This window comes from Nicotiana tabacum, chromosome 1, assembly GCF_000715075.1.
Source record: "Nicotiana tabacum cultivar K326 chromosome 1, ASM71507v2, whole genome shotgun sequence".
NCBI classification, from domain to species: domain Eukaryota; kingdom Viridiplantae; phylum Streptophyta; class Magnoliopsida; order Solanales; family Solanaceae; genus Nicotiana; species Nicotiana tabacum.
The window spans coordinates 53675125-53747213 of NC_134080.1; the positions used below are offsets into that span (position 1 = coordinate 53675125).

Below are 72089 nucleotides of genomic sequence, written 5' to 3' on the forward strand. Positions count from 1 at the left end.
TATTACAATCACAAAGAAGATTTTCTAATTATTTATCAAATTAGGCAATAAGACAACGATGTCCCTCTCATGCAGCCTCTGATAGTAATACTTAAAAAATAAGTAAAGCTAGAGAAACGGCGATTAAAAGTAATATCTATGTTCTGTCTGTCTATCTATCTGTTTGTCTGTCTGTCTGTCTGTCTATCTATCTATCTATTAGGATGTACATAGGTCGGGTTAGTTCGGATTTTACAATTATTAAATCAAATCAATTGTATCGGGTTATTAAATTTAAAGATCAAACCAAACCAATAAAACTCAAATTTTTCACTCTCGGGTTTTCTCGAGTTTTCGGGTTATTCGAATTTTTTTCCGGTAAAATCTTCGTAGAATAAAACATATAAATTATGCTCAAAATATTTCTTTAATCCTAGTAAAATACAACTATATAAAGTATTTTCCAAGAAAACAATACAAAATATGAGATGTGTCATGACATTATCCTAAAATATTCAACAATAAAGACAATAAAATTATGTAATATAAATATTGCTAATTAAAAAGCCATAATAAAAATAAACATAATTTGAAAGTACTAAGGCATGCTAAAATAAATAGACTAATTAGGGAGTATTAATTACATGACTAAACACTAAAGAAAAAATAAAAATAGGTTATGCATTTTAGTTATCTAAATTATTGCAAAATAAAAAAATAGATATTCAATACATTCCCGTTCGTAGTATTGAATTGAATGTCTTTTGTTAGCATTAGTATTAATTTAATTTTGGTTTGAGCTTTTGTTAGCATTTTTAATTTACTAATATTAATGGCTATAAAACTTATTGGAACATTCAAATGTTCTAAGTTCAACCTTGAAATAATACCTTAAAAGATAAAATTATGAAAATTTTAAAGAACTATTTATAAATTACATTACAATAAGTATATTTATATATTAAATATATATAAAATTTCTATATGTGTAATGTCGGGTTGGTTTGGTTTCAGTTTGACTTTCTTTAGTTAAAACCAAAACAAACCAATTATGATCTAGTTTTTTTTTTCCAACACCAAACCATAGTCAGATTTTTTTTCTCGGTTTGACTCAGATTATCGGGTTGGTGCGGTTTGTCTGTTTTCTTTGTACACCCCTCCTACTATCTATCTATCTATACTATATTAAAAGCACGAAGCCCCTATCGAAATATTGTTCGTCTTTTTTACCCTTCACAAGTGTATTTTACACCGGGTATAATTGTAATTATAATCATTAATATTTTTTTATGCCAAAAACAAAAATTGTCGTTTATTTCCATTTTTATCGGCTACACAATTTCTTTTGTTTAGATTTAAGCTTTTTTAGGCTTTTCTTTGTTTAGGATTATGTTTCTTCATTGCCGTTGGCTTTCATTTAGGTTTAAGTTTCTTTAGGTTTTTCTTTATTTATTTATTACTGACGTGAGACTTTTCTTGTATTTATGATTCTTTTATTGCCAATGTTAATTACTGCCGCAAGTTGAATTGCTTTTGAAGGTATAAAATTCTTTTATGTTATGTCTTTTCTTTGTTTATGTTTAGGATTCACTTTAAGACCAAAATATTTTGCGTACTCTATATTCTTTAACGGAAACTCTTGATAGTATCAACAACTTGCTTGTAATTTGAGGTAAACTTTCTAATCTATAGTCTGTTCTTAAAGTTATGCAATTACTACAGGGGCAGATGCACGCTTACCAAAGCGGTGTCACGCGACACCGCTTCGTTGGAAATTTTTACTAAATATATGTATTAATACTGCACGAAAACAGATAAGTACGAAAAAATGACACCACTTGACATAAATTGTGTCTTGCTATGTTGGATATGTGCTTAATTTTGCTCTAAGAGGTCAAAGGTTCAAACCTCGACTAACACATTTATCTTTTGCAAATATTTGAGAGGCCCTTTGTCCCTTTGTGGTTAAAAGTTGTGATGAAGTAGAATTGAATCTATTTGATAACAACGCTTATGCATTCTTGAAAGATTGTCAATTGTGATTTTTGTTACAATATTTTATGTACGGTCATCAGTTTAAAATTGACTTATTTACAAATTTTGCATAGTGCTAGAATTCTAGGACCAAAACAATTTTCTTACTTTATACGCTTTATCAAACACTATTGATATTATCGACAATTTGCTTGTAATTTGAGGTAAACTTTCTAATTAATAGTTTTGTTCTTGAAGTTATATAATAATAAACGTTTGTGTATTCTTGAACATAATTACAAATTGAAAGGTTGTCAATTGTGATTTTTGTTAACAATATCTTATTTACAATCATCACTTTAAAACTGACTTCTTTACTAATTTTGCAAAAGTTGTTTGGGTTATTGCATTTGTAACTTAAAATGTCCAACATTATCTTTTTAGTTTTTACTTCTCTTTCCTTGAGAACAAAGAATTTATATTAGTAATAGTTTTACCCTTATTTTCTATAATTCACGTATGCAAGTATCAAAAGTATCGCCAAGGACTCAACAGGGGGTTTCCATGTCTTTGTTTTATTCCTATCGGCACTGTCTATCATAGACATTTTAATGATAAATACTTTAATAAAAATAAGTAGGCATTTCTAATGAACTTAAGAGGTATTTACATGAGAAATTAATTTTGCGTTGCATCTTTTGAATATCCAATTTTATGAATTCAAATGGTTAGTGGTATTATAAAATAATTTGGGTATGAGAAGTGTTAAAATCATATAGTCATCGATCGTGTCAAACCACATACAGAAATAGTAACTTTCCGAGGGAAATTGGTAGAAGTTAAACTTCATATTATTTAGTTATTTTTATACTATTGTGTTCTGATGACATCTTAAGTAAAGTTAGATTAACAATAGGTATCATGTTTTGCATAAAAAAGAATATCGAAGAATGCTCTTAGTTAAGATATGTAATAAATGGGATTCGTCATTTAGTTATTTCTATATATGCAGGACTTGTTGCACTTGGTATTTATATACTTGACAGTCCTTACATGTATGACTGTGTGCATGGATAGAGAAAGAAAGCTCTTCAAGAGAAAAATAAAAGTAGAAATAATTCATATAATATTAATTATTGACTGGAGAAATAGAACGAGATGACATTTTGCTCGTGGGAAAAAATTAAGTTTAAGTTGAACATATTGAAAGATGATTGAGGACTTTTATGTTACAAAGTTTCTTCTTTTATTGAGTTAGCCATGTAGAATCAACATTAATAAATATTATAAGCTTAAAATTTTATTCTACACCTTAAACACAAACACATTTTTAATATATATAATATCATCTGATTTCGTTTTATAAAAGAATTATTCATCGAGATGGGTACACGCGCAACGCGCGTAAACTAAGACTAGTACTATATTAAAAGCACAAAGAACCTTAGTGAAATGTCGTTCGTCTTTTTTACCCTTTAAAAATAAAATTCACATTAGACAAAACTGTAATTTGATAATTTTTTCCTAAAATTTAGGAGTTCAAAATCAACTAAAATACTAATTATTATATCTTTTTTTATTTGAATTATGTAGAAAGCCCTAAAATAGAAATTAGAATCGGTTAAGATTTCAACTTAGTCTTTTCCTTAATGGACATCCATGTTAATTTGTTAACATTTTAATAATGGAGTCGTCAAATTGGCCAAGCAATGTTGTCTTCAACATATCACATAACGTTTGGTTTTTTAATTATTAAATCCTTCTTTATTTAAATTATGTGGAAAGTCTTAAAATTTAGGACTTTAAAATTAGAATCTGTTAAGATTTTGTCACGACCCGAATTTTTCACCTTCGGAAGTCGTGATGACACCTACTAATGTGAGTCAGGTAAGCCAATTCTTAACTGTTACTTCATTAACAAATTACTTCTTTTAGCAATTATCAGTGATAGCATGAAAACAACGGAATTAAATAAATAAGCGGAAGACCTAAGTTAAATAAGCTGAACAATAATGCAAAAGTCAACATATGCCTCTACCCAAGAACTGGTGTCACATCACTCACGAATTACTAAGAGTACTAAATACAACCCTTTGAAAGAAATATAACACTGTTTGTCTCGTATTTGAGATAATAGAATGAAATATAAGATAGAGGTGATGACAGGCCTGCGGATGCCTGCAAGGCTACCTCGGTGTCTCGGTGGACTGAAGGCTGGCTCACGCGCTACTGCTGCTGTCTAATACCTGGACCTGTGCAAAAGAGCACAGAGTGTAGTATCAGCACAACCGACCCCATGTGCTGGTAAGTGTCCAGCCTAACCTCGACGAAGTAGTGACGGGGCTAGCAACAGACTCCAAATAAACCTGTGCAGTTCATATATATATATACAACGGAAAAGAGCTACAGGAATAACCAGTCAATGCGGGAAGAGAAAACATGATGTGGGGGTGAATATAGTTTCGAATAGAAAGACATCAAGTAAGGAAGGAAACAACATAACTAGAATATCAACAAGGAAGCAGAAATCAACAATTTGCATGGCATCACCCTTCGTGCTTTTACTCTCATTCTCACCAAAATAATACACGGCATCACCCTTCGTACTTTACGCTCTTCCTCACCCAAACAACAATCACAAGGCAAATAGGGTAAGGAAATCTAATACCTCGAAGTAAATCAAATAACAACAAGTAATGAAAGAAACAACATAACTCGGATATCAACAAAGAAATCAGAAATCAACAAATGCACGACATCACCCTTCGTACTTTTACTCTCGTCCTCACCAAATCAATCGTATCTTAATAATGTGCACGACATCACCCTTCGTTCTTTTACTCTCTTTCCTTACAATATAGTCAATGAATATCGGTACGGAATGGTACATCGTACGGCACATCATCACCCTTCGTGCTTTACACTCTTTCCTCACAATAGCAAACAATGCACGGCATCACCCTTCGTGCTTTATCGCTCTTCCTCACCCAAACAACAATCACAAACAAGGGGCAAGGGATTAAACAAATAATAACAATAAAAATCCCGGCAAGGGAATACAATAAAACAACTAAGTCCTGGCAAGGGAACAATATCAATAAATCTCAATATCCCTGCAAGGGAGATAATCAACAAAGCAACAAGCATCCCGGCAAGGGAACAATTCAATAACTCTTTCTCTTTCTTTCACTTCTTACTTTATAACTCGCTTTACCACTTGAGCCAATGCTCCAAAGGGTTCAATTATCTCATATACTTTCACAATTCGTATTACCACTCGAGCCAATGCTCCTCGAAGTTCAAAGATCACAATTTCTTTCACATGCTCTTTACAACATATAGAAATCATCATTTAGGCATGAAAGATACAACAAAATCAGAATATTGGCAATATAAAAACTCACGGTCATGCTAGACACCAATGTATAGATACTCGTCACCATGCCTACATGTCGTACTCGACAATTAGCAAGTAGCAAATAAGACTCAACTCCTAATCCCTCAAGCTAAGGTTAGACCAAACACTTACCTCGAAGCTTTGAACACCACTCAAGCCTCAATTATAGCTTTACCTCGAAGCTAAGGTTGTTTGAAAAATCGCCTCTTATATTTTTGGGGTTTTGAAAAGTGAAAAATAACAGAAAATCCCGTCTGTTTATACCCCTCTCAGACCCTCACCGCGGACCATATAAAAAGGACCGCGGCCGCAGAGCTCCACCGTGGACCGCATTAAATAGACTGTGGCCGCACATGCCTCCCTGAAGACCTGCAGTTCAGCACCCTGTGCGAACCGCACAAAGGCGACTGCGGTCGCACAGCCTCCACCGCGCCCCGCACAAAGGCGACCGGGGCCGCGCTGGCCCCTCCGCGGTCGCACGCGATTTCTCGCGGACCACACTAAAGAGTTCAGAGGCCTGCAACTTCCTGAACCTACAACATCTAACTTTCTAAGGCTAAGGCATCCCGGAACCTACTCGAAATCACTCGAGCCCTCGAAACTCCAACCCAAGTATACACACAACCTCAAAAACATCCTACGGACATATTCATGTAATCAAATTACCAAAATAACATCACGAGCATCGAATTAAACCTCGAGATCAATGAAATTTCTCAAAACTCTTTTAAACATCACATTTCTCAATTAAGGTCCGGATCGCATTAAACGACATCCGTCTTTAACCAAATTTCACAGGAATGACTCAAGTCATATATAAGACCTGTACCGGGCGCCAGAACCAAAATACGGGCCCGATACCAACTCGTTCTAATCAAATCTCATTTCAATTTCCTTAGACATTTTCAGAAAAACAATTTCCTTAAAAAAGTTCACTTCTCGGGCTAGGGACCTCGGATTCCGATTCTGGGCATATGCCCGAGTCCCATATTTTCCTACGGATCCTCCGGGACCGTCAAATCACAGGTCCGGGTCCGTTTACCCAAAATGTTGACCGAAACTTAAAACTTAGCATTTTTCACAAAATTTCACATTTAAGCTTTCCGGCTACGTGCCCGGACTGCACACGCAAATCGAGGCGACTCTAAATGAGGTTTTCAAGGCCTCGAAAGCACAGAATGGATAAGGAAATAGGTGATGACCCTTTGGGTCGTCACATTCTCCACCTCTAAAACAACCGTTCATCCTCGAACGGACAGAAAAAGGAAGTACCTGAGTCGGGAAATAGGTAAGGATAGCGGTTCCACATGTCGGACTCGGATTCCCAGGTCGATACCTCAGGAGGCTGACCTCTCCACTGAACACAAATAGAAGGGAAACTCTTGGATCTCAATTGACAAACCTGCCGGTCTAGAATAACTACCGGCTCTTCCTCATAGGACAAGTCCTTGTCCAACTGGATAGTGCTGAAATCTAACACGTGGGATGGATCGCCGTTATACCTCCAAAGCATGGACACATGGAACACTGGATGCACGGCTGATAAGCTCGGCGACAATGCACGTCTATAAGCCACCTCTTCCACTCGATCAAGAATCTCAAACGGACCAATGACCATAGGGATAAGCTTGCCTTTCTTCCCAAATCTTGTCACGCCCTTCATAGGCGACACTCGGAGCAATACCCGCTCACCAACCATAAAAGTCACATCTCGAACCTTACGATCTGCATAGCTCTTTTGCCTGGACTGAGCTGTACGAAGCCTATCCTGAATTGTCCTGCCCTTGTCCAAGGCCTCTTGAACCAGATCCGTACCCAACAATCCGAGCCTCTCCCAGCTTGAACCATCCAACCGGAGATCGATACCGCCCACCATATAAAGCCTCATAAGGAGCCATCTGGATACTCGACTGGTAGTTGTTGTTGTAGGCAAACTCTGCTAAAGGCAAAAACTGATCCCATGAACCTCCAAAGTCAATAACACAAGCTCGGAGCATATCCTACAGAATCTGAATAGTCCGCTCGGACTGCCCGTCTATTTGAGGATGAAATGTTGTACTCAACTCAACCTGGGTGCCTAACTCTCGCTGAACTGCCCTTAAAAAATGCAAGGTAAACTGCGTACCTCGGTCCGAATTGATAGATACCGGCACACCATGAAGGCGAACAATCTCCCGGATATAGATCGCAGCTAACCTCTCGGATGAATAGGAGACTGCCACAGGAATGAAATGCGCTGACTTGGTCAGCCTATCAACAATGACCCAAACTGCGTCGAACTTCTTCCGAGTCAGCGGAAGTCCAGTAACGAAGTCCATAGTGATCCGCTCCCACTTCCACTCGGGAAGCTCAATCCTCTGAAACAATCTACCAGGCCTCTGATGCTCGTACTTAACCTGCTGACAATTCAAACACTGTACCACATATGCCACAATATCCTTCTTCATTCTATGCCACCAATAATGCTGCCGCAAATCCTGATACATCTTCGCGGCGCCCGAATGAATAGAGTACCGGAAACTATGGGCCTCCTCTAAAATCAACTCTCGAAGCCCATCCACATTAGGCACACAAACTCGACCTTGCAATCTCAAAACTCCATCAGCATCTAAGGTAACCTGCTTGGCACCTCCACGCTGCACCGTGTCTCTAAGGACACATAAATAGGGATCATCAAACTGCCGATCACGGATACACTCTAATAACGAAGAACGAGCGACCGTGCAAGCTAATACCCGACTAGGCTCAGAAATATCCAACCTCACAAATCGATTGGCTAAGGCCTGAACATCCAAAGCAAGCGGCCTCTCACTGACTGTGATATAAGCAAGACTGCCCATACTGGCTGACTTTCTACTCAAAGCATCGGCCACCACATTGGCCTTTCCCGGGTGATATAAGATAGTGATGTCATAATCCTTCAACAACTCCAACCACCTCATTTGTCTTAAATTCAACTCCTTTTGCTTGAACAAATACTGAAAACTCTTGTGATCAGTGAACACCTCACATGCCATGCCATACAGATAATGCCTTCAGATCTTCAATGCGTGAACAATGGCTGCCAACTCCAAATCATGAACCGGATAGTTCTTCTCATTAATCTTCAACTGCCTCGAAGCATAGGCAATGACCTTGCCATCTTGCATCAACACTGCACCAAGCCCAATACGGGAAACATCACAATATACTGTGTAAGGCCCTAAACCTGTGGGCAATACTAACACCGGTGCCGTAGTCAGAGCTGTCTTGAGCCTCTAAAATCTCACCTCACACTCGTCCGACTATCTGAACTAGGCACCCTTCTGAGTCAGCCTGGTCATCCGGGCTGCGATTGATGAGAACCCCTCCACGAACCGACGATAGTAGCCTGCCAATCCCAAGAAACTCCGGATCTCTGTAGTTGATGCTAGTCTAGGCTAGTTCTTGACTGCCTCAATCTTCTTCGGGTCAACCTAAATACCCTCTGCTGATACGACATGACCCAGGAATGCAACCGAACTCAACCAGAACTCACACTTCGAGAATTTAGCATATAACGACTATCCCTCAAGGTCTGAAGAACCACTCTAAGATGTTGCTCGTGCTCCTCCCGGCTGCGGGAATATATCAGAATATCATCAATGAAGACTATCACGGATGAGTCCAAATAAGGCCTGAACACTCGGTTCATCAAATCCATAAAAGTTGCTGGGGAATTTGTCAACCCGAATGACATAACCAAGAACTCATAATGCCCGTACCGAGTGTGGAATGCTGTCTTAGGGACATTAGATGCCCTAATCCTCAACTGATGGTAGCTAGATCTCAAGTCAATCTTTGAAAATACCTTGGCACCCTGAAGCTGATCGAACAAATCATCAATCCTCGGCAGAGGATACTTATTCTTGATGGTGACCTTGTTCAACTGCCGGTAATCAATGCACATTCTCATCGAACCATCTTTTTTCTTAACAAACAACACCGGCACACCCCAAGGCGAAATGCTGGGTCTAATGAAACCCTTCTCAAGAAAGTCTTGCAACTGCTCCTTCAACTCTTTCAACTCTGGCGGGGCCATGCGATATGGCGGAATAGAAATGGGCTAAGTGCCCGGAACCAAATCGATGCAGAAATCAATATCCCTATCGGGTGGCATACCCGGCAAGTCTGAAGGGAAAACATCAGGAAACTCACGAACCACGGGCACCGAATCAATAGAGGGAACCTCAACACTAGAATCGCGAACATAAGCCAAATAGGCTAAACACCCTTTCTCGACCATACGCCGAGCCTTCACGTAAGAGATAACACTATGGGTAGAATGACCAGGAGTCCCTCTCCACTCTAAACGGGGAAAATCCGGTAAGGCTAAGGTCACAGTCTTGGCGTGACAGTCCAAGATGGAATGGTACGGGGATAACCAGTCCATCCCCAATATAACATCGAAGTCGACCATGTCTAACAGCAACAAATCAACACGGGTCTAAAGACCCCCAATCACCACAATACAAGAATGATGGACTCAATCGACCACAATAGAATCACCCACCGGTGTAGACACATAAATATGAATACTCAATGAATCACTAGGCATGACCAGGTACGGTGCAAAATAAGATGACACATACGAATACGTAGACCCTATATCAAATAGCACTGAAGCATCTCTATCACAAACCAGAATGGTACCTATAATGACTGCATCTGAAGCCTCAGCCTCGGGCCTAGCTGGAAGGGTGTAACATCGGGGCTGGGCCCCACGACCCTGAACTACCTCTCTGGGACGGCCTGCTGCTGGCTGGCCTCCACCTCTGGTGGCCTGAGCTCCACCTCTAGGACCTCTACCTCCACCTCTAGCACCTCTACCCCCACCTCTAACTGGCTGGGCGGACTGTGGAATGCCTGGTGCCTGTACCATAGCACGAGAACCCTGATGTTCAGAGCTATCTAGTGCTCGAGGGCAAAACCTGGCAATGTGACCGGGATCACCACAAGTGTAACAAGCCCTCGGTTGCTGAAACTGTTGGCCCTGTCGACCTGAATGACCACCTCGGAAACTCTGAAGCATCGGTGCACTGATAGGAGCTGGTGGTGCACTGTAAGGCTGCTGATCAGAATAGTGCGTCTGAGAACCACGACCACCTGAAGTACCATGAGAGACCTGGAGAGCTGACTGAAAGGGCCTAGGAGGATGGCCTCTACCATATGAATCTCTACCTCCAAACAAGGTACTACTAAATCTGCCTGAATGATGGGGCCTTTTATCCAACCCATGACCACCTCCCTGTGATAGAACCATCTCAACTCTGCGGGCCACATTGGCCACCTCCTGGAAGGTGATCTCACTCCCAGCCTCATTGGCCATCTGAAGATGAATTGGCTGAATAAGACCATTAATAAATCTCCTCACCCCCTCTCTCTCGGTGGGAAGTATGACTAGAGCATGGCGAGCTAGATCGATAAACCTGGTCTCATACTAGGTGACCGTCATGGAACCCTACTGGAGGCGCTCAAACTACCTCCGAAAGGCCTCTATCTGAGTCACGGGGAGAAACTTCTCCAAAAATAACGTTGTGAACTGCTCCCAAGTCAAAGATAGCGAACCGGCTAGTCTAGCTAAGCAATAATCCCTCCACCAAGTCTTGGCGGATCCAGACGAAAGGTAGCAAAATCAACTCCATTGGTCTCAACGATCCCCATGTTCCGAAGAACCTCGTGACAACTATCCAGATAATCCTGGGGATCCTCAGTAGATGCACCGCTGAATATAGAAGTGAAGAGCTTGGTGAACCTATCCAGCCTCCACAAAGCATCGGCGGACATAGCCGCTCCATCGCCGGTCTGAGCAACTACACCCGGCTGAACTGCCACGGCTGGTTGAACCGCTGGAGCCTGAACCTGGGGAGCTACCTGCTCTGGAGTGCGCGTAGCAGAAGTCTGAGCCCTTCCTCCAGCCTGAGAAGTGGCTAGTGCTACGGGAAGCAAACCCGCTCGGGTGACACTCTCCATGAGGCCTACCAATCGGACCAGAGCGTCCTGAAGAACTGGGGTGGCAATGAACCCCTCTAGGACCTGAGCTGGGCCCACCAGAACTGCTGGGGCCGGAACCTTCTCAAAATCAACCTGAGGCTCCGCTACTGGTGCTGCTGCTCGGGGCTGAGCTCTGCCCCTACCTCGCCCTCGCCATCTGCCCCTAGTGGGAGCTGCTGCTGGGGGCTAGGGTTGCTGAGCGGTAGATGAGTAAGCGCGTGTTCTCACCATCTGCGAAAGAGCAAAGTATAAATCCAATTAGCATTTAAGGAACAAATTCGCACGACAAGAAAGAACAAATGTGAAATTTTCCTAACTCTATAGCCTCTGGGGTATAAATACAAACATCTCCGTACCGATCCCTCAAACTCTACTGAGCTTGTCCATGAGTTGTGAGACCTATGTAACCTAAAGCTCTAATACCAACTTGTCACGACCCGGATTTCCCACCCTCGGGAGTCGTGATGGCGCCTACTAATGTGAGCCAGGTAAGCCAATTCTTAACTGCTACTTCATTAACAAATTACTTTTTTTTAACAATTATCAGTGATAGCATGAAAACAACGGAATTAAATAAATAAGCGGAAGACCTAAATTAAATAAGCTGAACAACAATGCGAAAGTCAACATATGTCTCTACCCAAGAACTGGTGTCACATCACTCACAAACTACTAAGAGTACTAAATACAACCATTTGAAAGAAATATAACATTGTTTGTCTCGAATATATGAGATAACAGAATGAAATATAAGATAGAAGAGACGTCAGGCCTACGAACGCCTGCAAGGCTACCTCGGTGTCTCGGTGGACTGAAGGCTGGCTCCCGCACTATTCCTGCTGTCCAATACCTGGATTTGTACAAAAGAGCACAGAGTGTAGTATCAGCACAACCGACCCCATGTGCTGGTAAGTGTCCAGCCTAACCTCGGCGAAGTAGTGACGAGGCTAGGACCAGACTCCAAATAAACCTGTGCAGTTTATATATATATATATATACAACGGGAAAAGATACAGGAATAACCAGTCAATGCGGGTAGGGGAATCATGTTGTGGGGGTGAATATAGTTCCGAATAGAAAGACATCAAGTAAGGAAGGAAACAACATAACTAGAATATTAACAAGGAAGCAGAAATCAACAATTTGCACGGCATCACCCTTCGTGCTTTTACTCTCATTCTCACCAAAATAATACACGGCATCACCCTTCGTGCTTTACGCTCTTCCTCACCCAAACAACAATCACAAGGCAAATAGGGTAAGGAAATCTAATACCTCGAAGTAAATCAAATAACAACAAGTAATGAAAGAAACAACATAACTCGGATATCAACAAAGAAATCAGAAATCAACAAATGCACGACATCACCCTTCGTGCTTTTACTCTCGTCCTCACCAAATCAATCGTATCTTAATAATGTGCACGACATCACCCTTCTTGCTTTTACTCTCTTTCCTCACAATATAGTCAATGAATATCGGTACGGAATGGTACATCGTATGGCACAACATCACCCTTCGTGCTTCACACTCTTTCCTCACAATAGCAAACAATGCACAACATCACCCTTCGTGTTTTATCGCTCTTCCTCACCCAAACAACAATCACAAACAAGGGGCAAGGGATTAAACAAATAATAATAATAATAGAAATCCCGGCAAGGGAATATAATAAAACAGCTAAGTCCCAGCAAAGGAGCAATATCAATAAATCTCAACATCCCGACAAGGGAGATAATCAACAAAGCAACAAACATCCCGACAAGGGAACAATACAATAACTTTTTCTCTTTCTTTCACTTCTTACTTTATAACTCACTTTACCACTTGAGTCAATGCTCCAAAGGGTTCAATTATCTCATATACTTTCACAATTCGTATTACCACTCGAGCCAATGCTCCTCGAAGTTCAAAGATCACAATTTCTTTCACATGCTCTTTACAACATATAGAAATCATCATTTAGGCATGAAAGATACAACAAAATCAGAATATCGGCAATATAAAGACTCACGGTCATGCTAGACACCAACGTATAGATACTCGTCACCATGCCTATACGTCGTACTCGACAATTAGCAAGTAGAAAATAAGACTCAACTCCTAATCCATCAAGCTAAGGTTAGACCAAACACTTACCTTGAAGCTTTGAACACCACTCAAGCCTCAATTATAGCTTTACCCCTTGATTCCACCAATAATCCGCTCGAATCTAGTCACAAGTTACTTAATTACATCAATAAGTGCTAAATGAATTAACCCCAATGCATGAAAATGAGTTTTCCCAAAGTTTTACCCAAAAAAATCAAAATTACCCCCGGGCACACGTGGTCGAAACCCGAGGTTCGGACCAAAACCCGATTACCCATTCCCCCACAAATCCAAATGAATAATTTATTTTGAAATCGGACCTCAAATTAAGGTCCAAATCCCCAATTTTTTTTGGAAGACTGATAGTAGGCTATATAGTTGATATTTACACCTTAATATGACCATACTTTGTTGTTGTTTTATAGATATATTGCCAACAAAATGCTCTAAATAGTGTTCTTTTGTTTAGCAGGGAATATTATATGAGAGGAAGCAACATGGAGTGTTTTGGGGGCGATAATGTGAAGAAAAACGCCCACTCGAGAAGTACCCGAACATCAAGAAGCATAAATGGTCCGGACAAGAAGGCCACCGCGACCGTGGTGAACCGCGGTGAACCGCGGCAGATTAATTCAAGGAGGCAGAAAGCTCAGCGTTCACCGCAGTCGATCGCGGTTGGCCGTGACCGCGGTGAACTGTTCAACCGCTGGAAGTTGTGGACCAAAGTGTAATTTTGGGAAAACTTTTGTAAAACCCTTATAAGCTTTAGACATTCGCCCAACTGGAAAAAAAGGCTAATTTTAGACTACTTTTGGAGGAAAAACAAGTGTGAGAAGATCAACCAAACATTAGAGTTTTTCTATCTCTTTTTGATTCTTGCAATGTTACATTATGAACAATTTAGTAGTTCTTCCTTATTTTGTTATGAGTAGCTAAACAATTATCTAGGGTTGATGGAACCAATTGTTGGTTGAAGTTTTGACTCAAGTTGTTATAATCGAACCGGATTTATGATATGATTGTTCAACTATGTTTTGTATGGTGATTAATTGAATGGGCCCTTGATTAATCGTGTCTAATCACCTTATATTGCTTGAGAAATAATATTGGGTTAGATAGCTGTTGAACAACACCACTTTTGGGTAATTGAAGAGATTCTTTACTTGAATTTAAAAGTGGGTTTAGAGATAACAAAACTTTGGTGGGATAATCTAGAGTTGTATACCCATAGTCAGCTAGAGCAGTTCGAGAGAATGCTCTAGTAAATTATCGTAGTTAATCGAGAGATAATTACGATAGCCCATAACTCTTAATCCTTACAGAGTATTACGGCGAGATTATAGCGGACGAGTCAAGATTTAAACTAGCAATTGGGGAAATCACTGCCCTAGACCTTTTTACCATTGAATTATCTTTGTTTTAGCTTATTGTTGTTTTTAATAAGTAGTTGAAGTCGTTAAACAAAAACCCAATCTTTATTGATCAAAAATCTTGCATCTAGAGATTGATTGAGTTGATAATAACATTGTTGGAAAGTGTAATAGATAGGTTAGTTCCCCGAGGATTCGATTCCGGACTTAAAACCGGATTATATTTGCAGCGACCGCTTTGTCTTTTAAAAGGCATAGTTGGGCGTTATCAAAGACCTAAGTTCTACCCAAAACACCAAATTTCCCCCATGAAAATCTTTGATTTTAAGTTGAAACCATGTTAAAAGATGTTAATGATTGAAGAAAACTAGTTAAAAATGACTTACAATTGATTTGGAGAAGAAAAGTTGTGTGAAAAATCGCCTCTTATGTTTTTGGGGTTTTGAAAAAAGTGAAAGTTAACTGAAAATCCCATCTATTTATACCCCTCTCAGACCCTCACCGCGGACCGCATAAAAAGGATCGCGGCCGCGGAGCTCCACCGCCGACCGCACTAAACGGATTGCGGCCGCACAGGCCTCCCTGAAGACCTGCAGTTCAGCACCCTGTGCGGACCGCACAAAGGTGACTGCGGTCGCACAGCCTCCACCGCGCCCCGCACAAAGGCGACTGCGGCCGCGCTGGCCCCTCCGCGGTCGCAAGCGATTTCTCACGGACCGCACTAAAGGGTTCAGCGGCCTGCAACTTCCTGAACCTGCAACATCTGACTTTTTAAGCTTAAGGCATCTCGGAACCTACTCGAACTCACCAAAGCCCTCGAAACTCCAACCCAAGTATACACACAACCTCAAAAACATCCTACGGACATATTCGTGTAATCAAATTACCATAATAACATCACGAGCATCGAATTAAACTTCGAGATCAATGAAATTTCTCAAAACTCTTTTAAACATCACATTTCTCAATTAAGGACCGGATGACGTCAAACGACGTCCGTCTTTAACCAAATTTCACAGGAATGACTCAAGTGATATATAAGACTTGTACCGGGCGGCGGAACCAAAACACGGGCCTGATACCAACTTGTTCTAATCAAATTTCATTTCAATTTCCATAGACATTTTCAGAAAAACAATTTCCTTAAAAAAAATTCACTTCTCGGGCTAGGGACCTCGGATTCCGATTCCGGGCATACGCCCGAGTCCCATATTTTCCTACGGACCCTCCGGGATAGTCAAATTAGGGGTCCGGGTTCGTTTACCCAAAATGTTGACCGAAGTCAAATTTATTCATTTTAAGCTCAAAACTTAGCATTTTTCACAAAATTTCACATTTAAGCTTTCCGGCTACGCGTCCGGACTGCGCACGCAAATCGAGGCTACTCTAAATGAGGTTTTCAAGGCCTCGAAAGCACAGAATGAATAAGGAAATAAATGATGACGACCCAAAACAGATTTTAATTTAATAAGTCGTTTCCTTAATTGAACACGTCCATGTAATTTGTTAATACTAGGACCTTAGAGCTATTTCATTTATTAAATTAGTTATTTGAATTAGCAGGAAATCAACAAACAAATAGCATTAGTTAGAAACTAAAACATAACATGAAGCAAAAAAAAGACAAGAACGAACCAAATTGTAGTTCGTTCTAGAACAAAGTCTATTCATGGTTCAACATTCTCTTAAAGTGTAAATTGAGTATTTGACACAATCATGTAAAATAAACTATTTTTCCATGAGGAAAAATACATTATTTTTCCATCAAATAAATTTTATAAGATAATATTTTAAATCTACACTGGATAATTAGAAAAAATAAAATATTTAAGAATATAAAATGGAAAAAAAATAGTTAGCAAGAGTCAATAAAAATAAAAATTCAAAAGCAAAATGTCCGATCTAAATTTTTATCATTTGGAAATAGTATGCATACTACGAATTTTTATCCTTTAGAGTGATTATTTGATAAAATTATAATTGCAGTTAAAATTTAAAATTTATGATGAACTAATATTATGAATTTGAATTAAAAAAATAGGTTGTTACCTTTAACATTGAGGACAAATAATAAAATATTAGAATTAAAATACCATTAAGGTTGAGAAAATAATTAAATCTTTGAATAAGCTAACTAGCTAGAGCACTAAATTGGTTCATTTTCAAATTCCTCACATAAGTAAAATTATATTTCAATTAACCGAATAAGAAGAGTATTGAAGATGAAAGAAATTGGATAAGATATCGAATTCGATTATAGTATAGTATAAAAAAATAAATTGGTAAAATGCAAACTTGAATAAATAAGGATGAAATAGAAGAAGACAACGTATATTACAAATGGGTTGCTATTAATTTTTATTTATCTTTTTACTTTTAAATTTTTTCAACAAATGAAAAATCTCTATAATTTTTTACATATTAAGTTATTTGTTGCAAAATATTAGTAACTCAATTTTGGTCATTTTACATTATCACATATCAATTTTTTATTAGCCAAGGGCAATATCTTCATTCCCAGATTTCTAAAGGTCTAAAGTATTAATTTCTCAATTTGTGTTATTTAACAACTTTTTGAAGAGCCGTGATAAAAATATTTTAGTGTTACTTATTTATTTTGTATTAAATTACAAAAATAGCAACAATTTTGCCTGGTTGTTCCCACAAAAGTTCTCAGTAATCACAACTAGGCATCTGAGAACTTTTGTGGTGCATAATTTCTTTGATTATTGAGCTTAAATACAATATTTAATATTTCATTGGTTCCAAAAATGATAACGCTATTTTGTCTACGTTTAAAAAACTAATAATGCTTTTTAAAATTTAGAAAAAATTCATCATGAGCATTTTATTTCATATTTAATGATAAACTTTTATAGCCTCTCAAATATCATAAGCTTCAAAAGTCTTCATTTCCTACTTTTTTAAATAAATACCATATCCAGTCAAACTACGCAATATAAATTGAAACAAATTGATAATATTTATCTATTCTGTAAAGTTACGTGCTCATTAAAATGAATACACACGCAAAGTGCGTACCCTAAGACTAGTATTATATTAAAAGCACGAAGGCCTTTAGCGAAATGTCTTTCGCATTTTATACCCCTTTAAAATATATTTTATATTGGATAAAATAGTAATTTAATTTATTTTCCCAATATGTAGGAATAATCATTAATTATTTTTCTAATATTAGAAATAACTATTTCAATTATTTGCCTAGGACTTTAATTTGAAAAATCATAATAGTCATTTAATTATTTATCTAATATTCATGACTTTGATTTGAAAAATCATATTATTTCATTCAATTCCTTTTCAAGGGTACTTCACTCTCAACTCCATTTATAGGAGTACATATTTTTAAGACCACGAATATTATTTTGTTATAAATTTTTTTGTTAGGAGTTCCTATGTTTCTTTTCTTCTTCAGTTTTAGTTCCTTTTCTAGGTTACAGGTACTTTTTTGGTTAAAAACTTTTACGCTTTTTTTCTTTTTTAAAAGAAAGAATTACAAGAAAATATACATGATTTCACATCATAACAAAAATGACCCATGTTTTTAAGTTTTACCTAACCTAGTCCATATTGTACATATTTTGAAAGCACTAGCAACTTCAAAATTTGTGTTCTCACAACCATTGCTTCTAAAAGCTATGGAGTTAAATATGTGTTCTCACATCCATTGATTTCACTCTCTCTTTTTCTCACATCTTCTACATATGCTTCAAAGGGTCGTCCGCCATTGTTGCTTCTTACCCTGTGTCACCTGGTTGCAATGAAAGAAAATTGAAGAGTAGAAGTCCACCAATGAAGGCCATTCAAAGCTTTGCTTTCGAAAATAGGATTTTTTGAGTTTGTTAGTTGTTTGGATTGGGCATTGTTCCAATTGATTGAAAATATCAAAAGGAGTTCAGAATTTAAATTTGAAGTGATTTGGAGTAGATTTGAGAAAAGACGCAAGGAAGAAGATGAAGTCAGTTTTTTGTATAATTATGTATAATCTTGTATAATAATGTATATGAGTGTATAAATACATCTTATACACTATTGTACACTTTTATACACCTTTATACAAGCGTCTGTAGACGAACTTCTTCCACGATTTTCAGTTGCAATTCTTGTTCAAAACCAATCCAAATCTCCATTAAATGACTTCAAATTTTATATACAACCTCCTTATACTATTTCTAACAAGTCTAAATAACACCCACTCCAAATTTCTCACAAAATCAAATTCGAAATTTAAACTCACATGTTTAAGCTTGTTAAAAATTTAATTTTCACCATCCAAATGGATTTGGTTTGTTGAACTAATATTTGAGTCATAGTTACTGATTCGAAAATTAACTTAAAAGCTTGAGCAATTTTTTTTAAAATTAAATAGTAATTTCTAGAACCTATTGGAGTTGGATGTTAAAACTTAGCCTATTATTTTTGGGCTAGTTGATTGTAAATTAAAATATGGGCTATAAAATTAAAAAGTAAGGAGCTCAGTTGTTCTTGTATAAAATTTTCCCTTTTTAAAACTCCTTTTCTTTGTCTATTGGAACTATGCATAATTTTACCGAACAAAGATCCTTTCCTTTATTAATTACATAGGTAAATACTTCTATAAAAAGTTAGTATTCCTCGGTCTTCATCATCGAAGGTTATGTTTCGTTATTGGATCTCAAGCTTTGCGAATTTCCGGTTTTTCTTTCTTTAGAAAATCTTTTTATATTTATTTATGCTTGAATTTTTAGCTTTCTAATCATGATGATTATTTTCTAGGTTATGTTTAACTCTCGGTATATGATGAATAAGTACTTCAACTATGTTAGCATGCATGCCTCTTCTTTTAGGAGTTTTATTTGTAAGATCCAGTGGCGGAGCCACATGCACTAAAGAGGTGTCAATCGACACCCCTTTGTCGGAAAATTATACTATGTAGCTCGATAATTTTTTAAAAATATGTATATATACTATGTATTGGCACCTCTTGACTTCTTGGTGAGTTTATTTCTGTCACGACCCATTTTTTTGAACAAGCGGGGACTGACACTCGATCACTAAACATGACCGAGCGAACCATCTCTGCTTATCAAATCTATTATAACTCTAAAGTTTACATGCATCAAGGCAATACTCTAACCAAATACTTTTGATTAATTTAAATATTTAAATAAATCAACTCCAAAACTTTATTCATAGTAACTACTGAATTACTGCTAAGTTATTATAAAAAACATATGAATCTTAACTCAATGACTATGTTTATGAAGCCTCTACTGATAAACTGATGCACTGCTCAGGACATGAGGCCTGGCCAGTTCTCTAAGTAAACAAAGAAATAACTAAATAAAGATGACTCAAAGGAATACTCCACGAACAAAAGCGGAGCTCACCAATAGCACTAGAAGAGAAGGAAGTCCTAACCCGTAGCCTGCTCGCCTGCAAAATAGGTTCCTACGTTGTATCGTAGACCAACGTAAGTTCCCAAAAGAGAACATCAGTACCATCCATTGTACTCAGTGAGTCTCAACAACAGGGGGAGAAACTTTACTAACATATACATTACGAACAAAGGTTCTAAATGCATGTAAAACAAAAAGCTTATAAGAATAATTCTAAAATAATTGCATACTAGCAGTTTATGAATATTCTAAAAGAAATTCTTTTTTTTTCAAAAAAATACTTTTCTTTATACTTTGGGAGTTCCAACTATCCTGACTTAATTCCGTCTTAGTCACCGTGTGATCGGCACGGGTTCGATCCCAACCTGATCGAATAGGCCCAATCCACGAGGTGTCACTCGCTTCATGGTTCTCAGCGCTCATGTATCATACCTTAGCATGGATAAGTAAATTCTCAGCAACGAGACCCTAGGCTCGTGTGCTCCCTACTTTGGCACAAATAGTTTCAGTAAGTCAACGTCTTAGTCAGGACCCTCGTCCTGGACGATAACCCCTTCTCAGAATAAGGGATACTCCCAAAAATCTTTTCTTTCTAAAACTTTTTCTTGTGACTTTTCAAGTCTAAATCTTTCAAACATACTTATTCTAGAATTCTTAAATGTAAGGTATGACATAAGAATGAAATAAAACATTCAAAATTATTTCTAAATATTCTTGCTTTTTCATGAATTTTCAACATGAAAATGGCATATAAGAATAATATAAAAATCTGAAAATTTATGCACATATATCAAAATAAATCATCTAACTTTAACTAAAATAATTCTAAGCTAATAGGAACTCACTCACTTCAATTAAGTATATATTCACTCTTTTAGCCAATTCATCAAACACCTTGTATGCATATTTTTGTGAGTTAAACCACTTTGGTAAAGAGTTATATCAACTAACCTCAAAACTTCTCGAACCAATACGTAGGCCCTTGTTCAATTGACACCAGTCAAACAATCGATTCTACAACAACCAATGCATTTTAATTAATTTTAAAGTTTCGCACCTAAACACGGGACTTTACTATTGATATAGAGAAAGAAGAGAATTAACTATTCTATTCTTACCTATTACTATTATAGAGTAATTGACAATAGCGAATTTTATATACCTGAGTTCAAGAATTAGTGATTTGTATAGAACCCTAGAATTTTCTTTTCGTTCCAACGTGCCTTGCGATTGTTGCGTAAAAGAACAACGTTCTGTTTTTGTTTTTTGGTATAAAGCTGCGTTCCGTCTTTTTTTTTTTTTTTTTAATATAAGACTGCTTAAAGTCTTGCATTCCACAGCCCTTTATGGGCTAAGGCACGTGCTCCCCTTTTTTTGTTTTGTTTTCCCTTTTTTTTCTTTGTTTTCTTTTTTTTGTTAACTTAACTAATAATTAATGATACCCACCTTTAATATACAATATTAAAACTATTAATATTTTCCTAATTGTATATCCAATTATATATATATGCAAGATAAAAATAATAAAATAGTAATAATTTAGTTCTATAGTTAGCGTGTCTCGGAGCTTTTATAAATTTGAGGAGTGTTACAATTTCTTTATATTTTGCCCCCTCCCCCCGATTAAAATTTTGCTTCGCCACTGGTAAGATTTGTATGTTAAGCAGAATAGAGGAAGTCTTTATATTCTTATACAAGTTTTGTTGTAATTTGTTGGTTCGTTGATGGAACGACTGAGTGGGTGGTGAGTCAAGTTTATTTCTGAATTAACATTAGTTGTTTTTAGTAATTATATTTTTTTATGTGCTTGACATAATGTACAGATTCATTAGTTACAATTAACTATCTTTTTTTTTGTTTGTTAATAGGACTTTATTTTTTAAAATGAATTGATAGATTGATCGACTTCAAGTATATTAGTAGAAAAAAGGGTGACCATAATAATTAAAATTGCTTCTTTTCTATATTTTTGGAGTCATATTTTAGACAATAATTATGCGCTATATTTTATTGCACTTATTTCGTTAATTATTTTGTTTGTCATATATTAGGTAAACTTTCTACTGAAGGCTATGCACAGTATTTTAGAATTGCATGCAATAAAAATATTTAGACAATATTTATGACACTAACATTAAAAAAAGGAGTTGTTTCTTTATCTACCGTACACTAGAAAAGCTTTTGAAAGCGAGCTAATGACTTACATAATTCATTTGGTTCAATAAAATTATGAAAACATATGAGGAGAAAGTTGGAGAATAAGAGAAAAGTATCGAAAGAGGAAAAGAAAAAGAAAATATTTTTCATTTAATTACTGTATAGCATAACAAGATTCCTTTTATGCTTTGAACCCACTGAGTCACAAAATAACATCGATCTTTATCATTTTTTCTGGAATTATTTCTTTATTAGTTTATAATCAAATATGTTGATAATATTTATTAATTTTATAAAAAAAATTGTACCCGCTAACCTACACGTGCAATATGCATTCCAAAAGACAAAATCGTAATTTAGATAGATATCAATATCTATCTATATACTATATTAAATCACGAACACTTTTAGAAAAATACCGTTTGTTCTTTCACCTTTTAAAACATATATCACATTAAACAAAATAATAATTTAAGTTATTTTTCTAATATTTAAAACTTTAAAATCTACTAAATTTTGGTTATTAAGTCTTTCCTTATTGAATTAGCCCTAATATTTAGGAGTTTAAATTCAATTGAGATTTTACCTCAAATAGGAAAGGATCCATGTTGTTTTAAACTAATACTATTTCATATTATTCTAGAACTCTAAAAGAAATAATAGACAAGGTCCTTTACAATAAAAATAACTTAATATAATACAAATAGAATATATAAATAGAAATATAATACGCAATTGGTTTCATTTATATATACACAAGAACTTCATTTTTGTAGCTATCTATATAAATATGGTAATTAAGCATAAAAATTATATGCTTTATAATATTACGGCACATATTATATTTGTGAAACATGTCTTTATTTCTTACTATTACTGAATTAAAGTTAATTAATTTATAATTTTACGTTAGTTTATCATTTAATCATAATAAATTAGTATAGTTTAGTTTTTGTATATTGAATGAATTATTTTTTTCAATATAATGACCATGAATGAGGACTTTTATGTGGTCGTTTCTCCCCATATTGAATGGTTATATAGAATCAATGTTCTTCATTTCCAAAATTCATATTTTACTTTTATAACTCAAATATAATTTTAAGCAAAATATTTATATAATTTTTAAATTTTTTTTACTCATTTAGACAAGATACACGCACAACGCGCGTACCATTTAATAGTAATAGGGAAAAACAAGAGACTCTCCCAATTTTCAAAATTATCTTGATATGTTCTTTAATTTGAAAATTAATTTTCATGCTTCACAATTAATAACCTTTTTTTTTTTTTTTTTTTTTTACACAATTAATAACCTTATTCTGGTAACTGATATGGAGATACCTATCATTCTTTCGATAGCTTTGTTACAATCTTTAAAAAAAAGCTTAACGTGCTTACATATTTTCTGGGCATGTGCATTTATACCCGTTTTTTGCGTTACGTTTTAACTTGTGCCCGCTTTGCAAAAAAAATTGCAAGCGTACCCGCTTTTTCGCATAACTTCAGCATACGGGACTGAAGTAGCAAAGACAATCACGCAAAACTTCAACATTCTAATAGACGGGCCTGAAGTTCAACTCTAGAGCTGAAGTTTTTGTTTTGTAACTGTTGAACTTCAGCTCTAGAGCTGGAGTTTTTGTGTTGTAACTAGGAAACTTCAGCTCTAGAGATGAAACTTTTGTATTGTAACTGGGAAACTTCAGCTCTAGAGCTGAAGTCTGAGGCAATCACTACTGTTTTTGGTGTTTCGCGGTTGATCAACTAGAAAGAAAAGAGAACTAAATAACTTCAGCTCTAGAGCTGAAGTTTTTGTTTTGTAACTGTCGAGAGCTGAAGTTATTTAGTCTCTTTTCTTTCTAGTGCTTGTGTGTTCCAGGTCTTTGCTTTCTTCTTCATCTTCTGCTTTTTTGTCTTTCGTTTTGTAATTTTAAACTCCAGTTATTTCTTGCTTACTGAATTATTAATACTCTTGAATTCAAATTTTATTTTAAACAAATTCCCTTCTAAACCTACCTGATAAATATAAAGAACTATCAATATACAAGAGTATTCAGCATAAATTCTTATTATGAGTAGAACAACAACTTCAAAGGTATTATATTACAAAATTTAGATGTACATTTAAAGCAAACATAAATTGTTTCATGTGTGCTGAGCACCAAAAATAAATACGTACTACATAAAAGGTAAAAGTTAGAAGGAGGAGGAGAAAGGGGCTGAAGTTATTTAAAAAGTGGGTACAAGTTAAAAGTTTTTAAAAAATGGGTATAGGTTAAATGAGGCACCCTATTTTTTACCATATTTTCGATATATATATAGTTTACATCCCATACTTAGGTTTATTTTAAAGCATAAAATTATAGTTTAAAGATCAAAAGAGAAGCTCGAATACAAACACTCTCACATAATATGCATGTCCATGTATAGATTTTCTTTCTTTCAACAAATAAACTTCATATTATTCTTTCTTATATAGTTCAATTTTTAAGTTAAAAATCTTTACCATTAATGTTTTTATTTTGACAGTCAACCTTTTCTGGTGTATAAAATATAATGCGTCTAAGAACAGCTCAATTATAGAGTTTTTAAACTACTTTTTAGTCTATTCTCATTAATCATTTCAATGGATAATCTGTCCATTATCACATCATACTGTTAATATATCATTGCGATTTAATTTTTAAATGCAACATAAGATAATGTTTTGAACCAAAGTGAAAAGTTTACATAAAACTTGAAAGAGTTGATAGTATAATAGCTTCTTATTTTGATGCTGATTTAAGATTTGATTCCTTAAACTTTTTCTTTTAACAAATTTAAAACTACATAAAACTTGTATCATAAATCAGTTTTTTAAAGACTACAGACAACTAAAAAAAACTGTTAGAAAAACCATTAACGAAAAAAAAATCGTCACTCCTCAAATGATAATTATGTCACAATAAAAAAAATACATAAGACTTCCGCACAGGCTTTCCAAAGCCAAAAGAAAAAGCAGGTAACGAGTAAATGCATTATTGGAAAACTATTAAGTTCTGACACTGCGAAATTTTACAATATACTCATGAAAAATATCCAGCTCAAATTGGCAAGTAAATGAGTATGCTGATACTTAAAGTTAAGATCTGCAAGGTCAGCTAAGTGGCTTTATAACACCAAAAGAAAGAGGCCTTAGGACAACTAAATATGACATACACTTAGACAACATGAATTTGCCAATTTATCTGTTACTATTTCCATTGACCTCTAAACTCACCTCCATGCATTAATCACCTCCTTGATAGTAACTCAACAATGAAAAGGGTGGAATGAAAATGATCCCCTATATGCACATTGGATTGACAAAAACTACCAATAAGTTACCATACTAAGGTCCTACAGGAGCAATGCCTTTGGTTTTGGCTGCGGCAGTGGCCGCAGCTGCAGCGCCGGCTGCTGCAGCAGCGGCCGCAGCAGCAGCTGCTGCAGTTGGACTTGACGGAGGAGCTGGATTGGATGGTGATGTGCTCTCCTCAGTCACTAATTGAGGTTGCTGCTGTTGTGTATGTTGAGAATTGACCTGTGTAAGCAGGGCCTTTATCTGGTTTCCAGTCAGTGTTTCCTGCTCAAGTAATGCATTGGCAAGGGCATGAAGCTCTTTGTTGTGGGTGGTCAGAATCGTTTTTGCATTGTTGTAAGCCCTTTCAAGTAATTCTCTTACTTCCTTCTCAATGAGAAGCCTCGTTTCAGTGCTCATACTCTTCCCATTATCGTCATAGTTGTGGGTGACGAGCCCAACTTCTTTGCTCATGCCCCACTTGGTAACCATGGCCCTGGCGAGATTGGTTGCTTGCTGGAGATCGCTAGATGGACCAGAAGTTACTTCACTTTCTCCGAAAATGAGCTCTTCAGCGACTCGCCCACCCATAGCAACATCAAGCCGAGCAAGCATCTGCTTACGGGACATACTAGTCTCATCCTTCTCAGGCAATTGAGCAACCATACCGAGAGCCATACCACGTGGAACAATGGTTGCCTTGTGAACTGGAAGAGCCCCATCAGTATGAATAGCCACAAGAGCATGGCCACCTTCATGGTAGGCGGTAAGCTTTTTCGTCTCTTTGGATATGAAAGCTGATTTGCGCTCACTTCCCATCATGATCTTGTCCTTAGCATACTCTAGATCAGCCAAGCTTACAGCTTTGGCACCATCCATTGCAGCCTTCACAGCAGCAATGTTAACCAAATTGGCAAGGTCAGCACCAGAAAATCCAGGAGTCCCTCTAGCAATGATCATAAGGTCCGCATCATCGGCCTTAACAACCTGTCAGATAGGAAACATTTTAGACACGCAGATTAGAAATGATGCTAAATTAAACCCTTTAAAATTGCAGTTGCATGTGCGGTTTAGCTATCCAAAAGAGAGATTGTCAAAATAAACCACTCATGGTGGAATGTGTTCGAGCTGCCAACTCCAGTTTGACATGGTAACAAAGTTATTATTTTACCAGCAAGGGTTGTGGTGGATGGAGGGGATCCCTCCACCCTTAACCAGAGATTTTGGGATCGAGCCCTGGATAAAAAAATATTCATGATAGGGAGCACCCTTCTCCCGTAAATGGGCCTTACACGGGCCAATCCGGATTAGTCGAGGCTCAATGCGGATACCGAATACCGGGTGGGAAACCAAAAAAGAAGTTTTTATTTTATTAAGTCTACAACAAAAAACTGAGGGTCTATCCCAAACAGCCTCTCTGCCCTTCCAGGGTGGGAAACCAAAAAAAGTTTTTATTTTATTAAGTCTACAACAAAAAACTGAGGGTCTAACGGAAACAGCCTCTCTACCCTTCCAGGGTAGGGGTAAGGCTGCGTACATCCTACCCTCCCAGACCCCACATGTGGGGATATACTGGGTGGTTGTTGTTGTTGTTGTTAAGTCTACAACAAAAAGAGATTTAACACCACATAAATAAACAGTAGCCACTCACAATCAATATCCAAGTAAAATGTGAGGTCAAAAATGCCACAAGGCAAGACACCTACAATGGGAGACCATTACGAGTAGGGAAAATTTAAGTGTACCAGGACAAACTAATTTCAGTTGGCATCTTGTTTATAAATAGTTTGATTCACAATATAGGTCAATGAAAAAGAGATTCACCAATAGAAAAAATAAAGAGGAAGAAAGACGACGGTGCACATGCATAATGAATTTCTAATCTAAATTGCTAAAAGAGATATAGACATAAGGAAAATCTATCAGCTATTAAATAAGCATTACAATAGCCTCGGATCACTACCAACAATTCGTGAGAACAATGACCTGGAAACTGCAGGGTCACCAGGAGATGCCCCAGTTTTCAGAAAAAATACCTTTGACATGTGAGATTCCAGAATCTGCTTCCGACCTTCAACATCAGGATTTGGGACAACAATGTTGCGATCAAAACGTCCAGGTCTCACCAGTGCCTTATCCAATGACTCAGGGAAGTTAGTGGCCGCAATCACAATGATTCCATCGTTCTGTTTGAAACCATCCAGCTCAACAAGCAACTGATTCAAAGTCATCCTCATATATTGCTGGTCCTTTGGGTTACGGCTACCTCCAATGGCATCAATTTCATCAATGAATATAATGCACGGTGATCGTTTCTTAGCAGCTGCAAAAAGGTCTCTTACTCTCCGAGCTCCAACACCAACAAACATTTCCTCAAATTCACTGCCACTGCACGAGAAAAAGGGAACCCCAGCTTCTCCTGCTATGGCTCTTGCCAACATGGTCTTACCAGTTCCAGGTGGACCAACAAGTAACACGCCCTTTGGGAGCTTGCCACCAAGACGAGTGAATCGCTTCAACAAAATGTCAAAATAAGCACTTGTAAAAACAACTGCCTCACGGCATAGAAAAAAAAAATCATCAAGATCGAGCAAAAATGACGATGGTAAACAGAAAAAATTAAACAAAGTAAGATTTAATAAGATGTTGCAAAATTAAGTCATAATCAAATTACCAACCAAAGTAGAAAGTCATATATTAGCCAACAGCTCAGAAACTTTGGTATGATGCAAATTGCAACATGAGCAAAAATCAGAATAGTTACTAACTTTCATTCCAGAGAAGTTAAAGAAAGGTGAATTGGAGAGGTTGGAAAGCCTTTCAAAATACTAGTTTATCTCCTCTTTTACTCCATAGGGGCACTGCCGCAGTGACAAGCGAAATTTACCAGCAGAGATGTGATCATGATTGTAGTTAGCTTGAATTAGGTAGGTCCTTATCAGTAAGATTGGTCATGCTTGGTTTTGGTTTTAATTATATTTTCATTTTAAAAAAAAAAAAAAGCTAACAAAACTGCCAAACTAACCAATTAATCTAACTTTCACCCGAGTCCCCATGAAGCTAACCTATGTGGCAGTCCGAACTCGTTCAACTCCCAAGCAGATAGAACAGTAACAAATACTTCTCTCTAATTAACTGAAGCTGCCAACCCACACTCGGCTACAACTATTTTCTTTAAATGGCAGTGGTCTGGGCCACTTTTGCGCGCACCTCAACTAATTAACCAGACTACCCGCTATCTACCACCATCGCAAGTACCAGCTTACTCTATCCACCAAGACTTAGACAGATGGAAAGCATTCATCTGGCGTGTTTTTACTTTGCTAGGATTTGAAACCTAGTCTGTCATGGTCCATTCCAAATGTATTGACCACTAGGCCACACCCTTGGATGCCACGATTAGCAACAACTATTTAAGCAGAATTAGAAGCTTAAGAACCTGTTAGATACTTCGCTTCATGTTCTACCCTCATTGGGTTTGTTCGTCAACTTCCCCAGCCCTAGCAGCAGCAAGGATGTTCTATGAATTGCCTCCATGTTATCATAATATACGGTAGCCAAGCTGGTGACGCTCTCACGTCACTTTACTTTTTCTCTTCCTTGCAGCCAAAGGCAAAGTCTAGTACTAGCAAATCTCCTGGCTAATTTGTAGTCTCGCGCTCCTAACAGTTTCACATAACTGAATTACTGGTAGCCAAATTAGAGTGGAACAGGTTTATCAGATTCAGCCTGTAGAGCATGGTAACTGATTTTCCAAACGTATAATGCACCAAATCTTTGGTTCGGCACAGAATCATTAATCTAAGCAACTAACCGCACAATAGGAGTCCTCCCATATATTTCGATACAAGCCTCAAGGATGTGTATGTAATGATGGCATACTCCCCCGAGTTTTGAACATGTGGGCCAGCTAACTCACCAGGATTTATCGGTCATAAAAATAAAAGAACGCATGATTCGGAACATGGATATTTGGATATTGGAAGGATACCCCAATTCCATCACCAACCAATTGTAACCTTGTTTTGATCAGAATTAGGAGCCATTTCAGATAACCAAAATCTTCAGTATTCAAGCATATGGAAATCCAACTGAAGAATTGAATGATCAGAGGCTACGTATGAACCCAAGAGAAATAGCCCATATAATGGTATTGTGGTTTCTCCTTCTATCCTTGCCTTTCTTGCCTCAATACCTAACATAGTGTGGATATAATTAACAAATAATAAACTTTTCAGATTGTTTTCCTGACACAAAGGGAGGAAGCGCTTGCTGCCAACTTCCCTATTTAAGTTTTTAATTAAGAAAAGGGAATATGTAAAGTCGGTACATATAACTAGCAAAACATAACTGACGTTCTCAGGTTACATGTATCCCTGTCAGATTCTCAGGTCATTTCCATCTTCCTTTGCTCTCTTTCATTGAACTTTTGTTGGGAAGAGGAGCAGATTAACTTAAAACAGATCTAGCTAAAACACAGTCAGAAAAGATAAATATCTATTATTGTTCCTCCATGAATAAAACCTCATATGTAATATCAGAGCACTCTCATGCCATCCAGCATTATCTTTGCTCACTTACATGGTCTTTGACACAAAAGATAAAATTTAGAATTTAATTTTCATTCCGACAGGAGAATATATGCGTTAGTGGTTATTGCAAATACCTCCCATATTAACTCACCTTAGGGTCTCGAAGATAGTGCACAATCTCTTCCAGCTCCCCTTTCGCCTCATCAACACCCTTCACATCAGCAAATCTTGTATTGGTTTCCATAGTCGGCTGCACTTCCTCATTTAGACCAAGTCCTGAGGTAGTAAACATCATTAACAAAAAAAGAACTTCTACTTACAATCAAATTCACCTGAACAAAAACCAGTAAAAATTACAAAGCTTGTATACCTTTGCTGATTCCTCTATCTTCAATGAGCGCACCAACACCTGAAATCAAGAGAAAGGCCAAACCAAGAGCACGGAATGTACGCCACAACTGTTCTTTGAAATGAGCCCCTTCAACAGCCACCATATGTATAGGAGCATTGGCAGTACCAAGCACACCATCCTTCATAGCTTTCCCAACATTTCTAAAAGCTGACAGAGCTCCTAAATTTGCTTCTTCCGCATGAGAGCTAGCAGTACCACCAATCCCTGAAAGACCTCTAGTCAGACACTAATTAGAACCTACAATCAACTTATCAAAAGCCTTAGTATCGAGTATGTAAGAAAACTAATTCAGCCAACTTGACAGCCCAAGCTAATGAGAGACAAACTTTCTTATTAGGTCTCACCTCTCTGCAATGTCCGGAGCAGCTCACTTTCATCTAGTCTATCAACCTTAACCAGCGCCTTAACATACTCCGAGAGTGCTGCTGGATTAGAATGAAGTGAAGGTTGACCTTCAAACAACCTTATGACTGCCTCTGGATCGTTCTTATGATATAGCTCTCTGAGATACGCCGCATCAGTAGCTTCTTCTGTTTCACGTACTCGACGGGCTAGGCTGCCCACATAACTTGATCGAAACCTTCCCTTGGTTCTTGCAGCTCCATGTACTGCACAATGAAGGGACACACGGGAGGATTACAACATGCTTTTCCCAGATAAAAGTAAGGTAATTATACTTTCAAAAGAACATCTATTGCATAACTGTACATCTCTTAATAAAACATGAAGCAAAAGGTCAAGCCAAACATTGAGAAAAGGTGAAGCAACCAGAAGAAGCCAGAAGCGTCTTTCGGAATTTAAACATTTTACTTGCAATATTTCAATGTACATTTTACTCTACCAACAAGCTGTCAGAAGGTCTTAATGTCGACTAGTTGTCTGCAATTTGCCAAAAGATGCAGAGGCTTAACATATTAGGCGATAAGCTCTTCATTTGCTCAAACGTTCACAAGACCAGGAAACATACTAACAAATATATTTCACAGAACCCAAGAGATAGCAAGTTTCATACTAGAAAGTCATATTACTCATAAAATGAGTTTAAACTTTCTCTTGTAAGCACAAAAAAGATCTTATGAAGGCAATTTAGGCAGCACAAACACCATGAAACTTAGGTACCAAAGACGTTATCCATTTTCATATCATAACGATTTCGAGTACAAAATAAAAATTCTTCTCAGCAAACACAAAAGAGGAGGCCGACACTATAGAGAGATTTCACCAGAAATCTTACTTTTGAAATATCGTGCAGCACCAATTATTACTTTTTAAATAAGTATGAACTGCAAGAATTCTTTATCTCAAAGCAGTTTAGACAGGTTGATATAAGGTAAATACTATTCCCATCTTAACAAAATCTTATATCCCTTTCATACATACGTTACCCACATCTCCTATCCCACTCTTCTACCTACCAAACATTGTCAACGATATCTTCATTATTACAGTTTCTCACTTCTTGACCTCAATTGCTATCTGCTCTGTTTCATATTCTACTATGGTCTATTTGTGCATTGCAGCTAAATTCTAGATCTGCTATTCTCAACCTCCCTTGAAGACTATTATTTGGAAATTGTACTGTTTGCTTTGGTATTTTTTTAAATGTATATCAATTTTGAATGTAAAAGATAAAACCTCTTTTTGATTAGTTTTGCCTAAATCGTTAGTAAAACCCAATCTAGCATGACGTAGAGGGTGAGAAAAGAGCGGGCAACAGTTACCCGCATTATTTATAGTGTTCCATACATTGTAGGTATGTCCATAGTGCAGTCTAAAAAAATATAGAGGCCCGACTTTTTGATACAACAAACATCTATCTAAAAATATATACATACAACAAGTAATAATTCCATGAACTCAACCATTCCATTTTTTTGTTTAATTTCTCAACCATCAACCACTATAATATCTACAAAAAGAAAGGAAAAAAAAAACAAGAAGAAGAAACACGCCTCCACTTCATGAGTACAAAAATGTTTAGGACATACCTCCACCTCCTATAGCCTTTCCAGAGGTAAGATAGGTTCTATTGAGAAAATAGTTTAGCTGCCTTAGTTGAGATTGCTGCCTTTCAACCTGAATAACAAAAGTACAATTCAATGAATAAAAGAGGAGAGCAAGGAAAAAACCCATCATACCAAAACGAAGATTACGCAAGCCTTTGTACAGAAAACAAGCAGTGTAAGGGAAAAAAACTACACCACACAACTTTTACCATTTAAGCAGCTGAGAAAAGATCTCTTTTTTTTTCTTTAACTAACACTGATACTGAACCAACATAGTAAGTGTGTAACATGGATATCTGTAAAGCTATCACATGGAGCAAGATAAGCTAATTTTACACATAAAGATCCAATCTTTCAGTTTCATAACCCAATATAACAACGAGCAAATAAAGCTACACAAGCTTTAGCCTAAAAAAAAACATCATTAATACCCTATAACTGTAATCAGGGAAAGAAAAAGAGCAAACCCAATTTAAGAAGAGCTAATTACTCCCAAAAATCCAATTTTTGCCTACAAGTACCAAGATTAGGGTTTTTATGACCCAAGTCCCAACACACCAATAAATCTCCAATCATCAATAAACCCAATAAAAATTAAATAAAACTAATCAAAGATTAAATCTTTGAGATAAAATCTTGAGATAAGAGTGAAAGATGTGACCTGTCTGAGAAGGCGCATTAAAGCCATCTCTAAGAGCAATAAAGATTTGATCTTTTCTTGAACCCCTTTTCACCTTTCTCTCAAAACCTTCCTCCTCTTCTTTTTTATCTAGTTTCTTGGTGCTTCTACTGAAATTGTTGTGAAATGTTTTGGTGATCGAAAATGGAGAGAGACAGGGGAAAGGGGAAGTTGATTTTTTTTTTCTTCCCAGAGAAATACTTTAAATATTTATTGCTACTGGTAAATAAAAATAAATAAGTAATTGAACAATTTTTGGGATGGAAAAGAAAAGAAACAATTTTTTTGGAAATATCTCAGAAAGGGTAGAGGAAAAGATTGAATTTGGAGGGGGTAATGGTGCTACCTTTGTGCACCGTGCGTCAAAGAGCACCTCTAGAATTTATTGTATCCGGGAAGAGGTCAAGTCATGAAAGGTCTCCGGGAATAAAAGGAATTTTTATATTCCTATTCCATATAGAAACTATATTACCCTCAATGTTTAAGGTTTGATTTAATTATATTTAGTATACCTAATTATCAATTTTATACCATAATGTGTTTTAACGGTGTACAATTAATGTACCGTATATCACTTCTTAATTAACGCTACCGTATATTCCTCAAAATCCCCACCCCCACGTTTCTCTTTCCCAAACTCACACCCTCACCCACGTATCTCCACACACCCACGTTTCAAACTCATTATTCTCTCTACTAAAACCAGAGAAACATATGTAACACCCTCCATTAACGTCCAATTTCAAGTTTTTTCTTCTAAAACCAGTCAAATTTGAAGTCAAATCTTCAAAGTTCATACACACATTTACCTTCAGCTTCAAATTTTCTCAATGAAGAAGAACAAACCTTCAAAGAGACAAGAGAGCAGCAATTCCACCATTGACAACCACTAAAAAACTTTGAATTCAAATTTGGGTTTTCAAAAATCATTATTTGTTTTGATTGGGTGTTGTTGTAAATAATTGGGAATATTTTTTGGAGTTTATATCTTAATTTTGAGGGGTTTTGGTGAAGATTTAGACTTGGTTTTGGTTTAATTTCAGATTGAAACTCGTCGAAGAAGAAGAAGAAGCAGAAGAAGAAGAAGAAGAAGAAGAAGAAGAAGAAGAAGAAGAAGAAGAAGAAGAAGAAGAAGAAGAAGAAGAAGAAGAAGATATGACATACATTATATTGCAGTAATTGTAGATAAATTGTAGACTGTTTTTTGCAGAAGATTTGTAGAAGTTTTAGTCGTTTTTTATTTGTGTAAACAGAAAACAAAGCATCTACAATCAGAATACAAATAATCTACAATTTATCTACAAAATATCTACAAACTGGGTACATTGAATTTTAATATCCCAATTCCCATTCGATTGTAGTTTAATTGGGATTTTCGACATAATTGCGTTTTTTCAGAAGATTTGTAGAAATTTTAGCCGTTTTTATTTGTGAAAACAGAAAATAAAGCATCTACAATCAGAATACAAATAATCTACAATTTATCTACAAAATATCTACAAACTGGGTACATATTTGGAATCGACATGCTTCCCCTGAAATATATGTTTCCCATTTTTTATACATATTTTTGTCCAAAACAATACTAAATCATCCACTTTAATACAATTTTTATACAATGTTGTTCAACTTTCATACAATAGGAAAATGAATAAAAGATAAATAAATAAACAACAGTCTACAATTTATCTACAATTTATCTATAATTTTTCCAATATGTTTTCTTCTTCTTCTTCTTCTTCTTCTTCTTCTTCTTCTTTCAATCTGAAATTCAGTTAAAACCAAGTCTAATCTTCACCAAAACCCCTCAAAATTGAGATATAAACTCCAAACCATATTCCCGATTATTTCAACAACACCCAATCCAAACAAATAATGATTTTTGAAAACCCAAATTTGAATTCAAAGCTTTCAAGCTTTTTAATGGCTGTCAATGGTGGAATTGCTGCTCTCTTTTCATTTGCTTTGTATTATAGAAATTTGCGATTGAGAAATAGAGAGAGATGTAGAGAGAATTTCTGGAAACAAAGTGTATCGCAAAAACAGATTATGGAAAATCTTGTTCTGTGTTGTGGAAGATCAGAGTGAAGCCGACGATAATTATGGAATGTGCGTGATTTGCGTTGGGGAAGATCTGGAAAATATTTAATTCCCCTTTTTTAGCGCGCAAAATAAGGAATCATAAAGCTACAGTGATTCCTTATTTAATGCATTGTATATATTAGGTAGAAATACTATTAGCATGAAAGGTAATAAGAAAACTATGAACATACTTGGTAATATAGTTTCATATATGGTATATATACGAAAAAGCCTAAAAATAAAATTATAAAAAAAGAAAATATCGAAAGGTCTATATTACTCATACTATCATTTGTTTCTCTTAAACATTTTAAAAAGGCTAAATGGCCTCGTGGCCGGCTACTTAAACTTGCATCCATTTATAAAGTCGATAGACGAACTTGCAACTTTCCTATTTGAACACTACTACTTGATAAATTGAATATTATAAATACCTCTATTAAAGTGTGATCATTAATTGCGCCGACAAAGATGACGCATCACATGTTAAGCTTTTTATTGTTTGACACATATAATTAGTGTGTCCCATTTTATAAGAATTAATTTATCAAACTTTGAAATTCTTTATCCTTCTCCTCTTCTCCCATATCACAGTGGGAATACAACTGGAAAAACTTCAAAATTATTCGTCGACAAAATTTCTCTATATATTGTCATTTAAATGCCTCTCTTGAAAATTCTCCTTCATTCCTTCTCCCCAATAATCATCTCCTCATTTAGACCACCATACAAAGATTCATAGAAAAGTACAGGCGCTTCACTTTTTTGATCGGCAATAAACTAGATCGGAGAACATGAACGGTATATCAACGTAATCATCTTCATCTTCAACCAGTTTGGCCACTTAAACTTGTATCTGTTTACAAAGCCGATAGACGAACTTGTTAAAATACTCTGATACCAGCGGAGAACATGAACGGCATACCAGCACTGGAGTACTGTGTTATTGCATTTAAAGTTGAAGATGATTACGTTTCAGTTAAAGAGGACTGAACTACAAGTGTACCATATCAGTAAATCTTAAGGAGGGTGTTTTATATCTTATACATGAGACTATTTTAAATGGCAATACGGTTACTAGTTAAATGAAGAATATTATATATATGAAAATACGTGTTGTTTAATTCATCATATATTTAGATTTTTAATTCAGTTGATCAAATATCCAATAAAAATTATTTCTATTTTACTAATCCCTACATATTAATCCTTATAAAATTACAATCCTTGGATAACTTTATATGTTTTTCTAAAATGAAATTGCGCCGTTTGGTGGCGTGGTCCTTTCATTCCTGTTATAATAAAAATTACATAATTAGAAAGAGGATAAAACATCTACAATTCTAATTTTCAGGATTTTGGATTACCCAATCTCAGTCCCTTACAAAAAATAGGTCCTTACACATACAAAAAAAATAAAACCTTTATAGCTTACAAAAAGGGCAACTTAACTTTATAAATAAAAGTTCTTATGTCGGATCCTTAACCAGCCATGTCCAATCTATAAGGTCCTTTAGCACCATGCGGCAAATCAGAAGAAGAAGTGAATACCGCATCTGTCTTATCAATGCTCCATTTAGCCAACGTGTTGGCAACTTGATTAGCCCCCCCTAAAGCAATGTTGAATTCTGCAATTAATATTAATCTGGTTGACAAGGCTTTTGGCTTCTCTAATGACATGACACCGTGCATTTGCCATGGCACTTTGTTAACTCCTTTCAACATCTTCACGACTAGCAAAGAATCACATTCGAGAATTAACTGGGAATAGCCACTCAGCACATACCAATGCAGTCCAAAAAGCACAGCTCTTGCCTCTGCCATATTGCTACTAGTCATCCCCAATGAAGAAACAAAAGCCACGATCATATTACCACTATGGTCCCTGCAAATTCTTCCTGAGCTAGAATATCCTTTCACATTTTTACTCTCATCGGTATTTATTTTTATCCATGAATCAGGGGATTTTCCCATTTAACTAAAAGGCGCTCAATTTTGGAGTGAGCCTGGTAATAAATTCTTTTCACATATGCTCTTGCATCTCTATATCTTATTGCGCACCTTGCCTTCCAAATTTTCCAACATATAACCATAGGAGTGACTTATAGAAGAGTCTGATCGACCATATTTTTTGGTTTGGTACTCCACCACCTAAGCATCATAGTTCAAGTTGGTATATCATCCCATCTAACACCTAAAGAGCTACCAAATATTTTCCATGTCATAGCAGCTATATTACCCCCCATGAAAATATGATTTAATGTTTCCCCTTGTGAGCTTCTACAACAAAAATATTTAGACACATACATATGTCCAAACTTTACAAGAATATCATTAAAAGGCAATTTTTCATAAAGTATCCTCCACATAAGAAAAGAAGTTTTAAATGGGAGGTATTTATTCCATATCCTCTTAATAAAATCTGACTTCTCTCTCTACTCTGCCTAGCCAAATTTCAATCAGAAGATGTAGTAAATGTTTCACTATCATTAGGGATCCAAATGGGCAAATCTGGACAGCTTTGGTCTCCAATGGATAAGGAAAGACTGAACTTGTTCAACTTGGAACCCAGGACAGTACATGTGGTCAATCTCCCATTTGCGATTAGTATATCTTTCTCAGTCATAATTTTCTTCATCTGATTCCTCTATATCTTCGTTTATTTTCTTTTCATTTTCAGAGAACTCGTTTTCTGATATTTCATATATGCTGTCTTCACTGCTTAATTCATAATCTACATATTCTATTTGTGTATATTTATCATTATCTATCAGTATTTCGGTAATTTGTTTCTTCTTTGGGTTTTTTGGTAATTTACAATCTTTGGCTAAGTGTCCTAGCTTTCCACAATTATAGCAAGTACATTCTGTTAGTTTTTTCTTTTTCCTATATGGTTTTTTATGTTTATAATTTTTTACATAATATCTTCCTGTTGGTTTCCTATATTTATATTTTGAATATTTTGATTTAAATTTCTTTTTCTTTCCTTCTTTTTGTAATATTTATCTGTGCAGCCAAATTGGGGTGCTATTCTACTTTTGCAACATGCCAAATTTTTTACTAATATTTTTTCCATTTTCATGTTTTCTTTATATTTTTCACATAATTCTATAAACCAGTTTTGTAGAAATTTTATCCTTGCTCCTAATGTATCTGCTAGTCCTGCTTCGTTCCAATTTTTTATTATTTTTGAGCTAAAGGGTTCTGGCAATTTTGTAAAATATAATTTTCTTATCTCTTTACTTTCATCCGGACTATATGTTCCTTTATAATAATAGTCTCTAAATGCACAAGTATATTCATCTATATAACACATATTACATATTGCTAATTTTGTCATTAAATTCCTATTTGTAATTTTTTCTTTATTTTGTTCTTCTACTTCTGTTGTCATACTACTAAATTCATTTCTTATTGCTATTTCATATTTATTTAATATATCTGTAACTGTTGTTGTAGTTGTACCGTCAAGTTTCTTATTACTTCTTAATGTGTCTAAGCTTTCGCTTGATAAGTTTTGTAATCATAATTTTACAGTTCCTATTAATGTTCTTTCTATATATCCTGGTGTTTTCGCTATTGCTATTTTATTATCTATTAGTTGTTTTGAGATATATCCTATCCATAATTGTATTGTTTTATTTATATCTGCTACACAATCTAGATCTAAAAAATTATATTGTTCAGTTATCTGTCTTGGTGCCCATTTCTTATTTAACCTTTTATCCCATAATGTTTTGTTTCTATCATATGCATCATAACTTACTCTGTAATAGGTTGGGTTTAATTGTTTTGGATTTTTTACTCCTGATGTGTTTGGTTTATCCTCGTTCATATCTCCTGTATTTATTTCTGGTTTATTTTTATCTTTTATGTTTTTCTATAAGTTCTGTGTATGTTTCACTTGTTTCTGAATAATTTTCTCCTAGTTCTGTGTCTTTATCACTTTGTTCATTTATTTCGTTTATACTTATTTTTGATGGACTCTCCTGTACTTCTTCTAACTGTAATTTGAACTTTTCTATCTCATTTGTTAGTTTTAGTTCTTGTTCTTCTTCTTTACGTTTTTCCTTTTCTTTTAGTTTATTTGCATATATCTGTTTTAGCATCTCTAATTCTTTTTCTAATTCTATTATTTTAGTGTTTTTTACTTCCTCTATCTGTTGTATTTTTTCTTTAGCTTGCTGTTGTATTTCTTTAATCTCTCGTTTTCTATCTATTTCTTCGTTTTCTTTTGTTATTCTAACCATGGCGGTTAAACTATCTTCTAGTTTTACAGTTTCTTTTTCTAACATTAAGTTTAGGTTATTTCCTTTTTTTTGTATCTTCTTCCTAAGTTGGAAAATATTATTGTTATTTTTAATCCTTCTGGATTCTCATATGTTTTCTCTTCTAGTGCGAATTCTTCCTTATTCATCTTTTATCTTTTAGATAACAAACATATTTATATTCTGTTTTAGATATTATATCGATTAATTTAGACAGCATAGCTTTGTTCATTTTTGTGATACTTAAGTATTCATATTCTATGTATAGTTTCTTTAGTTTCTTTCTAATTTTCTGCGATTTCTTAGTTATTTTAATTGTTTCATTGTTTTGCGGGTTTGTACTATTAATGTCAGTGTTATTTTTCATGATTTGGTTCTTAATATAAATGTTTGTTTTCCATAGCTCTGATACCAATTTGGATTTGGGGGGGTCATCTTTATTTTTTTTTTATCTTTAATACTGAGATGTATACCTGTTGATACATATATCCATGGTTTCTATATTTCTCAGGTTTATTTCTTTTCTGTGTTGATAACTTTCAAGATTATTTTCATAGAATTCAATTTCTTTTTCTATAGTTAATAAAGCTTTATTACGTAATCTATTATATTTAATTATGTATTTGCAGGTTTTAATATTGTGTTTAACACAATCTATTTTTCTATTTATGTTACTGAGATTTTTAAGCAGTTTCCATTTCTGGGTGTTATAGAATCTTATGTAATGAAAAGTGTTATGTTTCATTTATAAACAGATTTTATTAACTTGATATGTGATCATTAATCTGAATACAAATCTAATTCATATAGATCTAATATATCTATTTATTGTGATACAATTAGTTCTGTAAATGCTTGTTCCATTACATATATTATTTCAAAAGTAACTAAAATATCATAAATTTTTCTTTTAACATCGCTATTAAGTCTGTTAAAGATATATAATATAAGTATTTTGTAGTCAATATTTTCTTCTAATAAATAAGTGTGGTTGTTCATTCAGATTTACTATTTATCCTTATCATGTGTTTACTAAACATATTCCCTCTAACCTCTTTGTTTATCATAGAGTTTATCATATTTTAATAAGTTATACTGAACAATCTTTTCTGGTCACTACCATGTTTTTCATGCTTCAATCATTTACCCTAACAGCGCCTCAACTCTGTGTACTTCCCTAAACGGCTTCCTTGCCTACTGGTTTCCACTTTAGGATGACATAGTCTGGGCTTAACTACTCTCAGCATTATTAGACAGGCAAACTTTCTCAAGATGTTCTTTATAACAGTATTATAACATGATAAACAATTATGATATTCAAGAGATTATAAGGAATATAAGAGTTTAGTTAAACATGATTATGAATAAACTTACCTGGTTTTGTAACTCGTTTGAATGCTCCATAACTTTCAGAAGTTTGTATATAATCAGATATTTTATTGAGAGAAGATAAGAGAGAGAAGGTGAGTATGAGGATGTCCCTTCTTCCTCGGATTTACATTCTATATATAGAAAATTAAAACGACTCCTACTGTTCACAAATGACTCTTACTATTCATGAACGACCTTTACTGTTCATGATTATGACTCTTACTATTTACTTTACGACTTTTTTACATGACTCTTACTATTCATGAACGACCTTTACTGTTCATGATTATGACTCTTACTTTACGACTTTTTTACATGACTCGACCCTTTACATTATTTGTTTTCAATAGCTGTTTCCTTCATTTGTCTTCTTGCTGATACCTTCATTCTAGTTGGACTTCTGGTACATAGTTATCATCTCCGTTGCACTTTGAACATATGTGGTCTGGATATTTGTGTCCCACTAGTTTGCAGTATCTTGTCAATAACTCGTTTGAAATAAATTCTTTTTTCAATGCTCTGGTAGTTGGTTGCATTTCTGGCTTTAATAATGATAAAATCCATTTCTGGACTTCATCCATATCTCCTTGTCGTAGTTCTTTTGAGTTGGCATATATCATTAACTGGTCTCTGGAATAATAGCTCCAGATAGCATTTCCTTGTAGATAATTGTTAGCTAGTTCTTGAATAATAGTTGCTATACCAATTATTCTTTTGTTGGCATAGAAACTTGGTATCTCCATTTTCTGTATCTCCGGTTGTCGCTCTATTTCTTCAGGTATTATCATATCTCGTGTTAGTCCTATCTTTATCACTTGTATAATGGGTTTTATTTCATCATATAGTATTTCAGCTGGTGTTGTATAGAATTTGATGAAGAATAAGTTACACTTTGTAATTCTTTTGAAAGTGACAAATGCTTTGTATAGTTCTGGTATTCCAATTATTTCTTCTCCGTCGTGGGTATATACAGTGCTAAGTAGTCCGTAGTTGTAACATGTTTTTACTAGGTTGGCCTTTGTTTTTGGTTGGGCTATTAGCCTATTATATCCCTGTAGTTTTTGGGTTACATAATCCTGTGTTGGATCAGAAGTAGTAGTTGATCTGGGGTTTAGGTTCAGAAATGTCTGAATTTTATATATATTCTCAATATACGTTTGGGTAATATGGTTATATACCCTTTTGTTGTGGTGTAGGCTATTAGCATAGGTTGTAATTTGTGGGGTTATAACTATTGCTTCTTTTGGCTTTTTTGATGTAAATGGCTTATCAAATACGCTGTTTAGGTTTACATTGGTATGTAGCTTCTTGTTAACTTGTTTGCTTGTGCCTGCAGCTGTAGTTAAACAAACTTTGTCATGGGTTTTATGGAGTTTCCCAACGTCTCCTTCTACCTCTGGAAGTTTAGAGTCTTCCGATCGACTTAGCTCCGCATTTTTATAGTCATGCTGCTGACTTTCTAGCTGTTGTAATCTTTTTCTCATACTCTCCATCTGTAAGGATAGAGTAGTAAGGATTGTAAATATATCTTTTGGTTCTTGGTTCTCATCAGTTTGAGTACCTTTGTCTTGATAAGTAATCTGCAATAACATTTTTGTCAGTTCTTATTACTTCAATTGTAAATGTAAAATTCTGTATATTTAATACAAGTCTTCTTATTTCCTTTGTAGTTACTGAATCTTGTACTTTCCGTGTTATCCACCATTTTACTTGTGTGTTATCTGTTCTTACAATAAACTTGTTATAAACAATATATGGTTCAAATGCTAATAAACATTTATATAATCCAAATAGTTCTTTCCTATTTATTTCCCATTTAATTTGTGGTTCCGTGTATGATCCTGAATAATATCTACAATGGTGTTCAATTTTTTCATTATCATATTTATATTTTAGAACTCCTCCATAGCTGTGATCACTAGAATCAGTTTCTACAATATATGTGAACTGTTTCTTTTCATCTGGAAAATATAGTTTTGGTAATTTTTTACACATATTTTTTATTTTCTGTATATATATTTTATCTTTTTCATCAAAATGATATTCTACATCCTTTTTAAATTTTTTCTGTAATGGTTTTAAATTTTCTGCTAATTTAGGAATATATTCTCTTACTTGGTTAACCAATCCTAAAAATGATTGTAACTTCTTTTTTGTATCAAGTGTTTCATTTAAATTAATTATTTTTTGTACTATATGGTTTTGCATTTTTATTCCGTTTTTATCTATTTGTATACCTAAAAATTCTATTTGATTTTTCATTACTTCTGCTTTCTTTTTACTTAAACTTATTCCTGATATTTCTACAATGTGTATGAATTTTTCTAGTAGTTTTATATGTTCGTTCTCTATTCTAGAATATAGCAATATATCATCTATATATATTATACAATTTTCTAATTGGTTGAAGTAATTATCCATAAAATGTTGATACCTACCTGGTGCATTTTTATATCCAAAAGGTAATACGTTCCATTCGTAAAATCCTTGTGGTACTGTAAATGCTGTTAACTTTTTAGATTCATCTTCTAGTTTTAAATGGTAAAATCCCGATTTACAGTCAAATTTACTAAAATAGTTATATCCTTGTATTTGTCTGATTTTTAGTATTTTATTTGGTATCGGATAATTATATGTTTTTGTTTTTGCATTTAAGTTTCTATAATCTATAACCATACGACTTTTTCCTCGTTTTTGCTCACTATGTTTATTTACTATAAATGCCGGGCTAGTATGTTTACTATTACTTTCTTGTATGTACTTATTGTCTAATAATTCCTTTATATGCATTTTAAATTCTGTTAAATCATTAAAATTGTATTTTAAAGGTTTTTGTGTTATTATGCTATTTTCATCTATTAGTTCAATCTTTATTTTTGTTTTATGTTTTTCCCATCCTCGGAGTGGATTATCATTATATAGTAATTCTAATTTATCTTGTAGTAATTTTATTTTATTTATTGAGAAAATGATTATTTCTATATTATGGTTACTTTGTATTACATTTTCTAATTTTTGGGTAATCTTTTCACTTCCTTTAATCCAGGGTGTTGTTTTTCTTACTTTATTATTTACTCTTTTTGCTCCTAATTTTTGTTTACACGGGGTAGTAAACCACCAATGTGTTTTTGTTATAATATGTGAGTATAATTTATCTAAAAATGGCATTCCTAATAATATATCTTTATTTGTGAATTCATAACTATATATTTCTTCTATGGTTAATATTTTATCCCATATTTGTATTTTTATATTTCTTGCTTTGTATGTTATCATACTTCCCTCATTATTGAATCCTGTTACTACTATAGGGGTTTTTAGCTTTTCCCATTTACTTTCTGGTAAACAATTATGTCTACACATGTTAGCTTCTGCTCCTGTATCCATCATAGGTGTATAATATCTATTATAATATCCTTCTACTATTATTTTGGCAAGTATATATATTTTTGGCATTATATTAAGGTTCTTTTTATTATTATTTTCTTGTTTTCATAACTTATTGTTAATTGCCTATCTTCTAACTTATATGGTTTGACTTTTTCTAACCATTTTATTCCTAGTGTAATGTTTTTATCGCCTTGATATATTTTAAAATTTATTAATATTGGTATTCCTCCAATAATTAATTCTTTTTCAGTTTTTTCTTCGTTTTTTCTTAACGCTTTTGGTAGTTCTGAATTTTGCTGTTCTATTGTTACTATCTCTTGTTCTGGTATTAATTCTCTTATAACATAATTCTCTTCCTGCCCTGTATTTATTAGTATTAAATATTTTCTTTGGTCCATTATTCCTGTTATATAATAATGGTGTGAGTTTATTTCTTCTATTTTTTGTTCTATTAATTTTTGTGGAGTGGTATAATTTATTCTTCTTGATGTACTTCTTGATGTACTTATTCTTGATGACGTTTCTGGTATTTCATTATTTATTCGTTTTGACGTGCTTAATCTTTCTTTTACTATTTCTAAATCTTCATCCATGTCCATTTCCGTATAACTGTAATCATTGTTGTCTATAACTGATACTATTCTTTCGAATGGATTTTCTATTTTTATTTTATTTATTTTATTTTTAGCTGTTATCTTATGTTTTGTTGTTAAGACATATAGATTTTTACATCTTGCTGTGAATATTTTACTTCCTGGTGCTAATTCTATTCCAGACATTTTCCAGTATAGTACTAATGATTTATCTATATTTTTATCATCTACTGCTACTGAGTAGTTAGCACTTACTATAAATTTAAATTTTTGGTATATTAAGTTACCTCTTACGGCACTTATTATACTCTTTTCTATAGGTTGTACAATTCTATCATCTGCCAAGTATATTTCTATAGGGGTATCTATTCCTTCCCTAAAACATGCTTTTATTAGGATCTCCGTTCCTCCTAGGTGTACATATTTTATTGGATTTTTTGCTTTTATATCTTGTATTTCTTTGTTTAGTAGTCTTTTATTTAAAATTGGTATTTGTGCTTTACCTTTGATGTATTTACAATCTATTATATGTTCTCTTTGGCTTACTACATAATATTCTTCTTTCTGTTTTTTAAACCAATTCTTTATTGTTGGTACTTCTAATATTTTGTCTATGCTTAGATCCAATTCTTTTTCTTTTATTTGTTCAAATATATTAGCGTCAAATATTATTTTTTGTTCTGAAGATTGTTCATCTTATCCTACTGGTATTCTTCCACATGAATAATTTGAGCTATAGCCCCATATTTGAACAGTTATCCTACCATAACTTAATATTACCGGTATGTATCCTCCATAATAGGTTATTCTCAACCTTTTCTCTTACCTTGATCATCGATCTCCAAGCTAGAGACTATGTAGGCTTGCATACCACAGCCACCGGAGAGACGAAGCTGCAATATTTGAATTTAACAAAAGATGACCACAAAGATGAATTATTTCTAAACATCCACCACCCATTCATCGTCAAGCTCTCACTGATATCCACCATTTTCCTAAATCCCAAACTTCTTTCCTCGGTAGGAAAACACATTTTGGCCCATGAAGCCCAGTGATAACTATGTTTTCCCTCATATGTACCCTAGAACCATATAAATTTCAACCTTCTTGAGGACTACTTTGGGAGGTTCAAAAGCTGCCAACAAATAAATGGATTGAGATTGAAGAACATGTTTGACCAATATAGCTTTTCCCCCCATCTGATAATAGCTTTCCTTGTCACCTTGTAGAATTCTTGACAATCTAGTGCACCATGTCACCAAAATAAGCAATTTTCTGTCTTCCAACATATAATGGGCACTCCAAATATGTTATAAGAAAACTAGTATTTCTATATCTTGTTATCTCCATGCCCTGAATACCACCAGAGCTAGCCTTTGGATTCATTAAGAAAAAACTTTTCTCAACATTAATTAACTGGCCGAAGCACTGCTCATAGTTTTGGAGTTGACGACGAACTCTAAGGATCTTTTTCTACCTCAATAAAATATCATGACATCATCTGCATAATCCAGATGCGTTAATTGAGGTTCATGACGCGACATACTAAAAATCATAAAATGTTAGATTTATGATAATTGGTTGAGCATCTTGGATAACACCTCATCTCCAAGGATAAATAGAGCTGGCGACAAAAGGTTTCCTTGCTTTAAACCCCTAGTTTCTAGCTCCATTAATAAGCACAGAATACCACACATTGAAAATAGATCTCCACACGAGGTCTAACAAATTTTCTGAGAAATCGAGCTTCCTCAGAACAACCATAAAAAATACTGTATCAATTAATCTATTCTATGACATGGACATATCCATCTTTTATGACAACATTTCTTGCCATATTATGAATAATCTCCTGAGCCAGTAACACATTCTCTGTAATAGATCTTCCTTGGATGAAACCAGTTTGGTTTTCTGAAGTGATTCTGCATAACAATGAAGTCAATCTAGTACTCATAATTTTGGAAATAACTTTATTAGAAACATTATTGAGGTTAATAGGTCTCATTTCACTGAAAGAACTGGGGTTATCAACTTTAGGTAGAAGAACGAGGCAAGAAGAGGTGTAAAACTTTGTTAATTCCGCCCCATTGAAAAAAACTCTTTACAACATCAATGAATTTCTTTTTAATAATATTCCAACAACTTTGATAAAATGCCGCACCAAATCCATCTGGCCCGAGAGCACTACTGGAATTAAGACAAAAAATAGCTCTCCTAATCTCATCTTCATTTGGAATAACACACAAAGCTTCATTATCTGCCTGAGAAATATTTTGATCAAAGCAGTCCACACGATGTAAGTCTGGTTGAAAGTCATCTTTGAAAAGGTTAGAGAAATAATCAACTGTCTCTTTAGCTATATCCTCCTCTCCATTAACTCATTGTCCATCTGTATTTTGTTACGCATATAAAGTATCTATTTATTATTTCTACTAATTTTTCTTCTCTTTATATGAACGAGACAAATAAATTTTGTCTATATGATAATTTTGGTAAAAATGTTGCTTACTTATTAAAGGCCTTCTCTTTCAATTCTATTTCTTAAAGTGAGCGAATTACAATTGGAGATCTAAACGAAGAAAACTTAACTCCTTTGTAATGTTATTTGTATGAACAATGAATTAGAAAAAGTTATATATATTAGTACTAGGGAAAGTTTATTATAAAAGAAGGATTGGCGATCAATTTAATTACTCGATTTACCACAATTCTCAGACATACAATTATAAATTTGCTTAATAATGTATTCGACATCATAGCTAAAAAAAAAGAAAGAGTAGCTATATAATTATCTCTTTAAGGTTTCTTATTAGTTTGAAGAAAAAAAATCTGAATACTAAACATAAGCGATATATATACTTTGTATAATATAATATGTTTACGTGTTTGACTTTGGTTGCTCGTTATTCTAGATTTTGCCAGAGGAACCTTTTTCTGATTGTTATCCTCACTTCAATAGAACCTTTTCCCCTTAAATTTTAGAAATAAAATCATATAATTGTTTGACCAAAAATTTAGATTCGGATTCAACCAATTAGATTTAAATAAAGTAGAGTCAATCTTAGCTAATACTAGTAATATCTAGAAGATAAAATAACTGATTTTGTAGTAGATAATATGTATGTTTGACCTAATGGCAATAAATGTGGACAACACTAATAATATTTAATGATCCCAAAGGTGGAAGATAGCATTAAACAATAATAAATAGTAATGAATAACATTTATGTAAATAAGAATGTAAGAGTCACCCGAAAAAAGGGTGATATTTGTAGATAATCCTTCTGACAACAATGAATGATTGATGAGCCTTCGAATGTTCAAGTAGTTCTTGGATCCAGTGGAAACGTTATGCGAGAATCTTCATGAAAAGGTATTTCTCGTGTGCTTACAATAAATCCAAATTCTCTCTATTAAGTCAATGTGTTTTCCTATTAGTGAATATCTTATGTTCCCTATCATTGTATCACTTTCTATTTATAGAGAACATGTACCAAAAAACCTTAATAGTACAGGTATAGAGAATATCCACTGGGATATTCTCTTTTTGTGTCTTATCCTAAAACTAGTCGTTGTAACTCTGTCTAAGATGCTCAACCTCGACCTTGGTCTTTGTTGACTCTTCGACCGCACCCTTCATCTCTTAAGGGACCACTTCGACCTATGGCAGGTCTTTGTTAAAGTCGTATTGATAACACGTGGCAACCGATGAAGGCTATCTTGCTGCTGACATGACTTGCTCATATCAAATATATTTTTTGACCCATACAGTTAGTCCATCTGCTTGTTGAGGTTGTCCTCGAGGACGAGTTCAATGAGCAGATAATGTCATTTGTGGTCAAGCTTATTGAATCGACTATACAGGTTGTGGTCATTGTAGCGATTAGGCGACATGGCTATCTGCGGGCAGCGTATTTTCAAATTCCTTGAATTTCCTGGGTAATTTGTTGGAGCCACCTGGTCCAAGAGAAAGAGTGATTTCATGATGTCATGCGTCATGATAACACCTTTTCTCGATGCATTATGTCGATTCTCGTGTGGCACTTGATTGGCTCTACCATTTCAATCTTTGTGCTAATCATGAACAACCGTTTCGATTCTGGTGCCCCCAAACCTTATAAATAGGGGAAGGGGCTTATTGATTTTGAAATTTTCCCCACACTTCTTATATCTCCTAAGCAGAACTCCTTCTTTTCCTTCGTAGAACTTGATCGCTTCTCCGTTGTTTTCTCTGCTTCTTTATCTCCCTATACAACAATGTCGAACCTCCCATCAGATATCCATACGGAAGATCATTCTATCCCTCTAGATGTCGTTTTCCCTGATCAGGGGGGAATACGACGGAATTGTTGTTGAGGAGGAAACCCTCCCTACTATAGAGGAGATCGTACCTCGGTACCCTAATGCCAAATCCGACTTCCATAAGGCACCGAAAATGGTGACTGAGAGGTTTTGATTCACAATGACAGTTGAGAATTTAGCCAAATTTAAGGCTAGGCTTGGCCTCCTTAGTCACGTAGAGTTGGTCTCCATGGGTGACGATGAAGTGCGGGTCCACCATCCCGGATTCTGCACCCTTTACGCATATCCATTTATAATCGGCTATTAGTTCCCTTTGCCGCTGTTGATAGAAAAGTTGTGCTGCTACTATAACGTGTGCCCCACGTAGCTCGCCCCCTACGTTTTCAAGGTGTTCGAGATGTTGGCGAAGTTCGCCGAATTGGCCAACGTCGAGATTACGGTTCACCTCCTAATTAACCTCTTCGCCCCCTATTTCTATCGAGGGACGTTGTTGAATCTTCGCCATAGAGAGGGGAATGTTTGGTGGTGAGGATGGATGACAAGGCTAGGCGGCACTTCTGGCTTGCCTATTTCTTTGTCAGGACTAAGGCCGTAGTATCTTACGTTCCAGCTTCCCTAACGCCTGGAACCCATTTGTAAGTGCTCGCATTTGTTTACATTTTATATTTAACATTTGTCTTGTGGTGGGCTGGTTAATCAACTCTTCCTTTTCTGCAGCTACTATTCGACCGCTCTAGATGGTGACCTATATTGCCGATTGGGTCAGACAAATCCTTCCTCATACGGTGGGGATATATGACTAGTTGAGTTTCTTTCAAAAATTTAAGCTGTCTATTCCTTCGCCATATAATTTCTTCCCTACTGTCGACGCTGTAGTTCTTCCATCTGTGTCTGTCCCTTATGCTGATTCATTCTTTTTCAATTTTTCTCTAGGTTTAGTTAGAGGTGATGCGAGGAGGTCGAGGGCCCCCGTACTGTTACAACCCATATCCACATGTGTTAGTTCATGCCATATATTAGTTAACATAAATCCAAGAAGGAATTATCTTTGAGATGATAAGAAGTCAATCCTATTGGTCTTAAGTGATACAAGAGTGTATAAGGGTGATTAACCAGTATTAGAAATTAAACGAATCAAGGATGTTGTAACTCGTATTTTCAGGTAATCTAGCGGTGCTTAATACACTCAAGAGGTCATTTATTAAGTTATTTTAATCATATAATATCCGTATCATAAGTCTTGAAGTCAAACGAGTTATGAAACAAAAGTCGACAAAAGTTGTCACAACTTAGGTTCATAATTTTACTTAAACATTAGGTCAAATGTTTCTAATCTTTTCTCATAATTTACAAGGAATTACGAGGTGATCTACCAACCAAATTAAAGATCTATGCGTCTAGTTTCCAACACATTAAACCGTTTATCGATACGATCTCGGAGTAGAGAGATATTTGTATTTTCGCGAGACTGCGCCAAACACCTCTCTATGGGGCCCACTAAGTCGGTTTAAGATATTTGGACCTATATAGGATGCCTCCAACCCGTTTTAAGTCATTTCTTTTCACTATTTTCAGACCTTAGAACCCTAGGAACATCCTCTCAAGGTACTCTCAAGATTCAAGACCCAAAAAAAGGGCAAACAACACAAATCAAGTGTCGGGAATTCCGTGGCACTAGTAAGTCTCTTGTTCTTCTTGTTGTTGCTCATTTTTGTGTCGTTTCAGCTCGTGTGGGAGGTTGTTTTAAAGGGTTTATGTTCTGTAAATACTCCCTCATGTTCTTAATATCAATCCTAGGTGATTTCAAGCCTTCTAAAGTGATTCTAGTGCCGAAAAACACTAATTGATCGCTAGTTTCGCTTTTTTGTTGTTGTGGCAGCATTGGAGGGATATTTCATGGAAATTTAAGGTCAAATTGGAGTTGTTCTTTCTGTATAAAGGTAAGGAACCTCTTACTCTATATGTATTTAAGATTATCCAAGTTGTGGCTAAGCCATTGAAGCTAGAACTTGTAAGATATATATCGAAAGGCTTGGTAGTAATGTTGTTGTTTTGTGGACTGTTTTGCGTTGTTGTTGGGCTGCGTATTTTACTACTATCTTGTGGAGTTTTGGAGGAGGAAGGGTGTGGAGAAACACCATATATATGTAGGGTTATGGGCTGATAGTTATTCGTAATATTTCCAGGTTGTTTGACACGACTACGGTGCTCGTCGTATGTATGGAGTGATTAGGCTATGTGTGGACTATTTTGGGAGGCTCAATATGTTTATTATTGATGTTGTTTGGGCTGTTTGGTGACTGTTTTGAATGGTGTGAGGTCATATATATAGGGGAGGTGCTGTCCGTTTCATCGTAAAATAGGTTGTGGTCGATACATAATAGTTATGACGCTTAAATGATAACGATAGTATCGTTTCTCTTATTGTAGACTAAGGAGTTTTGACAATTGCATAGCTTGAGATTGGGGCAGTATATACAAGGTATGTGAGGCTATCCCTTTCCTTCTTTTGCACGACTCCGATTGTACATAATGTAATGAACGAGCTTCCAAGATACTCTACTCTTCGAAGCTAGCAGTACTTACATTGTTTTCCCTCTTATGGAACGATTGATGTTAATGTTGCTTCTCTTATTCTTATGTTATCAATGTTATTGGTACTTCCTGATTCTTATAAGGTTCATAGTGAAGAGTTAGTCCTAATAACGTGTACAGAGGATACCGACCTTACGTCACTCCGAAAGGTTTAGAATGTGATTCCATGAGTCGAGCATGCATTATATATATGTATCTATTTTACTCTACCGAGCCACACTATAGTTGGCCGGGTACGACACCTATTGTGCAACCACTGATCAGTTGGGTTTTACCGAGCTCCACGTGGCCGGGTACGATTCTACCGAGCCTATTATGGCCGGGTATGATATGATGATGATGATGCCCACAGAGGCGAATGCTTTAAAGGTTTATGTATTTATACATATGTATCATGCATTTCATGTAAGTAGCCCTCAGAGGTACTAAGATGTTACAGGTTGTATATTCTCTATCCTTGCTTACATTACTGATCGTATTTATGGTTCCTTGCCTTACATACTCAGTACTTTATTCGTACTGACGTCCTTTTATTTATGGACACTACATGTCGTGCTGCAGGTCCTGATAGACAGGCAGGTGCAGCTCCCCCACCACAGTAGACTGTCCAGTTCACCGGTGATTGGCGAGATCCCTTCTCCGGACTTGCCTTGGTCTTGGTATGCAATTTTTGTTATAGACATTATGGGTATGTCAGGGCCCTGTTCCGGCTATGTTGCAACACTTATGTTCTTTTAGAGGCTCATAGACAGGTGTCGGCTCATGTATAGTTTGGTATGCCTTGTCGGCTAGTTTTTGTTGTATAGTCTTTCATAGTAGCGTGGTAGCTCATACCTTATACGTAGTTTCTTGATTGTCTGGTCATCCCCTGCTATGTATGTTCATGCCGTCATATTTTATTGCTGGTTGTCCATGATCTAGGTCTACCATTTATATTGATCTCGTCAGCCTTAAAAGATAATAATGAAGGTTAGATGAAATGTACGTTGGTGCTCGGCAAGTGTGGTCGGGTGCTAGTCATGGCCCTTCAGTTTGGGTCGTGACAAACTTGGTATCAGAGCAAGTCTGTCCTAGGGGTTGTCTATGAGCCGTGTCTAGTAGAGTCTTGATTATGGATGTGTAGCGCGCCACATTTATAATCAGGAGGCTACATGACATCTAGGGTTGTTACCTTCTTCCTGAATCTAGATCGTGCGTAGAGTTGAGTCGTAAGTGTTCGTCTCTAATATTCACCTTGTTTTTTTTAGTGATGCCTTCGACTAGGAAGCAAATGATTAGTAGACGGCTTGATACAACAACGGGAGAGGGTACCAGTCAGGTGCCCCAAGTCAGAGCAGGACAAAGTGCGGCTCAAAGTGAGATGCCCTCTCATACCTTATCTACTCCATCTCCTCCAGAAGGTATTAGAAGGCACCCAGCGCCTCCAGTTCCTCCGTCTGGCACTCCAGACCAGGATATGCAGAGTGCTTTGCAGTTATTGACTAGCTGGGTAGCTGCTCAGGCTCAGAGGCAGAATACAGGTGCTGCTGAGAAACCAGTTAGTATAAGAGTTCGTGATTTTATTAATTTAGACCCTCCAGTGTTTACCGGATCAGACCCCAAGGAGGACCCACAGACTTTTATTGACCAGGTTCATCGTACACTTCGGATTATGCATGTTAGTGATACAGAGGCAGTAGAGTTGGCTTCTTATCGGCTACGGGATTTAGCGGTTCTCTGGTATGATAGTTGGGAGAGATCCAGGGGTCCGAACCCTCCTCCAGCTGTGTGGAAGGAATTTTCTGAGGCCTTTCTTCGTCACTACTTGCCAGTTGAGATACGACGAGCTAGAGCTGATAAGTTCTTGAACCTTAGACAAGGTAATATGAGTGTGCGAGAGTATAGTATGCAGTTTGATTCTTTGGCAAGGTATGCTCCCCATATGGTGGCCGAGATGAGTGATAGGGTGCATATGTTCGTGAATGGGTTGGGACCACATCTAATAAATGAGTGTACGACAGCCTCCTTGGTGGAGGGCATGGATATTTCCCGTATTCAAGCTTATGCCCAGACCCTAGAGGATCGTAAGCGCCAGCAGAGGGCAGTTAGGGAGCAGGATAGAGGCCAGCATAAGAGGGCGAGATTTGCAGGGTATTATGATGACTTCAGAGGCCGCATCAGGCCACAGTTTTCGAGGAGTTCGGCGCCACCTGTAGCTAGTGCTCCTCCACAGTTTCAGAGGCCTCGATATGATCGATCCTATTCTGGTCCAGGTCAGAGTTCGTGGGCATCTGGCTCGCAACATCACAGGGATACTAGTCAGATGAGACCCCCAATACCACATTGTGATCAGTGCGGCAAGGCCCACTTTGGACTGTGTCGTCGAGGTTCTGATGCATGCTATTCGTGCGGGCAGCCTGGCCATATGATGCGGGATTGTCCTAATAGAGGAGGTGATGGTATGGCTCAGCCGACTGGATCTGTGTCTGGTTCTTCCTCATCAGTTCGACCTCCAGCACGGGGTTTTCAGCAGTCGACAGGTCGTGGTAGGGGTAGAGGTGCAGTGCCGAGTTCGAGTGGTGCTCAAAATCGAACCTATGCTCTAGTAGGTCGACATGATCTCGAGTCGTCTCCAGATGTTGTTACAGGTATTATATCTGTGTTTTCTTATGATGTATATGCGTTGATTGATCCGGGATCTACATTATCATATGTTACACCCTTTGTGGCTAATAAGTTTGGCATTGAACCTGAATTGATAAGTAAACCCCTCGCGGTATCTACTCCGATAGGAGATTCTGTGATTGCTAGAAGGGTATATAGAGGTTGCACTGTGATGATTTGTAGTCGTCAAACCTCGGCAAATTTATTTGAGTTAGAAATGGTTGATTTTGATATGATAATGGGAATGGACTGGTTGGCCTCATGCTATGCAAATGTTGACTGTCGTACGAAGATGGTTAGGTTCCAATTTCCGGGTGAACCCGTCATTGAATGGAAAGGGAACATTTCTACACCGAAAGGTAGGTTTATTTCCTATCTTAAGGCAAGGAAAATGATCTCAAAAGGTTACATTTATCATCTCGTTCGCGTTAGGGATGCGGAGGCGAAACCGCCTACTTTACAATCAATCCCTGTGGTCAACGAATTCCCAGATGTTTTCCCAGATGAACTCCCAGGCCTTCCTCCTGAAAGGGAGATTGAGTTTAGCATTGATGTGTTGCCTGACACTCAACCGATCTCTATTCCTCCATACAGAATGGCCCCGGCAGAGTTGCGAGAGTTGAAGGTGCAGTTGAAGGACTTGCTGGATAAGGGCTTTATTAGGCCTAGCACTTCACCTTGGGGTGCACCAGTCCTATTCGTGCGGAAGAAAGACGGGTCGTTACGGATGTGTATCGACTATCGACAGTTGAATAAGTCTACTATAAAGAACAAGTATCCACTTCCAAGAATTGATGACCTGTTTGACCAACTCCAGGGTGCCAAGTATTTCTCCAAGATTGATTTACGTTCAGGGTATCATCAGGTAAGGGTTAGGGAGAAAGATATTCCAAAGACGGCCTTCCGGACAAGATATGGGCACTTTGAGTTCTTGGTGATGTTGTTCGGGCTAACAAATGCCCTAGCAGCTTTTATGGATCTCATGAATACTATATTCAGGCCCTATCTTGATGTGTTCGTGATTGTATTCATTGATGACATTCTAGTGTATTCTCGTTCGGAGGCGGAACACGCGGGCCACTTGCGGATAGTATTACAGACGCTTCAGGATCGTAAGTTATATGCTAAGCTCTCCAAATGTGAATTCTGGCTGAACTCAGTAGCATTCCTTGGCCATGTGATATCTGATGAAGGTATTAGTGTCGACACTCAGAAGATCGATGCAGTAAAGAATTGGCCGAGACCTACAACACCATCAGAAGTCCGCAGCTTCCTAGGGCTAGCAGGATATTATAGGCGGTTTGTAGAAGGATTTTCCTCTATATCATCACCATTGACTAAGTTAACACAAAAAGCTACCAAATTCCAGTGGTCTGACACTTGTGAACGTAGTTTTCAGGAGTTGAAGAATCGATTGATATCTGCACCAGTGCTCACTCTTCCTGAAGGAACAAAAGGTTATGTGGTATATTGTGATGCCTCAGGTATAGGTTTGGGGTGCGTATTGATGCAGCGTGGGAATGTGATTGCTTATGCATCAAGACAATTGAAGAAGCATGAAAAGAATTATCCAACCCATGATTTGGAATTGGCTGCAGTAATATATGCTTTGAAGATATGGCGGCACTACTTATACGGCGTCCATGTTGACATCTACACAGATCACAAGAGTTTACAATACATCTTCAAGCAGAAAGAGTTGAATTTGAGGCAGCGTAGGTGGCTTGAATTATTGAAAGACTATGACGTCGAGATATTGTATCATCCCGGTAAAGCCAATGTTGTGGCAGATGCTCTCAGCCGTAAATCAATGGGAAGCTTAGTACATATTAAGGCAGGTAGATGGGGGTTGATTAAAGAGCTTCATCAGCTAGCCAATATGAGAATCAGATTGTTAGACTCTGATGATGGAGGTGTTACTGTACAGAATACATCAGAATCATCTTTGGTAGCCGAGGTAAAAGCACGACAATATGAAGATCCTATCTTAGTACGATTAAGAGAAAGCATTCAACAGTGTAAAAGTATGTCTTTTGGGATCGGAAAAGATGGGGCACTGAGATACTAGGGCCGATTGTGTGTGCCTAATGTGGCAGGGTTGCGAGAGAAGATTATGAATGAGATTCATCAATCCCGATATTCCATCCATCCCGGCTCGACAAAGATGTATCATGATGTCAAGGAGCAGTATTGGTGGGATAATATGAAGAAGTCTATTGCAGAATTTGTAGCCCAGTGTCCCAATTGTCAACAAGTAAAGATAGAACATCAGAAACCCGGTGGATTGCTTCAAAATATAGAGATTCCGACCTGGAAGTGGGAGGTGATTAATATGGACTTCATTATTGGATTACCTCGCTCTTATCATAAGTTTGACTCCATCTGGGTGATAATTGATCGACTTACAAAATGTGCCCATTTTCTGCCAGTAAAGACAACTTACACGGCTGAAGATTATGCGAAGTTGTATATCAAGGAGATTGTTAGGCTTCATGGTGTGCCCATATCTATTATATCAGACCGAGGAGCTCAATTTACGGCTAACTTTTGGAGGTCTTTCCAGAAGGGTTTAGGCACACAGGTAAATCTCAGCACTGCATTTCATCCGCAGACTGACGGACAGGCTGAACGTACCATTCAGACACTGGAAGATATGCTACGAGCATGTGTTCTAGATTTTAAGGGGAATTGGGATGATCATCTTCCACTCATAGAATTCGCCTATAACAATAGCTACCATTCCAGTATTAAAATGGCCCCATATGAGGCACTATACGGGAGGAGATGTAGATCACCAGTTGGATGGTTTGAAGTCGGTGAAACAGAATTATATGGGCCAGATTTGATTCACCAAGCTATTGAGAAGGTGAAAGTGATACAGGAGCGATTGAGGACGGCACAAAGCAGGCAAAAATCTTATTCTGATGTCCGACGTCATGATCTAGAGTTTGAGGTTGGTGATTGGGTTTTCCTGAGGATCTCACCAATGAAGGGTATTATGCGTTTTGGGAAGAAAGGTAAGCTGAGTCCAAGGTATATCGGGCCGTATAAAATTCTTCGACGGATTGGACAGGTTGCTTATGAGTTAGAATTGCCATCCGAATTGGAATTTGTTCACCCGGTATTCCATGTATCTATGTTGAGAAAATGTATTGGAGACCCTTCTCGAGTCATCCCTATCAAAGATGTACAAGTTACAGAGGACCTATCATATGAAGAAGTGCCAGTGGCGATATTAGATCGGCAAGTCCGCAAGCTGAGAACAAAAGATGTAGCTTCCGTCAAAGTATTGTGGAGGAACAAAAATATGGAAGAAATGACATGGGAAGCAGAAGAGGAGATGAAGTCTAAATACCCTTACTTATTCCAGAATAAAGATAACAAGGATGCTGGTGGAAGACAGAATACATTGGAAGGTGAAACGGCTCTATGAGGTAAGCAATAATTTGAGAATACTCCTCCTTAATACAAAATGGTGATATGTAGATAATGTAAATACGCATAATGCTTTGTGTATCCTTGTGAAGCCATATGTTGGGATTAATTACTTGCAAGTTTTGCTAGTGACCATTTTATAGGGGAAAATTGATCGGAAATTTCCATTGGAATCCACGATGATTTAAACTCCCCATAAACCCTTACATTCGAGGACGAATGTTCCTAAGGGGGAGGGTGTTACAACCCATATCCACATGTGTTAGTTCATGTCATATATTAGTTAACATAAATCCAAGAAGGAATTATCTTTGAGATGATAAGAAGTCAATCCTATTGGTCTTAAGTGATACAAGAGTGTATAAGGGTGATTAACCAGTATTAGAAGTTAAACGAATCAAGGATGTTGTAACTCGTATTTTCAGGTAATCTAGCGGTGCTTAATACACTCAAGAGGTCATTTATTAAGTTATTTTAATCATATAATATCCGTATCATAAGTCTTGAAGTCAAACGAGTTATGAAACAAAAGTCGACAAAAGTTGTCGCAACTTAGGTTCATAATTTTACTTAAACATTAGGTCAAATGTTTCTAATCTTTTCTCATAATTTACAAGGAATTACGGGGTAATATACCAACAAAATTAAAGATCTATGAGTATAGTTTCCAACACATTAAACCGTTCATCGATACGATCTCGGAGTAGAGAGATATTCGCATTTTCGCGAGACTGCGCCAAGCACCTCTCTATGGGGCCCACTAAGTCGGTTTAAGATATTTGGACCTATATAGGATGCCTCCAACCCGTTTTAAGTCATTTCTTTTCACTATTTTCAGACCTTAGAACCCTAGGAACATCCTCTCAAGGTTCTCTCAAGATTCAAGACCCAAAAAAGGGCAAACAACACAAATCAAGTGTCGGGAATTCCGTGGCGCTAGTAAGTCTCTTGTTCTTCTTGTTGTTGCTCATTTTTGTGTCGTTTCAGCTCGTGTGGGAGGTTGTTTTAAAGGGTTTATGTTCTGTAAATACTCCCTCATGTTCTTAATATCAATCCTAGGTGATTTCAAGCCTTCTAAAGTGATTCTAGTGCCGAAAAACACTAATTGATCGCTAGTTTCGCTTTTTTGTTGTTGTGGCAGCATTGGAGGGATATTTCATGGAAATTTAAGGTCAAATTGGAGTTGTTCTTTCTGTATAAAGGTAAGGAACCTCTTACTCTATATTTATTTAAGATTATCCAAGTTGCGGCTAAGCCATTGAAGCTAGAACTTGTAAGATATATATCGAAAGGCTTGGTAGTAATGTTATTGTTTTGTGGACTGTTTTGCGTTGTTGTTGGGCTGCGTATTTTACTACTATCTTGTGGAGTTTTGGAGGAGTAAGGGTGTGGAGAAACACCATATATATGTAGGGTTATGGGCTGATAGTTATTCGTAACATTTCCAGGTTGTTTGACACGACTACGGTGGTCGTCGTATGTATGGAGTGATTAGGCTATGTGTGGACTATTTTGGGAGGCTCAATATGTTTATTATTGATGTTGTTTGGGCTGTTTGGTGACTGTTTTGAATGGTGTGAGGTCATATATATAGGGGAGGTGCTGTCCGTTTCATCTTAAAATAGGTTGTGGTCGATACATAATAGTTAAGACGCTTAAATGATAACGATAGCATCGTTTCTCTTATTGTAGACTAAGAAGTTTTGACAATTGCATAGCTTGAGATTGGGGCAGTATATACAAGGTATGTGAGGCTATCCCTTTCCTTCTTTTGCACGACTCCGATTGTACATAATGTAATGAATGAGCTTCCAAGATACTCTACTCTTAGAAGCTAGCAGTACTTACATTGTTTTCCCTCTTATGGAACGATTGATGTTAATGTTGCTTCTCTTATTCTTATGTTATCAATGTTATTGGTACTTCCTGATTCTTATAAGGTTCATAGTGAAGAGTTAGTCCTAATAACGTGTACAGAGGATACCGACCTTACGTCACTCCGAAAGGTTTAGAATGTGATTCCATGAGTCGAGCATGCATTATATATATGTATCTATTTTACTCTACTGAGCCACACTATAGTTGGCCGGGTATGGCACCAATTGTGCAACCACTGATCAGTTGGGTTTTACCGAGCTCCACGTGGCCGGGTACGATTCTACCGAGCCTATTATGGCCGGGTACGATATGATGATGATGATGCCCACAGAGGCGAATGCTTTAAAGGTTTATGTATTTATACATATGTATCATGCATTTCATGTAAGTAGCCCTCAGAGGTACTAAGATGTTACAGGTTGTATATTCTCTATCCTTGCTTACATTACTGATCACATTTATGGTTCCTTGCCTTACATACTCAGTACTTTATTCGTACTGACGTCCTTTTATTTGTGGACGCTGCATGTCGTGCTGCAGGTCCTGATAGACATGCAGGTGCAGCTCCCCCACCACAGTAGACTGTCCAGTTCAGCGGTGATTGGCGAGATCCCTTCTCCGGACTTGCCTTGGTCTTGGTATGCAATTTTTTTTATAGACATTATGGGTATGTCGGGGCCCTGTTCCGGCTATGTTGCAACACTTATGTTCTTTTAGAGGCTCATAGACAGGTGTCGGCTCATGTATAGTTTGGTATGCCTTGTCGGCTAGTTTTTGTTGTATAGTCTTTCATAGTAGCGTGGTAGCTCATACCTTATACGTAGTTTCTTGATTGTCTGGTCATCCCTTGCTATGTATGTTCATGCCGTCATATTTTATTGCTGGTTGTCCATGATCTAGGTCTACCATTTATATTGATCTCGTCAGCCTTAAAAGATAATAATGAAGGTTAGATGAAATGTACGTTGGTGCTCGGCAAGTGTGGTCGGGTGCTAGTCATGGCCCTTCAGTTTGGGTCGTGACACGTACCCTCCTTCCGGAAGAGGAGGGCCACTATGCCTTCAGCCTCTGCCCCCGCCTCAGCCATTACCACTCATGTCTTCGTCCCAATTTTAGCCGTCGTCGCTTATGCCCCCATTCCTATTCTGGTGGCTATGACTTTCGCTCTTCCCCTATTTTCACATATTGAAGAGGACGATGAACACTCACCTATCAACGGGGATCTTCAACCTCGAAAGAGGAGGTCCGCAGGCATGATGACTGAGTCTCTTCAGCCATTGACACTGCGGAAGGGGGTTTCACGTTACATGAGATAGCAATGATTTCTGTAAATAATGATGTTGAACTGAGCCTTTAGGCCTCAAGGATGGTAGAAGTTTATGTAGGCTTGTCCCTACATTTCGAGGGGAGAGAGACCGAGAAGTCGATGTTGGCGGCAGCCATGCACTTTCGTGACAAGAGGAGGCTTCAACCTCCCAAATAGCTATGGATGCTTCTTCACCTACTAGTGATAGGGGAAGAATGTTGCTAAATATAACAATGAGTCAGGTTTTGATGTCGACTTAGATGACCTGAAAATGATCGACGAGGGGCTCGCCCAGCTCAAGAGGGTATAAGGACTATCATGATCCCGATAGATCGTGACTTGTTGGTGAACACCGAAGAGGTAGTCCCTGCCCTCGGCCCTCTCTGTTATGATGTCCAGGGTAAGATTCTCAAGGATACAAATGACAGTGCCCTGTCATAGAGCATTGTCGGCCTCGCTCTCAGGGTAAGTATTGTTGTACGATCCTTTTCTAACTCTTTAGAACATTCTAAGTTCTAACTTTTTTCCTTTGATTTGTAGACGGTGATTCTAGAAATTGAGAACGCCCGGAGGGAGAAGAGGCGCAATGAGATCTTTGTGAAGTTGAAAAGGAAATACACTGAGTACAATGATAAATACTGGGATCTCTGGTGTAGGTTTCATGAGGGCGACGGTGTGCGAGCCCTGAGGGAAGACTTGAAGAATAGGGATGAGGAGCTGGTGCAGCCAATAGAGAAGTGTAGCATCCTTGAAGAGACGCTGAGAAGTAAAGAGGAGGTGTTTGAGGTTAGCATGGGCGTAGAGGCCCAATGCAGTGATCTTCAAGCCCAAGTGGTTGAGTTGCAAGGATAACTTAAAGAGTGCCGGTTCCAAGAGGAGGCCCTCACCGGCGAGATTGCCGAGAAACATAAAGAACTTGAGAAGATGGAGTCCTACCGGTTAGATGCTTAGAGGAAGGCAAAAACCTCGAGTTGGCGAATAAGACTCATTGGGTCGAGCGGGAAAATGATTAATCAACAATGAGAGCTAAGGAAGACCGACTTGAAGAGAGGATCGGGGAGTTGAAAAAGGAGAGCTCTGACCTTCATGACTGAGCGACCGACTTGGAGGCTAAGAGGTCTCACTACTAGCGCGTCTGTTTTTCTTCCAACGCTTCTGATTTTCCAGTGTCCCTCGGGAGTTGTACGAAGAGTGGTTCCATGCTGAGGCCTGACTAGATATGTTCTAGGACTTGCACATAGCAACCTATATTTTTGATGTTGCCTTTGAGGATGCTCAAGTTAAGGCTCGCAAAGCTCGAGCCACTTGTAGGTATGATCTTGCCACGCTTCAACTTGATGAAGAGGATGGGGAAGAGGGCATAGACCGGCCTGAGGAGGACGCCTGGTACAATACAGTTTATCCTCTGGGCAAGGGTGGTGAGGATGCTGGGAACCGAGATGATGAGGGCGCCGAGGGTCGTAATGGCGATGGCTAGTAGTTTTCTTTTAGACTTATTGTGTATTTATGCCGGCATCTTCAAGAGACCTTGTAAAGAACTCTTTATTTACATATGAATCCTAAAGGTTTTTTTTGTACTTTCTTCCATTCCTATCTCTTGTATATTTTGCTTATGTTGTTTGCACATTATGCTTCTGCTCTTTTTTTGTCATTATCTTCTAGCTGGTCGTAGCCTTTAGGGATGGTAGGTATTGTTTGAGCTTGGTCGAACTTAAACTTTTGTTAAACTGCGACCGAGGGCCGATAGGTATTGTTTGAGCTTGGTCGAACTTAACCTTTTGTTAAACCGCGATCGAGGGCCGATAGGTGTTGTTCGAACTTGGTTTAACTTGACCTTTTGTTAAATTATGGCTGATGGCATGTAGGTGTTGTTTGAACTTGATCGAACTTAACATTTTATTAAATCTATAACAACCCGGCCGGTTATTTTGAATGTACTAGCCCCGATTCCCTATTTACTGCTTTCCCCGTATTTGTTTCTGCTTATGTGAATTGTCGGGAGGTCCAGTTTTTGGTTTCGGAGTGATTTGGGACACTTAGTCTCTAAACCGGAAGCTTAAGTTCTAGGATTTTGACTGTAGTCGGAATTGTATGAAGACAACTTTGAAATAGAGTTTCATCGGTTCCGTTAGCTCCATTGGGTGATTTCAAACTTAGGAGCGCGTCTAGATTGTGGTTTGGAGGTTTGTAGCTGAATTAGGCTTGAAATTGCGAAAGTTGAATTTTTGGGAAGTTTGATCGAAAGTGGACTTTTTTGATATTGGGGTTGGATTCCGATTGCAGAAGTTGGAGTAGGTCCATAATGTCGAATATGACTTGTGAGAAAAATTTGAGGTCAATCGGACGTGGTTTGAAAGGTTTCGGCATCAGTTGTAGAAGTTTGAAGTTTCAAAGTCCATTAAGTTTGGATTGGTGGGTAATTTGTGTTTTTGTTGTTGTTTGATGTATTTTGAGGTCTCGACTAAGTTCGTATGGTGTTTTAGGACTTGTAGGTATGTTTGGTTGAGGTCCCGGGGGCCTCGGGTCGATTTCGGGTGGTTAACGGATCATTTTGGACTTGTGAAAAATTGCAGATTTTCTGGTGTTCCCAGTTACTGATTTCCTTCTTCGCGTTCGCGAAGGGAGTTCTACATTCGCGAAGAGGAACTGGAGGTAGGAGGGGAATTGTGCTTCTCATTCGAGATAGAGGCCCCGCGATCATGAAGCTATGAGGTAATTGGTGTACGCGTTCGCGATGAGGTCCCGTGTTCGCATAGAGGAAGTTGGTCAACTAAGTCTCCAAGCCTTTTTGCCTACGTATTAGCAATGTTGATCCTTCGTTCAAGTAGGGTCGAGCTGAGTGATCTTCGCATTTGCAATTGAGCCATCGCGTTTGCGGTGAAGGATTTTAAACTGAAGCAAGTTTGTGCTTTGCGAACGCGAGGGTTCTTCCGCGTTCGCGAAGAATGGATCACTGGGCAGATATAACATTTCAAAACCGAGGGTTAGGCCATTTTTAACATAACTTGAGATAGAGAGCTCGGATTTGGATGAAATTTTGGGGGATTTTCAGAGAAAGCTATTGGGTAACGATTCTTGACCCATTTATTATTATATTCCATTAATCTATAATTGATTCCATCTTTTAATTTCGGAATTAGGTTGAAAAATTTGGGAAAAATGGGAGAAGTTCTTCAACTAAGTTTTTGAGTTTTGATTCGGATTTTGATATCGGATTTAGATAATTTTGGTACGAGTGAACTCGTAAGTGAATGGGTATTCATATTTTATGACTTTTACCCAATTTTGAGACGTGGGGTCGGGTTGACTTTTTGGGGCGATTTTCTAATTTCTTACTTAAACCTTAATTTCATTTATAAGATTAGTTTCTTATAGTTATATTTATGGTATGTAATTGATTTTGGCTAGATTTGGGCCATTCGGTGTCGGAAAATCGTGGAAAAGGCATTCTGTATACGGCAAAAATTGGCGGTTCGATTTTACGATTACCAAGGCGCCTCGAATAAACTGTCTCCCCTGAAGGATCGAAGCTTAGCTCGGGCCCTGGCCTTGAGGGTTCTCAGTAATCTACTTCGAGGTAGCGTAAGCAACGGTCGGCCTCGAGGTAGGGTAAATCAGTGACATCAGTGGATCGGTGTGAGGTTCCCAAGGCATGTGACTAGAGCTGATGAGGTCTATTAGGCTAGTCCAAACCCGTACCATGGCATTAAATAGTTGTACCAGCCCTTTGTCTTTGTAATAAATGCATTTGTACTACGTTGGGATTCCCCTTAAAGGGGATCCTTGTCATTTTATAGACATTTGATACTCAATCTTAAATATACAAGAACATTCTCTCTGATCTCTAACATATTCTCTTGATCTCATTGCTTCCATTTATTGCATATATTCATTGTGTTCTATTTATTGTTCATCATTTATTGCTTACCACTGATCATAAAGAGCCATCATCGTAGCTCTCATAACTGTTAGTCTTCCCTCGGTCGCTCTAAGCCGACCGCCCAACTCGACCTCGAAGCCTCATACATAACAGCTCGAGGCCCAGATTTTCAACCATTCAGTTTGGTTATTAAATCGTTTTTAAGATATAATCTTGCCTTCTAATCTTTAAACTTAACATCCATTGCCTAACAACTAACATAAAAATAGGTTACATATTTTTAGAACCACAAAATTAAATTTAATTATTATTACCATTTTCATTGTAAATAGTTTGGCGCCCACCGTGGGCTAAAAATAGTAGTGATTATTTTCTTGCTGGTTTAACTACATAACACAGGTTATCTTTCACACTTTTTCTTGTCCAAGATCTTTGATTTCAGGTCAAAATGTCTAACTCAGTAAACAACAGTCTTAAGGACCATGGGGAGAATGGTGTGGATGTTCCAGGTGTTGGTATACCACCACAAAACCCTGAGAATCCACTAGAACCAATTCCCGTGGATGCAGTCTCACGCAATGCCCAACACATCGATATAAGCTCCCACACTAACAGGAGCATACATCAAGGAGATCAACAAGAAGTCCAAAAAACCGCAGCTTGGGAGGAACAGGAGGTCAACCTTTACGTTATTTTTGAGATGTTGCAGGCACACCAGCTTAAAATCGCTTAACTGCAGAGCCGCCAAAAAACCCCAAGTACAACGGCCCCAATAACAGCCTCTCGGATCGAACGGGCACCAGAAAGATCAAGCAACAAAGGGTCGGTAGCCGATCCCTCTATCGTAAAGATGCTCGAGGAACTCACAAAGAGGATCGAGTCGGGTGAGAAAAATATAGAAGCCAACGACAAGAGGGTCGAGACCTACAATTCCAGGGTTGACCAAATTCCGGGCGCACCCCCGATCCTGCAAGGTATGGATTCAAAGAAGTTCTTACAAAAGCCGTTCCTATAGGAAGCAGCTCCAAAACCCATTCCAAAAAAGTTCAGAATGCCAGACCTTCCAAAGTACAACGGAACCCTAGACCCCAATGAACACGTTACTGCTTACACTTGCGCAGTGAAGGGCAACATAGATGACCTGAAAATAATCGACGAGGGGCTCGCCCATCTCAAAAGGGTATAAGGACTATCACGATCCCGATAGATCGTGACTTGTTGGTGAACACCGAAGAGGTAGTCCCTACCCTCGGCCCTCTCTGTTATGATGTCCAGGGTAAGATTCTCAAGGATATAGATGACAGTGCCCTGTCATAGAGCATTGTCGGCCTCGCTCTCAAGGTAAGTATTGTTGTACGATCCTTTTCAAACTCTTTAGAACATTCTAAGTTCTAACTTTTTTCCTTTGATTTGCAGACGGTGATTCTAGAAATTGAGAACGCCCGGAGGGAGAAGAGGCGCAATGAGATCTTTGTGAAGTTGAAAAGGAAATACACTGAGTACAATGATAAATACTGGGATCTCTGATGTAGGTTTCGTGAGGGTGATGATGTGCGAGCCCTGAGGGAAGACTTGAAGAAGAGGGATGAGGAGCTGGTGCATCCCATAGAGAAGTGTAGCGTCCTTGAAGAGATGTTGAGAAGTAAAAAGGAGGTGCTTGAGGTTAGCATGGGCGTAGAGGCCCAATGCAATGATCTTCAAGCCCAAGTGGTTGAGTTACAAGGATAACTTGAAGAGTGCCGGTTCCAAGAGGAGGCCCTCATCGGCAAGATTGCCGAGAAACATGAAGAACTTGAGAAGATGGAGTCCTACCGGTTGGATGCTTAGAGGAAGGCAGAAACCTCGAGTTGGCAAATAAGACTATTTGGGCCGAGCGGGAAAATGATTAATCAACAATTATAGCTAAGGAAGACCTACTCGAGGAGAGGATCGGGGAGCTGAAAAAGGAGACCTCTGACCTTCATGACTGAGCGACCGCCTTGGAGGCTAAGAGGGCTCAACTACTAGCGCGTCCATTTTTCTTCCAACATTTCTAATTTCCCAATGTCCCTCGGGAGTTGTACGAAGAGTGGATCCATACCGAGGCCTGACTAGATGTGTTCCAGGACTTGCACATAGCAACCTATATTTTTGATGTTGCCTTTGAGGATGCTGAAGTTAAGGCTCGCAAAGCTCGGGCCACTTGTGGGTACGATCTTGCCATGCCTCTACTTGATGAAGAGGATGGGGAAGAGGGAATAGACCGACTTGAGGAGGATGCCTGGTACGATATAGTTTATCCTTTGGGCAAGGGTGGTGAGGATGCTGGGAACCGAAATGATAAGGGCGCTGAGGGTCGTGATGGCGATGGCCAGTAGTTTTTCTTTTAGACTTATTGTGCATTTATGCCGTTATCTTCAAGAGACTTTGTAAAGAACTCTTTATTTACATATGAATATTAAAGGTTTTTTTGTACTTTCTTCCATTCCTATCACTTGTATATTTTGCTTCTATTGTTTGCACATTATGCTTTCTGCTATTTTTTTGTCATTATCTTCTAGCTGGTCGTAACCTTTAGGGATTGTAGGTATTGTTTGATCTTGGTCGAACTTAACCTTTTGTTAAACCGCGACCGAGGGCCTATAGGTATTGTTTGAGCTTGGTCGAACTTAATCTTTTGTTAAACCACGATCGAGGGCCGATAGGTGTTGTTCGAACTTGGTTGAACTTGACCTTTTGTTAAATTATGGCTGATGGTATGTAGGTGTTGTTTGAACTTGATTGAACTTAACCTTTTATTAAATCTATGACGACCCGACCGGTTATTTTGAATGTACTAGACCTGATCCCCTATTTATTGCTTTCCCTGTATTTGTTTCTGCTTATGTGAATTGTCGGGAGGTCCAGTTTTTGGTTTCGGAGTGATTTGGGATACTTAGTTCCTAAACCGGAAGCTTAAGTTCTAGGATTTTGACCGTAGTCAAAATTGTATGAAGACAACTTCGAAATAGAGTTTCATCGGTTCTGTTAGCTTCGTTGGGTGATTTCAGACTTAGGAGCGTGTCTTGATTGTGGTTTGGAGGTCTGTAGCTGAATTAGACTTGAAATTGCGAAAGTTGAATTTTTGGGAAGTTTGATTGGAAGTGGACCTTTTTGATATTGGGGTTGGATTCCAATTCCAGAAGTTGGAGTAGGTCCATAATGTCGAATATGACTTGTGAGCAAAATTTGAGGTCAATCGGACGTGGTTTAAAAGGTTTCGACTTCGGTTGTAGAAGTTTGAAGTTTCAAAGTTCATTAAGTTTGGATTGGTGGGAGATTTGTGTTTTTGTTGTTGTTTGATGTATTTTAAGGACCCGACTAAGCTCGTATGGTGTTTTAGGACTTGTAATTATGTTTGGTTGAAGTCCCAGGGGCCTTGGGTCGATTTCGGGTGGTTAACAGATCATTTTGGACTTGTGAAAAATTGCAGATTTTCTGGTGTTCCCAGTTACTGATTTCCTTCTTCGCGTTCGCGAAGGGAGTTCCACATTCGCGAAGAGGAAATAGAGGTAGGAGAGGAATTGTGCTTCGCATTAGAGATAGAAGCCCCGCGATCGTGAAGCTATGAGGTAATTGGTGTACGCGTTCGCGATGAGGTCCCGCGTTCGCATAGAGGAAGTTGGTCAACTGAGTCTCCAGGCCTTTTTGCCTACGCATTAGCAATGTTGATCCCGCGTTCGTGTAGGGTCGAGCTGAGTGATCTTTGTATTTTCAATTAAGCCATCGCGTTTGCGATGAAGGACTTTGAACTGAAGCAAGTTTGTGCTTCGCGAACGCGAGGGTTCTTCCGCGTTTGCGAAGAATGGATCACTGGGTAGAATATAACATTTCAAAATCGAGGGTTAGGCCATTTTTAACATAACTTGAGATAGAGAGCTCGGATTTGGATGAAATTTTGGGGGATTTTCAGAGAAAGCTATTGGGTAATGATTCTTGACCCATTTATTATTATATTCCATTAATCTATAATTGATTCCATCTTTTAATTTCGGAATTAGGTTGAAAAATTTGGGAAAAATGAGAGAAGTTCTTCAACTAAGTTTTTAAGTTTTGATTCGGATTTTGATATCGGATTTGGATAATTTTTGTACGAGTGAAATCGTGAGTGAATGTGTGTTCATATTTTGTGACTTTTACCCAATTCCGAGACGTGGGGTCGGGTCGACTTTTTGGGGCGATTTTCTAATTTCTTGCTTAAACCTTGATTTCATTAATAAGATTAGTTTCTTATAGTTATATTTAGGGTATATAATTGATTATGGCTAGATTTGGGACATTCGAAGTCGGAAAATCGTGGAAAAGGCATTCTGTATACGGCAAAAATCGGTGGTTCGATTTTACGATCACCAAGGCACCTCGAAGGAACTGCCTCCCCTGAAGGATCGAAGCTTAGCTCGGGCCCTGACCTCGAGGGTTCTCAGAAATATACTTTGAGGTAGCATAAGCAACGGTAGTCCTTGAGGTAGGGTAGATCAGTGGCGTCGGTGGATCGGTGTGAGGTTCCCAAGGCATGTGACTAGAGCTCACGAGGTCTATTAGGCTAGTCCAAACCCGTACCATGGCATTAAATGGTTGTACCAGCCCTTTGTCTTTGTAATAAATGCATTTGTACTACGTTGGGATTCCCTTCATGTATAAAGGGGATCCTTGTCATTTTATAGACATTTGATACTCAATCTTAAATACACGAGAGCATTCTCTCTGATCTCTAACATATTCTCTTGATCTCATTACTTCCATTTATTGCCTATATTCGTTGTGTTCTATTTATTGTTCATCATTTATTGCTTACCATTGATCATAAAGAGCCAGCATCGTAGCTCTCATACCTGTTAGTCTTCCCTCGGTCGCTCTAAGCCGGCTGCCCAACTCGACCTCGAAGTCTCATACATAACAGCTCGAGGCCCAGATTTTCAACCATTCGGTTTGGTTATTACATCGTTTTATAAGCTATAATCTTGCCTTCTAATCTTTTACTTAGCATCCATTACCTAACAACTAGCATAAAAATAGATTACATATTTTTAGAACCAAAAAATTAAATTTAATTATTATTACCATTTTCACTGTAAAAAGTTTGGCGCCCACCGTGGGGCTAAAAATAATAGTGATTATTTTCTTGCTGGTTTAACTACATAACACAGGTTACCTTTCACACTTTTTCTTGTCCAAGATCTTTGATTTCAGGTCAAAATGTCTAACTCAGTAAACAACAATCTTGAGGACCATGGGAAGAATGGTGTGGATATTCCAGGTGTTGGTATACCACCACGAAACCCCGAGAATGTACTAGAACCAATTCTCGTGGATACGGTCTCACGCGATGCCCAACACATCGATATAAGCTCCCACACTAACATGAGCGTACATCAAGGAGATCAACAAGAAGTCCAAAACACCCTAGCTTGGGAGGAACAAGAGTCAACCTTCACGTTATTTTTGAGATTTTGCAGGCACAACAGCTGGAAATCGCTCAGCTGTAGAGCCGCAAAAAAATCCCAAGTACAACGACCCTGAGAACGACCTCTCTGACCGAACAGGCACTAGAAAGATCAAGCAATAACGGGTCGACAACCGACCCCGTTATCGCAAAAATGGTCGAGGAACTCACAAAGAGGATCGAGTCGGGTGAGAAAAATATAGAAGCCAACGACAAGAGGGTCGAGACCTACAATTCCAGGGTCAACCAAATTCCGGGCGCACCCCCGATCCTGCAAGGTGTGGATTCAAAGAAGTTCGTACAGAAGCCGTTCCCATAGGAAGCAGCTCCAAAACCCATTCCAAAGAAGTTCAGAATACCAGAACTTCCAAAGTACAACGAAATCTTAGACCCCAATGAACACGTTACTGCTTACACTTGCGCAGTGAAGGGCAACGACCTAAAGGACGACGAGATCGAGTCCGTCCTACTAAAAATGTTCGGAGAAACACTTTCAAAGGGGGCAATGATGTGGTATCACAACTTGGCCCCAAACTCGATAGATTCATTTGCTATGCTGGCAGATTCTTTCATAAAGGCACATGCTGGTGCCATCAAAGTAGCAACAAGGAAATCCGACGTCTTCAAGATCAACCAGAGGGAGAATGAAATACTACGAGAGTTCGTATCTCGCTTTCAAATGGAATGAATGGAACTACTACCAGTTTTCTATGACTGGACAGTGCAGGTCTTTACTCAAGGTTTGAACGAACGAAGCTCGGTGGCTTCGAAACAACTGAAGTAGAATTTGGTTGAATACCCCGTCGTGGCTTAGTCGGATGTCCACAACTGATACCAATCAAATATCAGGGTCGAGGACGACCAATTATGAGCACCCTCGGGCTCTGTATACCCAACCAGGCTTCTGGCGAAGGAGCCAAAGCCAAACAAAAAAAGGTACCAACCATACACTGAAGGCAGGAGAAATGCCCCGAGGCATAACATACCCCGGAATGATCAAAGAACGGACCGAGGGCAGAACCCTCGGGGACTCATTAGCAGATCCGTGTTCGATAGGCATGTAGGGCCGATGGAGGCACCCCGATTGTCAAAATACAACTTCAACGTTGGTATTTCAGATATCGTGTTCGCCATCAGTAAGATCAGAGACGCAAGGTGGCCGAAGCCTGTACAATCAAATCCTTCGCAAAGGAACCATAACTTAACATGTGAATTTCACGGCACACACGATCACAAGACCGAGGATTGGTGACAACTCCAGGAAGAAGTGGACCGATTACTCAACAAAGGTCACCTCTAGGAATTCCTCAGCGACCGAGCCAAAAATCAATTTCGGGAAAGAGAGGCAACCAAGAAGAACGAAGCAGATGAGCCGCAACATGTCATCCATACGATCTTTTGAGGTGTCGGTGCCCTGCAGGAACCCACGGTCAGGAGAACAAAAATATCCCTCACCAGGTAAAAGCGAACTCGAGGCTCTATCTCAGCCCCATAACGACGCACTGGTAACTTCTTTTCTTGTGAATACATTTCAAATGAAACATGTACTTGTGGATCC

At 37.4% G+C, this 72089-nt stretch overlaps 3 protein-coding genes and 1 long non-coding RNA gene across 4 annotated transcripts; all 4 read right to left on the minus strand.

The window, feature by feature from the left end:
- Positions 1-20042: 20042 nt before the first annotated feature.
- On the minus strand, positions 20043-21519 carry LOC107776758 (uncharacterized). The gene is made up of 3 exons (XR_001646044.2): positions 21385-21519; positions 21174-21236; positions 20043-20274 (listed from the first exon to the last, which is right to left on the minus strand). It is a non-coding gene; the product is annotated as an uncharacterized LOC107776758 (long non-coding RNA).
- Positions 21520-25384: 3865 nt separating this feature from the next.
- Positions 25385-33728, minus strand: LOC107776755 (ATP-dependent zinc metalloprotease FTSH 4, mitochondrial). Its single transcript, XM_075250735.1, has 7 exons — positions 33310-33728; positions 32631-32718; positions 30987-31250; positions 30601-30846; positions 30382-30506; positions 27735-28211; positions 25385-26685 (listed from the first exon to the last, which is right to left on the minus strand). Exons 1-7 carry the CDS (start codon positions 33334-33336, stop codon positions 25750-25752), a joined length of 2163 nt encoding a protein of 720 aa, XP_075106836.1. The 5' UTR covers positions 33337-33728; the 3' UTR covers positions 25385-25749.
- A 3163-nt stretch (positions 33729-36891) lies between these two features.
- On the minus strand, positions 36892-37383 carry LOC142162715 (uncharacterized). The gene has a single exon (XM_075219311.1). The coding sequence runs from the start codon at positions 37381-37383 to the stop codon at positions 36892-36894; it is 492 nt and encodes a 163-aa protein (XP_075075412.1).
- Positions 37384-37574: 191 nt separating this feature from the next.
- Positions 37575-46022, minus strand: LOC107776757 (uncharacterized). Its single transcript, XM_075219315.1, has 3 exons — positions 45903-46022; positions 41673-42628; positions 37575-37689 (listed from the first exon to the last, which is right to left on the minus strand). Exons 1-3 carry the CDS (start codon positions 46020-46022, stop codon positions 37575-37577), a joined length of 1191 nt encoding a protein of 396 aa, XP_075075416.1.
- Between the last annotated feature and the right edge of the window lie 26067 nt (positions 46023-72089).

Coding starts and splice junctions, on each gene's coding strand:
- LOC107776755 (XM_075250735.1), bottom strand. CDS start 33,336: ATGGCTTTAATGCGCCTTCTCAGACAG. Junction 31,251..32,630: donor AAAGGCTATAGGAGGTGGAG/GTATGTCCTAAA, acceptor TTCATTGTGCAG/TACATGGAGCTGCAAGAACC. Junction 28,212..30,381: donor ACTATCTTCGAGACCCTAAG/GTGAGTTAATAT, acceptor ATTTTGTTGAAG/CGATTCACTCGTCTTGGTGG.
- LOC142162715 (XM_075219311.1), bottom strand. CDS start 37,383: ATGGGAAAATCCCCTGATTCATGGATAAAAATAAATACCGATGAGAGT.
- LOC107776757 (XM_075219315.1), bottom strand. CDS start 46,022: ATGGTGGATATCAGTGAGAGCTTGACGATGAATGGGTGGTGGATGTTT. Junction 42,629..45,902: donor TCGTCTCTCCGGTGGCTGTG/GTATGCAAGCCT, acceptor ATGTTATTGCAG/ATTACTTATCAAGACAAAGG. Junction 37,690..41,672: donor AGCTATTATTCCAGAGACCA/GTTAATGATATA, acceptor TTTTTGTTGTAG/AAGCTCACAAGGGGAAACAT.